The following is a 72,089-nucleotide window of genomic DNA, read 5'->3' on the forward strand; positions in this document are numbered from 1 at the left end:
AATTCTCAGTTACCACTTACACTTAGATGCAAACATTTGGCGTTTAGCATTTTGTTTCCTTTATTATGCTTTTTAAAAAACTACTGCAGGCTGGACACAGTGGCTCATGCCTGTAATCCCAGAACTTTGGGAGGCTGAGGTGGGCAGATCACTTGAAGTCAGGAGTTCGAGACCAGTCTGGCCAACAAGGTGAAACCCCTCTACTAAAAATATAAAAATTAGCCAGGCATGGTGGTGCACGTCTGTAATCCCAGCTACTTGGGTGGCTGAGGCAGGAGAATCGCTTGAACCTGGGAGGCAGAGGTTGCAAGATTGCTCCACTGCACTCCAGCCTGGGTGACAGAGAGCAAGAGCAAAATATATACAGGTTCTTGACTAGCCTGTTATTTCAGACCCCTATTAGGCACCCCCCCATGAATTGTATAATTTTTTATCTCATTATTTCAGAATATCAGAATTCATCCTCCAAATCCTTTATCAGAACCACTTCCCACAGACTTAGTGTTATGGTAAACGGAGGAATGGAGAGACTGTTATGGGAAAACAGGAGGATATTCATTTTAAGGTATGCACTGTCTCAGTGGATTCACATCTAAAAAGCTGAGCCTACAACAAAGACAGAGGCAGCTTTTTATAAGCAGGCTTACAAAAGCAAAACAAAGGCAGTTGATCATATAGTGCATAACTTGTGGCCTTGCATAGCTTGTGGCCTTGTAGCTGCAGCGAAAGAAAAACAAGAACTGGCTAAATACAGACATTTGTAAAACATAGTCATGCTTAAGAGGCTAGGGAAAGGAGTGGCTGGGCACGGTGGTTCACACCTGTAATCCCAGCACTTTGGGAGGCCGAGGTGGGTGGATCACTTGAGGTCAGGAGTTCCAGACCAGTCTGGCCAACATAGTGAAACCCTGTTTCTACTAAAAAAGTACAAAAAAAAATAGCCGGGCATGGTGGCACATGCCTGTAATCCCAGCTACTTGGGAGGCTGAGGCAGGAGAATTGCTTGGACCCAGGAGGCGCAGGTTGCAGTGAGCTGAGATCATGCCATTCATTGCACTCCAGCCTGGGCAACAGGCTGTCTCAAAAAAAAAAAAAAAGCTAGGGAAAGGACAGTAACGGTAATGGAATTTGCCTTTCTCTCTTTTTTTTTTTCTTTCAACCTTGCTCTGGAATGGGGAGAGGTGTCTGGAGCCTATTCCTTTGGCCTTGGCTTTTCAGACAGCATTATTTTATAACTGTCCTTTAAGTGAGCTGCTAAGCAGAGGAAAACTTGTTTCTTTTCTTTTTAACCTTTGCCTTTCCTGTTACTTTTCTTGGAGTGAATGAATGCATATTTATTTTTAAATTTTCTGCCTCACTGGCAGATATTAAACTGGATGTCCCCAAAACCTGCAACCATTTTCTTACTAATAAAATCTGGAAATATTATTTATTTAGTTTTATAATAAAGACAGGGCCTTACTTTGTTGCCCAGGATGGTCTCAAATTCCTAGGCTCAAGCAATCCTCCTGCCTTGGTCTCCCAAAGTGCTGGGATTACAGGTGGGAGCACCAAGCCTGGCCTCAAAATCTGGAAGTATTGAATTTAGGGCACATCCAATCCAAGAGCATCAGGCCTCTTGTTACTGGATAGAATTGTGTTTTGGTGGCCAGGCCTGGTGGCTCATGCCTGTAATCCCAGCACTTTGGGAGGCCGAGGTGGGTGGATTGCCTGAGGTCAGGAGTTCAAGACAAGCCTGGCCAACATGGTGAAACCCTGTCTCTACTAAAAATACAAAAATTAGCTGGGCATGGTGGCGTGTACTTGTAGTCCCAGCTGCCTGGGAGGCTGAGGCAGGAGAATCACTTGAACCCGGCAGGCGGAGGTTGCAGTGAGCTGAAATCACACCATTGCACTCCAGCCTGGGTGACAGAGGGAGACTTGGTCTCAAAAAAAAAAAAAAAGAATTATGTTTCAGTGAGGAGGGTCCTGTAGCTAAGGGCAGGGATGCTGTGACCATGTGTCCTGCCCCAGGGATTGCATCCTCTGCGTGGGTGAGCAACTTTGAGTTAGCCTGGAGTGCAGACTGTCAGCCTCTGAGGTTTCAGGTTGTGTTTTAGAGTGGACCTCAATGCCTAGCTCCACCCAGCTAACTCCAGTGGTAAATATTTGGGGGAAACCCCTCTTATTTGTTGTAGTTAACATACAAGGAGCTGGGCAAGTGACACATGGCATAATTTTTTTTTTTTTTTTTTTTTTTTTTTTGAGATGGAGTCTCATTCTGTTGCCCAGGCTGTAGTGCAGTGGCATGATCTTGGCTCACTGCAACCTCCTCTTCCCAGGTTCAAGCAATTCTCCTGCCTCAGCCTCCCAAGTAGCTGGGACTACAGGCATGCATCACCATGCCCCGCTAATTTTTGTATTTTTGCTAGAGACGGAGTTTTGCCATGTTGTCCAAGCTGGTCTGAAACTCTTGACCTCAGGTATCCACCTGCATCGGCCTCCCAAAGTGCTGGGATTACAGGCTTAAGCCACCGCGCCCGGCCAGAAAGTTTTTAAAAAGAAAGGAATAGGCTGGGCGCGGTAGCTCATACCTGTAATCCCAACATTTTGGGAGGCCGAGGAGGGAGGATCGATTGAGCCCAGGAGTTCGAGCACAGCCTTGGAAACACAGTGAGACCCCCCTAACTCACCATCTCTATTTAAAAACATAATAAAAATTGAAAATAGGCCAAATAGGTCAAACGTGGATTTCAAAAGAGGCCCCCCACGGGGATTTCATTAATTGCAGAATCAGTGCAGTGGTCCCTTGCTTCCCTCACCTACCCTTATCCCAAGAGGTGGTGGCGGCAGTGCGGAGCAGCTTCTGAAGGTCCGGGAGCTCTTCCACCTCTGCAAAGCAAAGGTGCCACAGTGCGCGGCTTTGCGAGAAAGCGCACTCCGCATCATGCACCTCTCCGTCTGCAGGCGCTGAGCCCCGGAGGAGGAGGGGGCGGGCTCCGGGAGCCCCAACCCTGGGGCGGGGCCAAGGCGTCCTCCCAACCTGGCTTTGCAGAGCAGAGATCTGGTGTCTCCAGTTTACAGAAGCACTTTCAGAACTGATCAGAAGCCACCCCGCTTATCAGCAGATCTCAGGAGAGTGTTCGGTGGAGGCCCTGCCGGTCTGCACAGCTCACCTCCCTGGGAACTGCTCGCCTGAGCGTCGGAGCCGGCGCTGGCCCCCTGCAGCCGCAGGAGCCCCGGAGGCCCAGGACGCAGGGTAAGTCCCGGCCGTGTGCCTTCCCTGCGCCCAACTTTCTGATTTCGCCGACTTTCCTTTTCCTCTTCAGGCTTCCTCTCTGAGTCAACATTTATTTTTCTTAATCGCGTAGGCAGATAATTTCCTAGAATCTCCAGGCTTTCTTTTCATTGATTTATTTTTTGGATAGCTTCACTGTCTAATCTCACAGCAACTGCCTGTTTCCAAACAGCATGAACGAATGATGCAATCCTGCACAGGAGCACCCTCAGTGCAAGACTGGGGCAATCCCAAACTCAGAGTTGAAGTGTCCGACTTTGTCATTTCCTTTCCCATTAGAATTAGAATTTTAAAATAAGTACTTACCAGGTACATTGTTATAACGATACAACTTCAAGTTGGGAATCAAATAAATCATGCTTTCATTCATTCAATGTATTTACTATGTTTTCTTTTCTTTTTCTCTCTTCTTTTCTTTTCTTTCTTTTTTGAGACAGTCTCGCTCTGTCGCCCAGGCTGGAGTGCAGTGGCGCGATCTTGGCTCACTGCAACCTCCGTCTACCGGGTTCGAGGGATTCTCCTGCCTCAGCCTCCCGAGTAGCTGGGCATGTGCCATCATGCCCAGCTGATTTTTATATTTGTAGTAGAGACAGGGTTTCACCATGTTAGCCAGGCTTGTCTGAAACTCCTGGCCTCAAGCGATCCACCCGCCTCAGCCTCCCAAAGTGCTGGGATTACAGGCATAAGCCACCGTACCTGGCCGCTATATTTTCTTTATGTATGTTTGCATATTATTACTTTTTAAATATTTGATGACCGATATTGGAATGAGAATCAGGGAGGAAAATAATAAAATCCAATATTCCTGTATTACAGTGCCAGGTAGGTTTTCAATATCATGACCATAGTCCTGTCACTTTCATGTCAGTGAAACAAAGTAGTCAGGACTTTTTAAAATTTTCAAATGATTTAATATATGCCTGATACCTACCTTCCTTTTCTTCCTTCTTTTCTTTTTTGTTTTAAGAGACAGGGTCTCACTTGGTCACAGAGGCTGGAGTGCAGCAGTGCAGTCATAGCTTATTGCAGTCTCAAACTCCTGAGCTCAAGTGATCCTCCCGCCTCAGCCTCCCAAGTAGCTGGGACTACAAGTATGCAATCACCATGCCTGGCTCATTTATTTTATTTTTTCTAGAGATGGCATCTCACTATGTTGCCCAGGCTGGTCTCAAACACCTGGGCTCAAGCAATCCTCCCACCTCAGCCTCCCAAAGTACTGGGATTACAGGGGTGAGCCCCCATGCCTAGCCTTGTTTTATTTTATTTTTTAGAAAAATTTTACATGGTGGTTCACGCCTGTAATCCCAGCACTTTGGGAGGCTGAGGCGGGCAGATCACCTGAGGTCAGGAGTTCAAGACTAGCCTGGCCAGCATGGTGAAACCCTGTCTCTACTAAAAATACAAAAAATTAGCCGGGCATGGTGGTGTGTGCCTGTAATCCCAGTTCTCAGGAGGCTGAGGCAGGTGAATTGCTTGAACCTAGAAGGTGGAAATTGCAGTGAGCTGAGATCGCGCCACTGCACTCCAGACTGGGCGACAAGAGTGAGACTGCATCTCAAAAAGAAAAAAAGAAAACATTTGGGCTAGAATTAGGATGAAAGGGATCCTCAAGTTTGCCTAGACCAGCCTCTTATCAGAGACTTTTTTAAAGCCAGTGTTTTATTGCTATATAATTAAATGTAATAAAATACACTTTTTAAGTGCACATTTTGATGAATTTTGACAAGTTTATTCATACTTGTAATCATCACCACAATAACATTTCCATCACCCAGAAGTTTCATAGGGCCTCTTTCCAGTGAGCCCCCTGTCCCAACCCCTAGCCCTACTGATCTGATCTTTGTCGTTACAGCATTTGTATTTTCTAGTGTTTCCTATAACTGAAACAGTATGTGCTCTTGTGTCTGGCTCCTTTCCATCGGTATAATTTTTTTTTTTTTTAGATGGAGTTTCACTCTTGTTGCCCAGGCTGGAGTGCAGTGGCGCAATCTCAGCTCACTGCAACCTCCACCTTCCGGCTTCAAGCGATTCTCCTGCCTCAGCCTCCTGCGTAGCTGCGATTACAAGCATGCGCCACCATGCCCGGCTAATTTTGTATTTTTAGTAGAGACAGGGTTTCACCATGTTGGTTGGGCTGGTCACTGCTGACCTCAGGTGATCTGCCCACCTTGGCCTCCCAAAGTGCTGGGATTACAGGTGTGAGCCACCGTGCCTGGCCTTCCATCGGTATAATTTCTTTCTTTTTTTTTTTTTTTTTGAGACTGAGTCTCGCTCTGTCCCCCAGGCTGGAATGCAGTGACGCAATCTTGGCTCACTGCAACCTCTGCCTCCTGGGTTCAAGCGATTCTTCTGCCTCAGCCTCCTGAGTGGCTGGGATTACAGGCATGTGCCACCATGCCCGGCTAATTTTTTGTATTTTTAGTAGAGACGGGGTTTCACCGTGTTAGCCAGGATGGTCTCAATCTCCTGATCTCATGATCTACCTGCCTCAGCCTCCCAAAGTACTGGGATTACAGGCATGAGCCACCGCGCCTAGCCCTATTGGTATAATTTTTAAAATATTTATCCATGTTGTAGCATGTATCGGTAATTCATTTCTTATTATTACTGAGTAGTGTTCCATCGTAGGGATATACCACAATTTGTTTAGCTATTTATCTGTTGGTGAACATTTGGGTTTTTTCTAGTGTTGGGCAGTCACAAATAAAGCTGCTATGAATATGTTTTCATTTCTCTTGGATAAAACTCCAAGACTGGGATTGCTGGGCGTTTTTTTAATTTTTATTTTTTGAGATGGAGTTTCACTCTTGTTGCCCAGGCTGGAGTGCAAGGGCGCAATCTCGGCTCACCGCAACCTCTGCCCTCTGGGTTCAAGCAATTCTCCTGCCTCAGCCTCCCTAGTAGCTGGGATTACAGACATGTGCCACCATGCCTGGAAATTTTATACTTTTAGTAGAGACGGGGGTTTCACCATGTTGGCTAGGCTGGTTTTGAACTCCTGACCCCAGGTGATCCACCTGCCTTAGCCTCCCAAAGTACTGGGATCACAGGCATGAGCCACCGTGCCCAGCCTTGGTGGGTCCTATGATAAGTATATGTTTAACTTTATAAGAAACTGCAGGCCCAGTGCGGTGGCTCACGGCTGTCATCCCAGCACTTTGGGAGGCCAATGTGGGAGGATTCCTTGAGGCCATGAGTTCAAGGTCAGCCTGAGCAACATAGTGAGACCCTGTTTCTACAAAAAACAAAAAATTAGCTGGGCATGGTGGTGTGCATCTGTAGTCCCCGCTACTCAGGAGGCTGAGGCAGGAGGATTGCTTAAGCCCAGGAGTTCTAGGCTGCAGTGAGCTATGATTGCACTGCTGCACTCCAGCCTGGGTGACAGAGCAAGACCCTGTCTCAGACACACACACAGCTGTTGTCTTTGCTTCCTTGCAATTGGGCAGCAGATCCTTTCTCTGATTCATCTTGGAATGCTATTGTCTCTGTCCCCTGTATTTACATATTTATTTATTTATTTTTGAGATGGAGTCTCGCTCTATCACCCAGGCTGGGGAGCAGAGGCACGATCTTGGCTCACTGCAAACTCCACCTCCGGCGTTCAAGCAATTCTCCTGCCTCAGCCTCCTGAGTAGCTGGGACCACAGGCATGTGCCACCACATCTGGTGATTTTTTTTTTCTTTTGAAACGGAGTGTCTCTCTATTGCCCAGGCTGGAGTGCAGTGGCATGATCTGGGCTTACTGCAACCTCTGCCCCCTGGGTTCAGCGATTCAGGAGAGGCTGTAAGCCTCAGCCTCCCAAATAGCTGGGCTTACAGGCACATGCTACCACCACTTGGCTAATATTTTTATATTTTTAGTAGCGAGGGGGTTTCACCATGTTGGCCAGGCTTGTCTCGAACTCCTGATCTCAAGTGATCCACCAGCCTTGGCCTCCCAAAGTGCTGGGATTACAGGCGTGAGCCACTGCGCCCACCTGAGTCTGCTTCTGTGTCTATGCATTTAGTTCTCCCAAGAGATTGTCTTTCCCTCTCCCTCTCCCTCTCTTTTCTTTGTACTCTGCTAATCGGGTTTACATGATTTCCTATCAGACCTGAATCTTGCAGAATTGAAGCCACAGAAAAGAATATGCTGACTCTGCAGTGCTTGAAGGGGGTAAAAATAAAGCATTACCTAGAGGAAGTAGTCTTAGGAAATTTTGCCTCTGACTCATTTTTGTGTCAGTCCCACCAGGAGAGAGAGTGAAGCCAGACAGTCTCCCTCTTTCCTGTTTTGTGTCTGGACTTCAGTGTTCATTTCCTCATTCTCTCTTTCTAGGCTCTTGCTCTTGCAGAATCTACAGGTCTTTCTTGAAGAAATCTGTAGTCATAATTTTGTGCTCCATTTTTATTTAGGGAAGGAACAGGAAGAGAAGAGTGTGGCCTCCTAGAAATCTAGCACTGGAGAAAGGTAAGTCTGATTTGTCTTTTTTTGGTCTTGTTTTGGTTTTTTGCTGTCATTGTAATTCTTTTTTATGCATTTGACTATTATACGTTATACTGTTATACTGTGTTGGCCATACTGGTCTTGAACTCCTGACCTCGTGATCCTCAGCCTCCCAAAGTGCTGGGATTACAGGAGTGAGCCACCAAGCCTGGCCTGACCTCTTGGCTTTTACCAAAGGATGTTTGCTTCTGAGGAAGCTGGAAGCTGCAGCCACAATGTGCCTTTGCAGGGGAGCCTGAGAGCCACAGGTAAGGACAACTGAGTTAGACAGGAGGGATGGGGCCTAGGGGGAGGGCAGAGTGCATCACATTCCCCGACCCAGACCCACGGGCCACGGCATCACGGCCCCATGCAAGGCCCCACTCCTGTCTGTCTGATTGTGTAATTCCCAGTTATTCCCATTCCCCTAACAGATAAACCTCCCAATGGGTTCGATGCATATACTTTTATTAAATCTCACTCTGTCACCCAGGCTGGAGTGCAGTGGTGTGATCTCGGCTCACTGCAAGCTCTGCTTTACAGGTTCAAGCGATCCTCTTCAGCCTCCTGAGTAGCTGGGACTACAGGCATGCACCACCAGGCCTGGCTAATTTTTTTGTGTTTTTAGCAGAAACAGGGTTTCACCATGTTGGTCAGGCTGATCATGAACTCCTGACCTCAAATGACCCACCTGCCTCGGCCTCCCAAAGTGCTGGGATCACAGGCATGAGCCACCGCACCCAGCCAACACTAGACTTTTTAAATGATGCTGTGTGTGCCTCTAGCCTGTCACGTCTCACTGCTGTACCACCTTCTGGGTTTCTACCCAGCTCACCTGCCCATTCCCTTGGTGAGGAGCCCCCTAGGGCACCTCCACCTCTGGAGCACAAATGTTGTTGAGATGAGCAGCTTGGGACATGGTATGGACCTATGCGGAGGTGTCCCTAGGTAATGATGGCATCACAGTGAGAGGCTGGATGAGGATGTGTCTGGGGGAGCTTCAAGGTGCTGTGATGTGTAAGAGATCATTAATTCCAGGATGTCACTCCAAGGAGAATATGCGTGGACCAAAGATGAGGGGTCCTCGGGAGGGCGCACCAATAGTAAGGCCCCCAGATTCCATCCTTAGCCAGGCTCCCTGCTAAGTGGCAATTAGAAAAATTCCTCTTTACAGAAAACAGAATGTCAGTTAGGTCCCCAACTACAGAGCCAGTCCTCTACCCTCTAGTGAAAGCTTCCAGTGGACAACGAAAGCTTGGGAAAGCCAGAAGGAATAGGTACCACAGCTCAGGCCAGGCCGCGGCTTCATAAATCAAAAGGACTTTTTTTTTTTTTTTTTTTAAGAGATAAGGTCTCACTCCATCACCCAGGCTGGTGTGCAGTGACCCAGTCACGGCCCACTGCAGCCTTGAATTCGTGAGCTCAAGCAATCCTCCCAGCTTAGCCTCCTGAGTAGCTGGGACCACAGGTGCACACCACCACGCCTTGCAAACTTTTATTTTTATTTTTATTTTTGAGACACAGTCTCGCTCTGTCACCCAGGCTGGAGTGCAATGGCGCGTTCTTGGCTCACTGCAACCTCCACCTCCTGGGTTCAAGTGACCCTCCTGCCTCAGCCTCCCAAGTAGCTGGAATTACAGGTGCATGCCACCAGGCCCAGCTAATTTTTGTATTTTTATAGAGACAGGGTTTCACCATGTTGGCCAGGCTGGTCTTGAACTTCTGACCTCAGGTGATCCGCCCACCTCAGCCTCCCAAAATGCTGAGATTACAGGCGTGAGCCACTACCCAGCCCATGTCTAATTTTTAAACTTTTTTGTAGAGGTGGAGTCTCACTATGTTGCCCAGGCTGGTCTCAAGCTCCTGGCCTCAAGCAGTCCTCCCACCTCAGCCTCCCAAAGTGCTGGGATTACAGGCATGAGCCACCATGCCCAGCCCCAGAAGGGGAATTATTACACAGTGACAGCGGAAGGAACAGAGACACAGTCGGTGGATGGCGGGAAGGTAAGAACATTCACTCTGAGGGCTTCTAGTAATATTGGAGAAGTGAGCGTCAGCTGAGCAGAAGGGAGGGAGGGAAGGCAGCACAGGAGGTTTGAGGAGAGAGAGGAAGTATGAAATCGCTGTTGCAAACCTCCTGTGGGAATGTAGAGGGGTTGCCAGGAAGCCCACTTGAAGTCTGAATTTAAAGTGAAAGTCCAGCCAGGCCGGGTGCAGTGGCTCACGCCTGTAATCCCAGCACTTTGAGAGGCTGAAATGGGTGGATCACCTGAGGCCAGGAGTTCATGACCAGCCTGGCCAACATGGTGAAACCCCATCTCTACTTAAAATATAAAAATGAGCTGGGCAGGTTTGTGGGCACCTGTAATCCCAGCTACTCAGGAGGCTGAGGTGGGAGAATCGCTTGAATCCGGGAGACAGAGGTTGCAGTGAGCTGAGATTGCACGACTGCACTCCAGCGTGGGCGACAAGAACAAAACTCTTGTCTCAAAAAAAAAAAAAAAAAAGTCAAAGTACAGCCAAACATGGTGGCTCACACCTGTAATCCCAGCACTTTGGGGTGTTGAGGTGAGGAGGATTGCTTGAGGCCAGGAGTTCAAGAGCAGCCTAGGCAACATGGCGAGACCTTCTCTCTATAGAAAATTAGAAAATTAGATGGGTATGGTGTAGTGCACGCCTGTGATCCCGCCTCCCAGGGAGCCTGAGATGGGAGGATCGCTTCAGGAGGTGGAGGCTGCAGTGAGCTCTGATCACACCACTGCACTCCAGCCTGGGTGACAGAGTGAGACCCTGTCACTAAAATAAATAAATAAATAAGTAAATGAATAAATAGATGAATAAATAAAGTGAAAGTTCAGCTGAGTGTGTGCTTTCCCAGTGATGCTTGGCTGTCCAGATGCAGATGCAAGAGATCCAGCCTGTTCATGTCACCCTTGCTCAGGGGAACAATGTCAGGAGAGAGAGAGAAAAAGGAGTTTGTTTTTTTCTTCTCTTTTTGAGACGGAGTCTCCCTCTGTCGCCTAGGCTGGAGTGTAGTGGTGTGATCTCGGCTCACTGCAACCTCTACCTCCCGGATTCAAGCGATTTCTCCTGCCTCAGCCTCCCTAGTAGCTGGTATTACAGGTGCCTGCCACCACACCCAGCTAATTTTTGTATTTTCAGTAGAGACAGGGGTTTCGCCATTTTGGCCAGGCTGGTCTCGAACTCCTGACCTCAAGTGATCCACCCATTTCGGCCTCCCAAAGTGCTGGGATTACAGGCGTGAACCACCTTGCCCTGCAGGAGTTGATTTTAATTATGAACCATGATTAAGGAAGGCAATGACCATAGAGAGAGTGACAATGAGGTGGGGAGGCCAAGTGGAGAGTTCTGGAGCAAAAGAAGAGAGGTCAGCGGAGAGCTGTCTGAAGTCTCCTTTCTTGGTGACAGAGGGTCCCAGGTGTGACCGCAGGCAGGGAGTGGTAGCTGAGAGGCATGTTGGAAAAGCTCACTGGAGCTACAGCAGTCCTGGCGCCCAGAGAGACGGGGAGTAGCCTGGCCTGTCCACGTGGGTCACGACGCCCTCGGGGAGTAGCCTGGCCTGTCCACGTGGGTCACGACACCAACGTCTTGTATGAAATCACTGTTGCAAACCTGCTGGGGGAATGTAGAGGGGTTGCTGCTCTACAAGATGGCAAGAAGGATGGAGAACACAGTCAGCCGGGAACACAAGTCCTCAATGGATGAGGAGGTGCAAGCGGAAGACCAGCAGACAGCAGTCACTGAGAGGGACAGCAGGTGACTCTGCTGCCTTTGAAAGAGAAAGGTCTTGGACGCGACCACAGGAAGCATGGAGGATATAGACCCTACCTTAGATTCTACAGTACGTGGGGTATAGGAGAAAAAAGAGTCCCTGCACCAGACGGTGCCAGGGGATGTGGGGTCCTGAGGGGCCAGTGGGGTTGGAGGGAGGGGACCCTCCTGCAAGAGGCTGAGTGGTGGCTCCAGAGCCAATGATGTCATCAGAGGAGCTGGGGCAGGATGGGGGGTGAGGAGGAGGGTCCAGTCATATTAGGCAATGCACAGATCTGGGGGGAGGCCTATAGCACAGAGGCTCTGTCCTTTGAGGGTGACTGAACCAACAGGGGAAAGCGAGGCATGATGAAAATAGCCATGGATGGCCAGCTGCGGTGGCTCACGCCTGTAATCCCAGCACTTTGGGAGGCCGAGGAGGATGGATCACCGGAGGTCAGGGGTTCAAGACCAGCCTGGCCAACATGGGGAAGCCCCATCTCTACTAAAAATACAAAATTAGCCAGGCATGATGGTGGGCACCTGTAATCCCAGCTACTTGGGAGGCTGAGGCAGGAGAATCGCTTGAACCCAGGAGGCAGAGGTTGCAGCGAGCCGAGATCACATCACTGCACTCCAGCTTGGGCAACAAGAGCGAAACTCTGTCGGGAAGGGGAGAGGAGGGGAAGGGAGGGGAGAAGGAAGGAAGGATAGAAAGACGGAAAGAAAGAAGGAAGAGAGAGAGAGAAAAGAAAGAAAGAAAGAAAGAGAAAGAAAGAAAGAAGAAAGAAAGAGAGAAAGAGAAAAAAGAAAAAGAAAAAGGAAGGAATGAAGGAAAAGAAAAAGGAGGGAGGGAGGAAGGAAGGAAAGGAGGAAGGAAGGAAAGAAGGAAGGAAGGAAGGAAGGAAAGAAGGAAGGAAGGAAGGAAAGAAAAAGTAAGAAAGAAAACTGTGGATGACCTCAGATGGCCACAGGTGACATTTCAAGCTGTGAATTTGGAGAGTGTGGGCACTCCAGGCTACTCTGGGGTGACTGCTCTCCCTGGTGGCCATATATGGTTAAAGCAAGTACAAGTCCAGACACACCTGGAGAACAGGTGCCATCGCATGAAAGCAACTGTAACCACGACAAGGCCAGGTGCAGAACCCAGGTCTCCCCTCTTTATTAGAACCTGTGGAGAGATCATGAATGTATTCCCCAATATGTTCATTTTCAGGGGTAAAAAAAAAATCTCCCACAGTGTCACTTCTCCCAGGAACGTGTGTATGTCAATGGCTTAAAAACTGTTGCCCTTGACAAAGAAATGTACCAATTTCCAATGATAGAATATTTAATCGAGGAAAGGTCTCATTAACAGATGTTAAGTGTAGGGTCTCAGCATCAGAATTTCCCTTCAATGTTTTATTATAAAAACGTTTGAGGTGTGGGGCTTACGCCTGTAATCCTAACACTTTGGGAGGCCAAGATGGGAGGATCACTTGAGGACAAGAGTTTGAGACCAGCCTGGGTAGTTAGCCAAATGTGGTGGAGCACACTTGTAGTCCCAGCTTCCTGGGAGCTGAGAAGGAAGGGTCCCCTGAGCCCAGGAGTTGAAGGCTGCAGTGAGCTTGAATCACATCTCTGCACTCCAGCCTGGGAAACAGAGCAAGACCCTGTCTCTAAAAAATAAATGAATTAATGTTTTTAAGAAATGTTCAAACTTAATGAAAAGTTGGAAGAATTTTGCAGGGAACATCCACACCCACCCCTGAAGTCTACAATTAACATTTCATTATGCTCAGTTTATCATATAACCTATTCAACTATCCATCCCTCAAACCATTCTATCTGGAGACGTTTGAAAATGAATTGTGGCATTAGTACATTTCACCCCTAAACACTTCAGCACATATATTATAACAAGACTCTCATATTTATTTATAGTCCTTTTTTCTTTGGACATAAAATATGCATATAGGTCAGGTGCGGTGGCTCACGCCTGTAATCCCAGCACTTTGGGAGGCCGAAGCGGGCAGATCACTTGATCAGGAGTTCAAGATCAGCCTGGGCAATGCCCGGGCACAGTGGCTTATGCCTGTAATCCCAGCACTTTGGGAGGCCAAGGTGGGTGGATCACAAGGTCAGGAGATCGAGACCATCCTGGCTAACACAGTGAAACCCAGTCTCTACTAAAAATACAAAAAATTAGCTGGATGTGGTGGCACATGCCTGTAGTCCCAGCTACTTGGGAGGCTGAGGCAAGGAATCGCTTGAACCCGGGAGGCGGAAGTTGCAGTGAGCTGAGATTGCACCACTGCATTCCAGCCTGGGCAACAGAGTGAGACTCTGTCTCAAAAAAAAAAAAAAAAAAAATCTGCCTGGGTAATATAGTGAAACTGTTTCTACTAAAAATACAAAAATTACCTGTGCATGGTGGCACACCCCTGTAATCCCAGCTGCTCAAGAGGCTGAGGTGGGAGGATCACTTGAACCCAGGAGGCAGAAGTTGCAGTGAGCCGAGATGGCACCACTGCACTCCAGCCTGGGTGACAGAGTGAGACCCTGTCTCAAAAAAAGAGAGAAAGCACATAAGTCTCTTCCTTTTTGCTTCAATGTGTTCCTGAGGATCATGTTGCAGTATAGATCATATTTTTCCAGTGAATAAACTTGCATCCCAGACCAGAGACAAAGCATCATCTAAATCATGGCTTTAAATAATAACATAGCATGAAAGAAAATAATCAATATTCTAGGCTGGGCACGGTGGCTCATGAAATCCCAGCACTTTGGGAGGCCAAGGCGGAAGCCCAGAAGTTCAAGACTAGCCTGGGCAACATAGTGAGACCCCATCTCTACAAAAAAAAAATAATGCGTATAGTAAAATGTACAAATCTTATGTGTACCACTCAATGAATTCTAACAAATGCATGCACCCACGTAACCCATATTCCCATCAAGACAGAACATCACTATAATCCCCGAAAAACTTCCCCTGTATACCTTCTCAGTTGGTCCACTCTCACCCTCCAGTCAGGCAACCACTGATCTGATTATTCCCATTATAAATTAGTTTCAGCCTTTCTACATCTTAATATAAATTGAATCATAAAGTATGGACTCTGGTGTAGCAGCATCAGAATTCAAAAAGCTACCCAGAGGCTGGGTGCCCTGGCTCATGCCTGAAATCCCAGCACTTTGGGAGGCCATGATGGGCGGATCACTTGAGGTCAGGAGTTCGAGACCAACCTGGCCAACATGGCGAAACCCTGTCTCTACTAAAAATACAAAAATTAGCCAGGTGTAGTGGTGTGTGCCTGTAGTCTCAGCTGCTCAGGATGCTGAAGTGAGAGAATTACTTGAACCTGGGTGGCAGAGGTTGTGGTGAGCTGAGATTGTACCACTGCACTTCAGCCTGGGTAACAGAATGAGACCCTGTCTCAAAAAATACATACATAAATAAAAAGGTACCCAGGTGATTCTAGGCTGGGAACTTTTGCTCAGACCCAGGCGTCTCCCTACGTTCCAGAAGATAGCAATTTGGCTGTGGTCTGAGGTCACAGCTAATTGGCTACAGATCTGTGACTAGATCTCAGGTCTCCTTGCTGTTCACCCTCTGTTTACTGTACAACAACAGGGTTTCTTCTAGAACAGTGGTTCTCAATGGTAGCACCCATTATAATCTCTGGAGGACCACACCTCTGGGATAGGGCTCAAGAATCTGCATTTTTGGCCAGGTGCAGTGGCTCACACCTGTAATCCCAGCACTTTGAGAGGCTGAGGTGGGAGGATTGCTTGGGCCCAGAAGTTTGAGACCAGCCTGGGCAACATGGTGAAACCCCATCTCTACTAAAAAACAAAAAAACAAAAAAACAAAAAAACATTAGCTGGGTGTGGTGGTGCTTGCCTGTAATCCCAGCTACTCAGGAGGCTGAGGCAGGAGAATCGCTTGAACCAGGGAGTTGGAGGTTGCAGTGAGCCGAGATCCCGCCACTGCACTCCAGCCTGGTGATAGAGTGAGACTGTGTCTCAAAAAAAAAAAAAAAATGCCTGGAACTTTTTGTGAATATCTCTTTCCTTGTCCATTTCCCCTAGGCCTTGGGGTCAGGACTCAGAGCTGGGATTCCTCTATAGGCTAGGACCAGTCCTGATTCTTATTCCCGCCATATGAGCAACAATTCAATTTCTAATGTCTAAACTTAGGTTGATTTTCCATTGGGAGTTATAGCAAGAGTCACGGGGTTCTGAGAAGGGTTGAGGAATGCTTTAGGCTGCAGGTAGCAGAAATCTGCCTAGAAAATAAAGACATGTGACTTACAGATAAGTAAGACTGGAGGAAGTGGGGGTTCCAGGATAGGTATGGTGGCTCAGTGCTGTCAGGGAGGACATAGGCTCTGCCATCCTCAGTATGTGGGCTTTTCCCCTTGGTCTTGTTGCCTCATGGTCTCAAGATGGTCCCAGCCATCTCCCCATACTTTTTTTTTTTTTTTTGGTTGAGACAGAGTCTCACTCTATTGCCCAGGCTGGAGCGCAGTGGCATGATCTCGGCTCACTGAAACCTCTGCCGCCCAGGTTCAAGTGATTCTCCTGCCACAGCCTCCCAAGTAGCTGGAATTACAGGCACCTGCCACTGCGCCCAGGTAATTTTTTTTTTTTTTTTTTGGAGATGGAGTCTTACTCTTGTCACCCAGGCTGGAGTACAGTGGTGCGATCCCGGCTCACTGCAACCTCCGACTCCCAGATTTAAGTGATTTTCTTGCCTCATCCTCCTGAGTAGCTGGGATTACAGGCGTGTGTCACCATGCCCAGATAATTTTGTATATTTAGTAGAGATGGGGTTTCACCATGTTAGCCAGGCTGATCTCGAATTCCTGACCTCAGGTGATCCACCAACCTCAGCCTCCCAAAGTGCTGGGATTATAGGTGTGAGCCACCGCGTGTGGCCCCCAATTTTTGTATTTTTAGTAGAGATGGGGTTTCACCATCTTGGCCAGGCTGGTCTTGAACTCCTGACCTCGTGATCCACCTGCCTTGTCCTCTGAAAGTGCTGGGATTAAAGGTGTGAGCCGCATCTGGCAAATGGGACGGCGTGCTGCATGGGCTGGGAATCCCCATACATTTTACCAGCACAGCTAAGTCACCTGCCCGCTTCTAAGCTAACTGACAGCCAAGGGAACGAGTGGCAAACTGGCTGCAATGACATCCACAGGCAGGAGGTCCCCCGGGATGGCTTCTCCCAGCCCTTTGTGGAGTCCCAGCTCTGTTCTCACCATCTCCTCCTTTATCCTCTTGCCAAAACCAAGCTCATTTTCCCTCCACAACGAGGGGATTTTCTCCATGGCATAGCTCATTTTGGTTTTGCTTCAATCGCCAAGTTTCTTCTCCAGTGTAATTTTGGCCAGCGTATTAGTCCAACCAGGCCCTACTTGTCCTCAGGACATCTTGTTGCTCACTGATTCTGTCTGGTTTTTCTGCTCCAATTTCCAAAAAAGGCCATCTGACTGGCCTGGCTGGCTTTCCCTACATTTTTGAGCCAGATGACTTCAAAAATCATTGGCCAGCCTATATGGGATCCTGGTCCAGTGAACTGTATATTTGGGGGCTTGGGGGTGGCAGAGAGGCAGGGTCACATGGTGTGACACAGCTGCCTAGGCAGTGGTTTCCATGGAGGGGCCGGGGGTAGCACAGGTGATGGCGCAATGGCATAGACCATCCATAGAGGGTTGCCATAGAGGTAATGGCGCAATGGTGTAGAGCATCCATAGAGGGTTCTCAGAGCCCAACAACTGTACAAGACGACAAGGCTGCTCTGTCAGGGAGAGAGACCACATGGAAGAACATGAGGCACCAGTCACGTGACTGCAAAAGCCACTTCGGATGTTTCAGCCTCAGTAGCTGCTGGGAAGAGAGGAAGCCTCAGACGTAGTGGAGCAGAAATAAACCAGAATACAAGACTCACGGAATGGAGGGCATCATCACAGATTCTTGAGTCCCAGTGGCCTCAAGGCTTCCATGGCTCAAGAATGTCCCCCAGTTCCTACAGCAGAATTTCCAGTGGCTGTGGGCAGAAAGCTTGAGTTCTCTCATGAACATGGCTTTAATAGGGATTGGATGTGCTTCTTGCCTGCTGGTCTTAGGATCTTGGGAAAGTTTTTGTGGCTTTGACAGGCTGAAGAAGGGACTGTGGAGGCAGGACTATTTCAAGATGGCCCTGTGACAGACAGAAAACGGCTGGTTCTTCCAACAAATGGAATTTTTAAATTCCTCAATGGAAAAATTAGAACTTTTAGAAGCATGGGTGATGGGCGGAGCTGGATTTGAACCCCTGCTGTTCTACTCACTAACTGCATGACCTTGGGCAAGTTAAAAGGCCAAAGCCTTTTTAATCTTTTTTTTTTTTTCATTTTTTCATTTGTAACAAGAGGATAGAAACACACCTCTTTCACAGGGTTGCTGGGAGGACTAAATGAGATACTGCATGGGAAACAATTGGCACCACTGGCCCTGGACACATGACAGTGACTGCGATTGTGAGTCACTTATGTACTTGGCAAGTGAGGGCCAAAGGCCCAGTGAGAGACCCAGCTAGAGCTTCAGGGTGCTGGCTTGGCTGTTCTGGACAGGTATCTGGTACCCTCCATGGTGGGGAGTGGGGATGGGGTAGGGGTGTCTTTATAGCTCTCCATCTAGATCCAGTTTCTTGAGCAATTTCATAGAAACCTCTCATTCTCTTTATTTTGAGACAGAGTCTAGCACTTGTCACCCAGGCTGGAGTGCAATGGCTTGATCATGGCTCACTGCAACCTCCGCCTCCTGGGTTCAAGCAATTCTCCTGCCCTAGCCTCCCGAGTAACTAGAATTACAGGCCTGTGCCACCACACCCAGCTAATTTTTGTATTTTTACTAGACGGGGTTTCACCACATTGGCCAGACTGGTCTCGAACTCCTTACCTCAAGCGATCCGCCTGCCTCGACCTCCCAAAGTGCTGGGATTACAGGTGTGAGCCACCGTGCCTGGCTCTCTCATTCTCTTTAGAACAGTCTTTGCCACCCCCATGGGGGTGCCTAGTTTAGGGTGACCTTTCCCTCCAGTCCTTTGCTTCGCCAATAGCCTTCACCTGGTCTTTCTTCCTCCTCTTTTTCTCTTTTCTTTTCTTTTCTTTCTTTTCTCTCTCTTTTTCTTTTCTTACAGGGTCTTGCTCTGTCACCCAGGCTGGAGTGCAGTGGTATCACAGCTCACTGCCACCTCGACCTCCTGGGCTCAAGCAATCCTCCTGCCTCAGCTTCCTGAGTAGTTGGGATTACAGGCATGCTCCACCACACCTGGCTAATTTTTTTAAAATATCATTTACAGAGATAGGGTCTCGCTATGTTGCCCAGGCTGGTCTGGAACTCCTGGACTCAAGTGATCCTCCTGCCTTGGTCTCCCAAAGTGCTGGGATTACAGGTATGAGCCACCATGCCCAGCCTGGTTGTTAATTTCAGTCTCCTCCACCTTCACCTGTTTTTGTAATTTCTTATCCAATTTGGCCTGGGGATCATCATCAGAGGAGGGATTTAAGAGGGTATTCTTTTTTTTTTTTTTTTTGAGACCAAGTCTCACTCTGTTGCTCAGGCTGGAGTGCAGTGGTGTGATCTCGGCTCAATGCAGCCTCTGCCTTCTGGGTTCAAGCAATTCTCCTGCCTGAGGAGATTGACAGAGCAAGACTCCATCTCGCAAAAAACAAAACAAAACAAAACAAAAAAACAACTCTGGACTTGTACACAAAATTGGTTCCCTTTTTTTCAGGGGTGGCTGACATTTCACCACCACCAAAAGGCGAGGCGCCTTTTCTGTTCTGTGTCCTTGAGACCCAGAACTTAGCCATATACCAATGGGATGATGCCCTCCCTCCCCAGGGGCAGGAGCAGACCCAGGTGGGACATTTCAATACAGTCCTTAAGGTCCGTTCTCCTCGCTACCTCCATGAACTCCTTGGCTGCCTGGGTACCAGAGTGCAATGTTCATTCAGCAGATACTGAGTGCATACCTACTACGAGCCAAATGCTAAGGTGGGCACTGTGGACACAGAGACAGGCCTAAGGCATAGCCTTGCCTTCAAGGAGCCCCAAGTTCACATCGAGGGTGGTCCCTGAGCTGGTCATAGTTAACTAGGACTGTGAATGCACAGCTCCGCGCAATGGTGACTTCTGGTTTTTTTGGTTTTTTTTTTGTTTGTTTGTTTGTTTGTTTTTGAGACAGTCTTTCTCTGTCCCCCAGGCTGGAGTGCAGCAGAATGCCCTCAGCTCACTGTAACCTCCACCTCCCGGGTTCAAGTGATTCTAGTGATTCAGTCTCCTGAGTAGCTGGGACTACAGGTGTGCGCCACCATGCCTGGTTATTTTTTGTATTTTTAGTGGAGATGGGGTTTCACCATACACATTTGGTAGTGATGGGGTTTCACCATGTTGGCCAGGCTGGTCTCAAACTCCTGACCTCAAGCGATCTGCCTGTCTTGGCTTCCCAAAGTGCTGGGATTACAGGCATGAGCCACTGTGCCCAGCCCCAGCCAGAATAATTTTCACCTTAACATTTGCTTATCTATATTTAAAGCAAGAGGTTTCCCTGAAATACAACCTTTCAATCTATTTTTCCAGTTCTCCTCAAAATTGTGAGTGTACAAACACAATCAGAAATTCTGCACATCCCCAAATAACCAGTGTTAGACTTATTTTATTTTTTAAAAATTATTTTTATTTTTTTATTTTTTGAGATGGAGTTTTGCTTGTTGCCCAGGCTGGAGTGCAGTGGCACAATCTCAGCTCACCGCAACCCCTGCCTCCTGGTTTCAAGTGATTTTCCTGCCTCGGTCTCCCTAGTAGCTGGGACTACAGGCATGTGCCACCATGCCTGGCTAATTTTTTTTATTTTTAGAAGAGGTGGGGTTTCACTGTGTTAGCCAGGATGGTCTGCACAGTTTCACTGTGTTAGCCAGGATGGTCTCGAATTCCTGACCTCAGGTGATGCGCCTGCCTTGGCCTCCCAAAGTGCTGGGATTACAGGAGTGAGCCACCACACCAGGCTTGACTGTTAGACTTTTTAAGCCTAATGCCAGATTTACATCAAGATCATCCTTACCTATTTTGGTGAGGCTGGCTCATGTTTAAAATGACCCCTGGCACTTGAAGAGGGATTTTGCTTCCAAAGCACTTTCATTGACCTTGACTCACCATTGTCTCACAGCAAAGACTGGAGGCAGGAAAGTTTAGAATGATGTCTCTCTTTTGTGGATGGGTCTTATTAATAATGACAAAAAATAGTCCAGCTTTTTGGAAATGAAAAGTAGAAGGACGGTTGCCAGGGGTAGAGAGCAGGAGTGAAAAAAAGAGTTGTTCAATGGGTTTAAGAGTTTCAGTTTTGCAGGATAAAAAATGTCCAGGAATTTTTGCATAATACCATGCTTATAGTTAATGGTACTATATACTTAAAAATGGTGAAGAAAAGTTTTGTTATGTGTTTTTTTTTATTATTTTACTTTAAGTCCTGGGATACATGTGCAGAACGTGCGGGTTTGTTAGATAGATATACATGTGGCATGGTGGCTTCCTACACCTATCAGCCCATCGTCTAGGTTTTAAGCCCCCCATGCATTAGGTATTTGTCCTAATGCTCTTGCCCCACATCCCCTGACAGGCTCCAGTGTGTGACGTTCCCCTCCCAGTGTCCATGTGTTCTCATTGTTCAGCTCCCACTTATGAGTGAGAACATGTGGTATTGGTTTTCCGTTCCTGCGTTAGTTTGCTGAGGATGATGGCTTCCAGCTTCATCCACGTCCCTGCAAAGGACATGAACTCATTCGTTTTTATGGCTGCATAGTACTCCATGGTGTATATGTGCCACATTTTCTTTATCCAGTCTATCATTGATGGGCATTTGGGTTGGTCCCAAGTCTTTGCTATTGTAAATAGTGCCGCAATAAACATACATGTGCATGTGTCTTTATAGTAGAATGATTTATAATCCTCTGGATATATACCCAGTAATGGGATTGCTGGGTCAAATGGTATTTCTGGTTCTAGATCCTTGAGGAATCACTAAGCCATATATGTTTTTTAGTATAATAAAAAAAAAATAACCAAATTGGGGTTTGGGGAGGTTAAACAAATTGATCAAGGTCACACCGTCAACCAGTAGATAGATACAGAGTAGGATTAATGTCTTTGGGAGGCCAGTTCATGTTCTTTCTGTTATATAGACTGTGCAATGTATCAAAAGAAATTTTCCTTCCCTTCCTGTCTGTGGCATATAAATTTGGAGGAGTCTAGACTGTCTTTATGATAACAGATACTTAGGTAGATTCCAAATATTTCTTTTTTAAATCCTTAATGTACGACATTGACTTTTCTAATCAATCGTTAAAATAAATCTCAAGGATTTGCCGGATTATTTGTGAAATGCAGCAGGGAGCAGTGCAACTTATCAGTCAATACACAGGTGCATAAAATGAAAGGTAGAAGAGGGGCGAGAAATCCCCAACTCCTGCTCACCATCCAGGTCTGTGATTTAACTTTCAAATGACAAATCAAAGACATGTGAGCATTCCGTAGCTCCCAAATCACTCCATCACAGCAGAAGACACAAATGCTCCAACCCACCGGCGTGAAGAACACTCACCCAGCAGATCCAGACACGCAGGTGAGATCTGTGGGTTAGAAGATCCCAGGGAGCTGTGCAGCTACAAGGGAGGCAAGAGTTTAGAGGAGGATGCTTCTGAGCTGTTCAGCTGGTCCTGATCATTCTGGGAGATATGCCTCTTAGTTGGTTCCCCTGACTGATTGATTGATTGATTGAGACAGAGCCTTGCTCTGTTGCCCAGACTGGAGTGCAGTGACACACCACCACAACTCACTGCCTTCTGGGTTCAAGCAATCCTCCCACATCATCCTCCACATCCTTCTGAGTAGCTGGGACTACAGGCACCTGCCACCACACCTGGCTAATTTCATTATATTTTTGTGGAGACGGCATCTCGCTATGTTGTCCAGGCTGGTCTCAAACTCCCAGCTGGACTCAAGCAATCCTCCTGCCTCAGCCTTCCAAAGCACTGGGTTTACAGATGTGAACCACCACGAGGCCCTAATTTTTTTTTTTTTTTTAACTATTTCAGTGAACTTCTCTCAGCATCAGATAAGATGTGTATTGAACACATACTACCACAGAGTGAGATTACAAATCTTAAAATACTCTTTGTATTACTCTGCTAGGACAGCCGTAACAAAATACCACTGACTGGGTGGTTTACACAACAGAAATGTATTTCTCCCAGGTTCTGAAGACTGGAAGTCTGATATCAAGGTGCAAGTAGGGTTGCTTTTTCCCAAGGCCTATTTCTTCAGCTTGCAGACTGTCCTCAGATGGACTTTGCTCTGTGTGCATGTCCCTGGTGCCTCTTTTTTTTTTTTGAGATGGAGTTTCACTCTCGTTGCCCAGGCTGGAGTGCAATGGCACATTCTTGGCTCACCTCAACCACCACCTCCTGGGTTCAAGCGATTCTCCTGCCTCAGACTCCCCAGTAGCTGGGATTACAGGCATGTACCACTATGCCCGGCTAATTTTGTATTTTTAGTAGAGACAGGGTTTCTCCATGTTGGTTAGGCTGGTCTCGAATTTCCGACTTCAGGTGAACCACCCACCTCAGCCTCCCAAAATGCTGGAATTACAGGTGTGAGCCACTGCACCCGGCTTCTTCTTCTTCTTATAAGGACACTAAGTTCTTTTAAGATTACAGCTCCACCCTTATGATCTCATGTAAACTTAATTACCTCCTTGAAGAGCTTATGTTGGCCGGGAGCCAGTGTCTCATGCCTGTAATCCCTGCACTTCGGGAGGCTGAGTTGGGCAGATCACTTCAGGTCAGGAGTTCAAGACCAGCCTGGCCAACATGGCAAACCCCATTTCTACAAAAAAACACAAAAATTATCCCAGCACAGTGGTGTGTGCCTGTAGTCCCAGCTACCTGGGAGGGTGAGGCAGGAGGATGGCATGAGCCTGGGAGATGGAGATTGAAGTCAGCTTAGATGGTGTCACTGCACCCCAGCCTGGGTGACTGGTGTGAAATATTGTCTCAAAAAAAGAAAAAAGAAAAAAACCCCTTATCTCCAAATACAATCACCTTGCAGGTTAAGCTCCAACATCTGAATCTTGGGGTGGGGGACACAAATCACTCTATAACACTTATTTGTGTGCTTTCTCCCAAGGCCTCTTTCCTTGGCTTGCAGGCTGTGTTCTCAGATGGCCTTTTCTCTCTGTCCGCGTCCCTGGTACCTGGTGTCTCTTCTTCTTCTTTTTTTTTTTTTTTTGAGATGGACTCTCACTTTGTCACCCAGGCTGGAGTGCAATGGTGCAATCTTGGCTCACTGAAACCTCTGCCTCCTGGGATCAAGTGATTCTTGTGCCTCAGCCTCCCGAGTAGCTGGGATTACAGGTGTATGCCACTATGCCCAGCCAATTTTTATATTTTTAGTGGAGACAGGGTTTCACCATGTTTGCCAGGCTGGTCTCAAACTCCTGACCTCAGGTGATCTGCCCCCCTCCACCTCCCAAAGTGCTGGGATTACAGGTGTGAGCCACCAGGCCCGGCCTTCTTTTTCTTCTTATAAGGACACTAGGCCTATTGGATTAGAGCTCTACCCTCATGACCTCATGTAAATGTAATTACCTCCTTGAAGACCTTATCTTCAAATACAATTGCGTTGCAGGTTAAGGCTTCAACATCTGAGTTTTGGTGTGGGGGTACACAATTCACTCTATAACACTAATTTTTCTGCTGTATTTCCCGAACCTTTAGTGGTATACACCTTACAATAATCAAAGTCATGTACATTGCCTTGAGGCAAATTAGATTGTTTCAAGAAAAATGTAAATAGCCTCCAAGATCAAACCTGTCATTTTGGCCGGGCATGGTGGTGGCTCATGCCTGTAATCCCAGCACTTTGGGAGGTTGAGGCAGGTGGATCATGAGGTCAGGAGATTGAGACCATCCTTGCTAACATGGTGAAGCCCTGTCTCTACTAAAAATACAAAAAATTAGCTGGGCATGGTGGCATGCACCTGTAATCCCAACTACTCAGGAGGCTGAGGCAGGAGAATCGCTTGAACCTGGGAGGCAGAGGTTGCAGTGAGCCGAGATCGCACAATTGTACTCCAGCCTGGGTGACAGAGCAAGACTCCGTCACAAAAAAAAAAAAAAAAGAAAAAAACACCTGTCATTTTATAAAACAAAACTCTTTTGGGGGGGTGTATTTTTTCTTTTCTTTTTTTTTTTGGAGACAGAGTCTCGCTTTGTCACCCAGGCTAGAGTGCAATGGCATGACCTTGGCTCACTGCAACGTCTGCCTCCTGGGTTCAAGCGGTTTTCCTGCCTCAGCCTCCCAAGTAGCTGGAATTACTGTTGGGAGCCACCATGCTCAGCCAATTTTTATATGTTTAGTAGGGACGGGGTTTCACCATGTTGGTCAGGCTGGTCTTGAACTCCTGACCTCAAGTGATCTGCCCGCCTCGGCCTCCCAAAGTGCTGGGATTGCAGGCGTGAGCCACCTCACCTGGCCTATATATATATTTATTTTTTAATTGAAAAATAATAATTGTACATATTCATGGGGCACCCAGTAATTTTTAAAAATGTTTATATGTTTAAGGGATATAAGTGCAGGTTTCTTACGTGTATATTACATAGTGATGAAGTCTGGGCTTTTAGTGCAGCCACTGGCAAAACAGTAATTTGGGTACTGTTAGTAATAGTACCCAGGCCAAGCTCGGTGACTCATGCCTGTAATCTCAGCACTTTGGGAGGCTGAGGTGGGCGGATCACGAGGTCAGGAGATCGAGTCCATCCTGGCCAACATGGTGAAACCCTGTCTCTACTAAAAATACAAAAATTAGCTGGGCATGGTGGCACGTACCTGTAATCCCAGCTACTCAGGAGGCTGAGGCAGGAGAATCACTTGAACCAGGGAGTCGGAGGTTGCAGTGAGTCAAGATCTGCACTCCAGCCTGGTGACAAAGCAAGACTCCGTCTCGAAAAAAAAAAAAAAAGTACCCAAATAATACTAATAAGTTTTTTTTTAATGCTTACTCCCCTCCCACACACCCTCCCACCTTTTTAAGTCTCCAGTGTCTATTATTCCACATTTATAAAACAAACCTCTTAATTTGTGTGTTGGGAAGGGAGAGGGTGAAGACCTCTTGTGTCCATGTGTATAAGGACACAAATCTATCTTATTGAGAACAAAAAGGACACCTAAACATAAAAGGAACAGACTTTTCACATTTTCAAGCACCTTTCTCAAGATTTCCCTATGTGACCAAGTTGGGCAGATCGCTTGAATCCAGGAGTTCAAAACCAGCCTGGGCCACATAGCAAGATCTCGTCTTTAAAAAAAAAGAAGAGAGAGAGAATTCCCCTATATGATGTTGTTTTGTCAAAATGAGGGAGTGCATTACAAAAGTGGAAGGTCTGGGATTCCCAAAACAAAGAATCTAACATCAGAGAGAGATGAACGCTTTCACCAGGGTGACGGTGAAGGAGGAGCTCAGAAGACAGCTAGCTGTGCCACAGGCCCGGCGATCTGCTGATGCCGATGGGAGCAGCTCAGGAGGGAGACTGTGTGCCTCAGGCACACAGATGTATGAAGAAGGAAAGTACCGAGGAGTGACATCACTTGCGCAGACATCCTGAGCTATCACGTTAAATATATGGAAAAGCACACAGAGGCTCACGTTGAGAAATATTTTACCAGAATGCTTTGGCAGAAAACAAAGAACCCCATAGAGCTTCATAGCTGCACCTGAGACAGAGGTTCCCAATTGGTCCCAAAATGTGGGAATAAAACTACAAAGCCAAACATTAATGCATGTCCAATTAAATGTTTACAGATTTCTTTCTTTTCTTTTTTTTTTTTTGAGACGGAGTTTTGCTCTTGCCATTGCCCAGGCTGGAGTGCAGTGGTGCAATCTTGGCTCACCGCAACCTCCACCTCCCGGGTTGAAGCGATTCTCCTGCCTCAGCCTCTTGAGTAGCTGGGATTACAGGCATGAGCCACCATGCCCGGCTAATTTTGTATTTTTAGTACAGACGGGGTTTCTCCATGTTGGTCAGCCTGGTCTCAAATTCCCGACCTCAGGTGATCTGCCCGCCTTGGCCACCCAAAGTGCTGGGATTACAGGTGTGAGCAACCATGCCCAGTTCTTATTTACAGATCTTAAGGTGACAAACTAACCAACTATAACCCACTAACATATATACATACACGTGTGTGTGTGTGTTTATTGCAGGATATGGATACATTTTTATATATCGTAGGATGAAGCTTCCAAAAATAAGTTTGGCTGGGTGCAAGAGGAAATAGTGAATGGTTACCAAAAATAAAAAATAAAAATAGAAAGAATGAATAAGGCCCAGTATTTGATAGCACAATAGGGTGACTATAGTCAGTAATAACTTAAGTGTATATTTAATAATAGCTTAAAGAATGTGGCTGGGTGCAGGGGCTCATGCCTTTAATCCCAGCACTTTGGGAGGCTGAAGCAGGTGGGTCACCTGAGGTCAGGAGTTCGAGACCAGCCTGGTCAACATGGCAAAATCAAATCTCTACTAAAATTGCAAAAACATTAGCTGTGCATGGTGGTGGGCACCTGTAATCCCAGCTAGTCAAAAGGCTGAGGCATGAGAATCGCTTGAACCCAGGAGGCAGAGGCTGCAGTGAGCTGAGATCGCACCACTACACTCCAGCATGGGCAATAGAGACTCCACCTCAAAAAAAGCCAAAACAAAACAGGAAAAAAGAAAAAAAAGTTAGCCTGATGTGTTGGTGCATGCCTGTAGTCTCAGCTATTTGGGAGGCTGAGGCAGGAGGATCACCTGAGCCAGGAAAGGTCAAGGCTGCAGTGAGACATGATCCTGCCATTGCACCCCAGTCTGGGTGGCAGAGTGAGACCCTGTCTCAAAAAAAAAAAAAAAAAAAAAAAAAGAAAAGAAAAAGAAAAAAGAAACTCCTCTTGTTTAGAAAAGGAGATCAAGATCATCCTGGCTAACACGGTGAAACCCTGTCTGTACTAAAAATACAAAAAATTAGCCAGGCGTGGTGCCAGTCGCCTGTAGTCCCAGCTACTTGGGAGGCTGAGGCAGGAGAATCGCTTGAACCCGGGAGGTGGAGGCTGCAGTGAGCCAAGATTGCACCACTGCACTCCAGCCTGGGCGACAGAGCGAGACTCCATCTCAAAAAGAAAAAAAGAAAGTAGACAGACTGGTGGAAAGGAGAGAGGAAACTGCCCTTTCCTGAGTGTCTGTTTTCTGCTTTTGTGTGCAGCATGTTTTAAACCCATACATCATCATTAAAGTGCTTACTGCTGGCCCAGCACAGTGGATCATGCCTGTAATCCCAGTACTTTGGGAGGCCGAGGCAGGGGGATCACTTCAGGTCAGGAGTTCAAGACTAGCCTGGCCAACATGGCAAAACTCCATCTCTACTAAAAATACAAAAATTAGCCAGGCATGGTGGCGGGCACATGTAATCCCAGCTACTTGGGAGGCTGAGGCAGGAGATTGCTTGAACCCGGAATGGGGAGGTTGCAATGAGCCCAGATCGCACCACTGCACTGCAGCCTGGGTGACAGAGCAAGACTCTGTCTCAAAAAATAAAATAAAATAAAATGCTTACTGCTTATAGTCCTCACAATAAACCTGAAGGGCGTGTATTATTTTCATCATTCCACACATAGAAAATCAAGGTCTCAAGTTCAAGTTAGAAGTAGGAGTGATTTTGAATGGGGACCCACAAGTTTTAAACTCCAAAGCCCACACTCTGAGCACTTGCCACCTTGCCTTTGAAGGAAGAGAAATCTGGGCTGCAGCCGCCACTGAGGATTGCACTGGGTCTGCCAATCTGACATGGACACTTCTATTGCCTTGGTGGCCATCCTGGCATCTGTATGCCAAGGGCTTTGTATGAATTATCTCAGTCTTCACAATGAAGTTGTGAAGTTGGTTGTTATTATTATCCCCTTTTAGACGAGCGACAGAGAAGTTGAATTACTTACACAGGGTCACAGTAGGAAGTTTTTTTTTTTTTTTTTTTTTTTGAGACAGAGTTTCACTCTTGTTGCCCAGGCTGGAGTGTAATGGCTCGATCTTGGCTCACTGCAACCTCCACCTCCCAGGTTCAAGCAATTCTCCTGCCTCAGCCTCCCAAGTAGCTCGGATTACAGGCATGGGCCACCATGCCCAGCTAATTTTGTATTTTTAGTAGAGATGGGGTTTCTCCATGTTGGTTAGGCTGGTCTTGAACTCCTGACCTCAGGTGATCCACCTGCCTCACCCTCCCAAAGTGCTGGGATTACAGGCATAAGCCACCGCGCCCGGCCAAGGTAGGAAGTTTTAAAGTGAATTTCAACACAAGAGATGGCCTAGAGAAGAGGCTGGCAATTTTTTTCTTTTCTTTTCTTTCTTTTTTTTTTTTAAGACAAGGTCTCTCTGTTGCCCAAGCTGGAGTGCAATGGCACAATACTAGCTCACTGTACCCTCAAACTTTTGGGTTGAAGAGATCCTCCCACCTCAGCCTCCTGAGTAGCTGGGACTACATGCGTGCCCCACCACACCTAGCTAATTTTTATTTTTTGTAGTGACAGGGTCTTGCTATTTTGCCCATGCTGGCCAGGCTGGTCTCAAACTTCTGACCTGAGGTGATTCACCCACTTCGGCCTCCCATAGTGCTGGGATTACAGACATGGGCCACCGCACCTGGCTTTGCCATTACTTTCAAAGGTGAAACCACAATCACTTTTGCATCAACCTATAGCCAGGCCATGAGAGTGCGGTAAACCTGACCATGGAATCACAAATATCCAAAATCAATAGGCTTTCAGCAGGACAGTGACCTATCATCTTAGGAAGACCCCACCTGTGGGTTATCAAGAGGTGAGTCTAAGGATTCCTGAGATTGGAGCTGGAAAGACCAGTTGAGAGGCATCACTGCAGCAGAAAGAGTTAATGAAATTGTCAAGTGTCCCTCATGAGATGAATGGAAAAAATGTAGAATATACATGCATCAAAATATTATTCAACCTTAAGAAGGAAGGGAATCTCCTGGGCATGGTATCTCATGCCTATAATCCCAGCACTTTGGGAGGTCGAGACGGGAGAATTGTTTGAGTCCAGGAGTTCTACGCCAGTCTCTACAAATAATTTTTTTTAAATTAGCTAGGTGTGATGATGTATGCCTGTAGTCCCAACTACTTAGGAGGCTGAGATGGGAGAATTGCTTGAGCCTGGGAGGTTGAGGCAACAGTAAGCCATGTGCCCCTGTGCTCCAGGCCTCAGTGCATAGCAAGAGTCTGTCTCAAGAGAAAAAAAAAATGAGTATCTGGGCGTGGTGGCATGCACCTGTGGTCCCAGCTACTTGGGAGGCTGAGGCTGGAGGAGTGCTTAAGTCCAGAAGTTCAAGGCTGCAATGAGCTATGATCGTGCCACTGCAGCCCAGCCTGGGCAAAACTGTGAGAACCTGACCTTAAAAAAAAAAAAAAAAAGGCAGGGGAGGGAATCTTGTCACATTCCACAACATAGATGAATCTCTTGCACATTATACTAAATGAAATAAGCCCATCACAAAAAGACAAAGACTCTACGATTCCACCTAGATGAGGTACTTAGAGTACTCAAATATATACAGCCAGAAAGTAGAATGATACTTGCCAAGGGCTGGGGCAAGGAGAAGAAAAGAGAGTTGGCTATTTAATGGGTAGAGTGTTTTAGAGTTGCAAGATGAAAAATTCCTGGAGATCTGTGTTGCAATAATGTGAATATACTTAACACTAGAAATGGTTAAGATGGTACATTTTATGTTATGTGGGGGTTTTTTTTTTTCTCTGTTAAAAATAAAACAAGGCTGGGTGAGGTGGCACACGCCTGTAATCTCAGCACTTTGGGAGGCTGAGGCAGGCGGATCATGAGGTTAGGAGATTGAGACCATCCTGGCTAACACGGTGAAACCCCATCTCTACTAAAAATGCAAAAAAAATTAGCTGGGCATGGTGGCTGGTGCTTGTAGTCCCAGCTACCTAGGAGGGTGAGGCAGGAGAATGGTGTGAAACTGGGAGGCGGAGCTTGCAGTGAGCCGAGATTGTGTCACTGCACTACAGCCTGGGAGACAGAGTGAGACTCCATCTCAAAATAAATAAATAAATAAAAATTAAAAAAAAAAACAAATAATAAAACAAAAGAGTTTACTTTGGGAGGCCGAGGCAGCAGATCACCTGAGGTCAGCAGTTCGAGACAAGCCTGGCCAACATGGCGAAACCCGGTCTCTACTAAAAATGCAAAATTTAGCCAGGCATGTTGGTGTGTGCCTGTAGTCCCAGCTACTTGGGAGGCTGAGACAGGAGAATCGCTTCAACCTGGGAGGCAGAGGTTACAGTAAGCCGAGATCGCACTGATGCACTCCAGCCTGGGTGACAGAGTGAGACTCCATCTCAAAATTAAAAAAAAAAAAAAAAAAAGGAAAAGAGTGAATGGGCTTGGAAACTAAGGCAGCAGCAGTGGGGAAGGTGATGGGAGGCAGATGTGGGAGGTTGCAGAGGCAGAAAGCAACGGTCCTTTGTGGCACACAGGCCTGCACACTCACTCAGACATTGCACTTGGCCTCCTGCTGGCCTGACTTGCTCCCCATCCCTTGTTCCTGCCATGTGGCTTCCACACAGCATCATGAAGCTCCGATCACCATTCCCATGAATAGTGTCTTAAATGCTCTGTCCTGGGCTGTCAGCCAAGAGGCTGAACTCCTCTCACCGAGTCCACTCAGTGTGGTGTCTGCTGCCATATGTCGAGCCACCCTGTTCATTAATCACATCTCCTGAAAAGTCTCTTAATTACATTATGTTCACAATTCATAAAACATAATTAAAATACGTAAATCCATTATATTGATTTTTTTTTGAGACAGAGTCTCATTCTGTCACCCAGGCTGGAGTGCAGTGGCACAATCTCGGCTCACTGCAACCTCTGCCCTCCCGGGTTCAAGCGATTCCCCTGCCTCACCCTCCCGAGTAGCTGGGACTACAGGCCACCATGCCTGGCCAACTTTTTTTTGTACTTTAGTAGAGACAGGGTTTCACCATGTTGGCCAGGATGGTCTCAATCTCCTGACCTCGTGATCCACCCGCCTCGGCCTTCCAAAGTGCTGGGATTACAGGCATGAGCCACTGTGCTTGGCCATTCACTGTATTCTTTAATGAGCGCTTGGAGACCTCAAAATTTTAAATTAGATATAAAATTGATGTGGACTTAATACTATTGGTTACTCACAGTAATAAATCACCTTCAGTTTGGATCGAGACAGCATCCCTCCTAAAGGCGTTTTATGGTTGTTTTTTTTTTTTGTTTTTTTTGCATTTCCTACAACGGTTTGAAATTACATGCAATCTTTTAAGGATAGCATTCCCTATCTTGCTGTCACTTGACAACATGGGCAGCAGCAGCAATAACTGATGTTTGCCTGGTGCTCTAAAGCCGGTGGAGATTTTGTATGAAACATTTTCTCATTTATGCTCCAGCAGTATTTTTGTTTTCATTTCAACATAAATATACTGATTTTTCATTCTCATGGAAAATATCGGAAGCATCACTGCAACCTGTCTCTTTTTTCCCCCCCTCTCATTCCTTAGTCACATTTCATCCTTCCAGTCACACAAGTCAATTACGATTAGCCACACACACACCCTGTTGTTACCTGCCTCCACGTCTCTGTGAGGGGTTGTCTGTCTTTCTGCACTGGGTGTCTTTCTCTCACCTGTCTGCAGAATTTCCAGGGATTTATCTTGACCAGCTCAGGGATCTCCTTATTTAACCCACCCTGGCAGTATTAGATGCTTTGTCTTAAGGCATGAAGCACCACTCTGCTTTTTTTTTTTTTTGAGATGGAGTCTCGCTCTGTCACCCAGGCTGGAATGCAGTGGTGAGATCTCGGCTCACTGCAACCTCCGCCTCTCGGGTTCAAGCGATTTTCCTGCCTCAGCCTCCCAAGTAGCTGGGACAACAGGCATGCACCACCATGCCTGGCTAATTTTTGTATTTTTAGTAGTGACAGGGTTTCACCGCATTGGGCAGGCTGGTCTCGAATTCCTGACCTCGTGATCCACCCACCTCTGCCTCCCAAAGTGCTGGGATTACAGGCATGAGCCACCGTGCCCAGCCTGCTATTTGGTTTTCTGTTTCTGCATTAATTCACTTAGGATAATAGCTTCCAACTGCATTCATATTGCTGCAAAAAAGCAAACAAACAAACAAAAAACACAATTTCATTCTTTTTATGGCTGCGTAGTATTCTATGGTGTATATATACCACATTTTCTTTATCCAACCCACTATTGGTGGGCACCTGAGTTGATTCCATGTCTTTGCTATTGTGAACACTGCTGTGATAAGCATATGAGTGGAGGTGTCCTTAACATTCTAATTTTCCCCTTGGGCCTGAGTTTTCTATCCTATCAAATAAAGTAATCATACTGAGTTTATAAGAATCCTCCAAGAACTGGCATTTACTTGCTTTTCTCTCTGTGGACATATCAAAAAGGGGGTAATGCAATGAAGACACAGAAGATGGGATGAGCCCACCTCCTTCTGGGTATTGGGAAGACTTTATGGAAGCTGTAGCACTGTAGACAGGGGCTAATGAAGGATTTTAGCAGAAAACCAAGACAAAGGTGAATGTTTCTGCATGAAGAGAGGTGACGTGACATCTAGATTCCTATCCAGATATGCAAATCCATGATCCTGGGTTTCTATGGATACTTTGGAAGCAAGTAAACCAGAATCCTTAAACCAATGCTCCCAGAACTTACTGTGGCTAAGAAGTCAGTGGGTGACAATTACATCATTTCCGTCACTCAACATCTCCAGCCTCAGTCACACCTGAGTCCCACTCTCAGCATTGAGAGGCAAAGGGAGGTTGCTTCTTAAGCATCAATGAATTTAACTTGCAGTATAGGGACCTGGAATCAGAAAAGCCTCCTGACTGTGGAATTTAGTTCACTTGACATTTGGTAAGTGTTTAACAAATTACTATGATATAATAATTACTTGCCTGTAGAATTTCACTTTCTGGAAACTTATAAAAATGAGTGAAGTGTTCACCTGTGTAAAATGGGGTAGGAGGAGTCGTCCTGTCTGCAGGCTGGGCAGTGGATCTTTTATACTCCAGAGCAGGGTTCTTAAAATGTAATCCTTGAGCCAGCAGTCTTGTCACCTGGGAAAATACAAATTCTCAGCTCCACCCTAGACCTACTGAGTCAGGCTCTCTGAATTGGCGCCCAGCCATCTGTTTTAACAAGCCCTCCGAGTGACTCCGATGCTTGCTCAGGTTTGGGAATCACTGCTCTAGAGTTCTCTTTACTATGTACATTGGTGAATTATACTTGATGCACTCAGAAAAGAAAGGGAGAGAGGGAGGGAAAGAGTGAAATGGAGAGATGAGGTGGAGAAGGAGAACTGAAACCACCTTAGCAAAACTGTGACTGAGACAGTGAAATAGATCTAACTTAACCAACTCCATCTTGCTTCTAACCTCCAAGCTGTCCTTGTCCATATCTGGGTGTAGGTTGAACTAACTTTGGGAGAAACTTAGCTTATAGTTTAAAACAAAGATGATAACAATCCTTTCCCAAAGCAGACCTCCATGCCTGGGGACTAGAATGCCTTTGTAGGACTAACATTAGCCACAAAATTAGAAATTATGGTTTAGGAGTCATGCAGCTAGAAGCTACAAGATTCTGACCCTCCCTAAACTGCTCCTAATACCACTGCTTGAGATATATTTTGCAGACCCTTCACTTGATGGATCAGCTGGCACCACCCAGATCACCTGATTTGTGGCCCCCAGGAACTGACTCAACACAAAAAGACAACTTTGACTCCCTTTGATTTCACCCCTGACCAATCAGCACTCCTGGCTCACTGGCTTCCCCCGTCCGCTAATAGTACTTAAAAACTCTAATCCCCAGAGTTTTTGGGGAGACTGATTTGAGTAATAACAAAAACTCTGGTCTCCTGCACAGCCGACTCTGCGTGAATTACTCTTTCTCCATTGCAATTCCTGTCTTTATAAATCAGCCCTGTCTAGGCAGCAGGCAAGGTGAACCCATTGGATAGTTACAGAACCTCTTTTCATAAGGGGTTATGGGTTATTTTGTTGAGGGGCATGAAATGATTAATTAATCTTTAAATGTTATAAGAGATGGGAAATATAGGTAATTCTGTTGAGGAGCATTAAATGATTACCAAGATAAAAATGCATGGGTATTTGGGAGAATGAATGGAAGTTGGGAACAGAGATTGACTTATAAATGGTTCTCTTGGGAAGCTGAATGGTTCATACCAGGGAGACAGGCATTATTTTGTAAAATGCTTAGGCCCGGTCTGGCTACATTCTTCCTTTCCTTTCCTGAAATAGATAATGAGATAGTAGAGAAGAGAAGGATAAAGCAATTGTTCTTCTTGGTGGGCCCATCTGATCTTTATGAGGATAAGGGAAATGTCTTTTCCAAGGCCTGTAGATTCCAAAGGGTTTTTCAAAATATTCATTATACCAGGTAGCCATATTTGGGGGTGAAATTCTCTATGCTCCTTCAAGTCAATCTTTGTCAATTAAATATTTGAAAATAAAAATTTTTAAGAGATTCTATCACAACAGGTCTTTGTGGGTCTTGCCTCAGAAGCTGAGCCTGTTTCTTTGCAAACCCCTTGCTGGCTTTGCCCACAGCTGTAGTTCACTCTTGTTTCTACTGTATTTTGTTTCTTTGCTCCCAATGCAGTGAACCTGCCTCCCTGTCCAGTGACACCACCTTAATTGAGGTCACCATCATTCTCTCACCTGGGTTATTTCTAAAACCCTCTAACAGTTTTCCACTCCAACTCGACCTCTCTGTGTTTCTACCAGTGATCTTTCCACATGCAAAGGTGATGGTGTCATTGCCTGCTTAAAGCCCTGCAGAGCTTCCCACTCTTCCCACGATTGAGCCCAGTCTCCTCACTGGCTGTGCAAAGACCTCCTGGCTCTGCTTGCTCTGGGAACATGTCTCTCCAAGCCTTGTGCTCCATCCACTGTGAGTCATTAGCATTTCTACAAATGCACTGTAATTTCTTCAGCCTTTGGACCCTGTGTATTCCACTCTCCTATCTTCAGCCAGATCAAAGTGCCGTGATGGGAGGAAATGTGTTCTAAGCAAACTCATGTTCATTCTCCAGCTCCCAAATCTGCATGTAGACATGAGACTAACTTATTTATTTATTGTGTTAAGAGACAGGATCTCACAACATTGTCCAGGGTGGACTCGAACTCCCAGGCTCAAGTGATCCTCCTGCCTCAGCCTCTCAAGAAGTTGGAACTACGGGTTCATGATGCCATGCCCTGCTAATCAACTTATTTATCTGGGCAATGAAATGTGTAAAACAACTGCATCTACCTTATGACTGCATATGAATTTCAGACGCATATGACTATCCAAGTCCACACAAGCCACAAACACATGGCAACAGCTAGTTATCCAAGGGTAAATTTCACAACCAGGAAACTGTTTGCTAACAACATGGAAACCACAGTTACAGTTGAAATAAATGCTAACGTTGAGTCTCAAGTTGTGGCACTCTGGAACAGTTAACTAGGAATATATTTTATTCATTACCCAAGTTTAGCTTCATTTACCTATTTTTTTTTCCTGTTTTTACCTTTAAATTTAGCTCAACCTTACTGAAACTGCCTTTGCAAAAATTGTATCAGTTAGAAAATTACGGCAGTGAAGGAGATCTGGCCTGGCCAATTGTCACCTTGCCTTTGGCCTTCAGCCTGCTCTTAATCATTCCTGGATTTACACCAAGCTAACTTTGGGAGACAATGAGTTTATAGTTTAAATGATAATAGCCCTTGCCCAAAACTAAATCACCTTCATAAAGCCAGTGAGAGACCACCAGGCTAGGAAGGTGAGTGGAGCCTGATTTCTGCTAAGGTGTAGACATAAATGATTGCCAGCCGTTATTCCAGAGGTCACAAGATATGCAACCTCCCCAATTACTCCTGCAGATAACATTACTATTGCAGAACCTAAGATTGGCCTTTTGAGATATCTTCTCAGGTTTTTTTTTGCATTTCTGACTACAGATGGCTCCACCTGGACTCACCAACCCCAACCACTCCAGTGTCCCCTCCCGTAAGTGACTCTGTGTGCAGAAAGACCATTTTCTACCCCCCTATAATGATGCCTCCAACCAATCAACAGCAAGCACCCATTGCCTAGCCACCCCCAACACTTTCCCCAAACTACCTTGGAAAAACCCTAGCCTCCAAATGCTCAGAGAGATGGATCTGAGTAATAACTCAATTTTCCACGTGGAGTAGCCAGCCTTGCATCAGTTAAACTCTTTCTTTATTGCAAGGCTGTTGTTGGAGGCGTTTGAACCAGAGCAACTCCATCTTGAATAGAAGCTGGGTAACACGAGGCTGAGACCTACTGGGCTGCATTACCAGATGATTAAGGCATTCTAAGTCACAGGATGACATAGGAGGTCAGCATAAGATACAGGTCATAAAGACCTTGCTGATAAAACAGGTTGCAGTAAAGAAGCCGGCCAAAACCCACCAAAACCAAGATGGCCACAAGAGTGACCTCTGGTCATCCACTGCTACACTCCCAACAGTGCCATGACAGCTTACAAATGCCATGGCAACATCAAGAAGTTACCCATATAATCTAAAAGGAGGAGGTATGAATAATCCACCCCTTGTTTAGCATATCATCAAGAAATAACCATAAAAATGGGTAACCAGCAGCCCTCCAGTCTGCTGTCTCTATGGAATAGCCATTTTTTATTCCTTTACTTTCCTAACAAACTTGCTTTCACTTTACTCTATGGACTTGCCCTGAATTCTTTCTTGTGTGAGATCCAAGAACGCCCTCTTGGTGTCTGGATTGGTACCCCTTTGCTGTAACATTTTGGCTCAAGGACCACGCAGCCTTTTTCTAAACCCCATCTTCAAAGGCATCAGCTTAAAAAAAAAATGAGAGCAAGATGTGTTTTCTTACATCTAATTTCCTAAAACCGAAATGGCAAGTCAGGAAACAGTGAGGATCTTAAGACGTCCTCGACCACTGGACCTGGAAAGGAGCCCAGAGAGGACTGACGAGGCGGTTGTGAGGCCCTTCCTGGGAAGTGAGAAGCAGCCACTCGCCAGCTTCTCCCTGGAGCCCCAGCTTCTCCTCAGGTGGTAGGCAGCTCAGAGCTCACTCTCCATCTGTCTGTGTCCAGAACTTTCCTGGGTCTTGTCACTGGGTCTCTGACTTTGCCAACTCATAGTGGCACGTAGGCCCAGCACATCAACCCTGGTGAAATGCATTCAGATGTTGAGGGGAAGCATGTCTTAGCTTCAAGGAAACACGGGGAGCTCTTTATGCTCATGCTTGAAATGCTCACACAATTAAAATGCTTATGAAGAGATACATGCAGCTTGCATTGAAACATTAGAGATGGTTTTACCCTGGTCCTTTTCTTTTTTCTTTTTTAAATTTACATATTTATTTATTTATTTTTATAGAGACAGGTCTCCCTATGTTGCTCAGGCTGGTCTCGAACTCCTGGGCTCAAGGGATCCTTCTGCCTCGGCCTCCCAAAGTGTTAGGATTACAGGCGTGAGCCACCACATCTGGCCCTACCCTGGTTCTTTTTCCCCTCCCCTCCCATCCCTTCCCTTCCTTCTTTCTTCTTTCTCTCTCTCTCTCTCTTTCTCTTTTTCTTTTCTTTTCTTTCTTTCTTTCTTTTCTTTCTTTCTTTCTTTCTTTCTTTCTTTCTTTCTTTCTTTCTTTCTTTCTTTCTTTCTGTCTTTCTTTCTCTCTTTTCTTTCTTTCTCTCTCTTTTTCTCTCTCTCCTTTCTCTCTCTCTCTCTCTTTCTTTTTCATTTTTTATAGGGTCTTTTTCTGTTGCCCAGGATGGAGTTCAGTGCTATGATCATAGCTTACTGCACCCTCAAACTCCTGGGCTCAAGTGATTCTCCCTCCTCAGCCTCCCAAGTAGCAGGACTAAAAATGGGCATCACCATGCTGGGCAAATTTTTATTTTTTTGTAGAGATGTGTTGGTTATGTTGCCCATGTGGTCTCAAAACTCCTGGCCTCAAGCCGTCCTCCCTCCTTGACTTCCCAAAGTGCTGGGATTATAGATGTGAGCCACCATGCCCAGCCATGGCTCTTCATTAAAAAAAAAAGAAGCCATGCAGATATGCCTGATTCTTGCAGAAGAAATCAACATGGACAAGCAGAAGGAATAAACATGTATTAATTTTTTACTAATCTTCCTTTTTTGAATGTAAATAGCTCCATTTTCCCACATCTCACTTTCCTAGTACCTTCTCCATGAAAGAAAAAAAATTACTTAAACATAATACAAGGAAGAAGATTACAGAGGATAAGAATGTAAACGGCTATCCCTTACTGAGAATTTATCAGGAATTTTGTAAAGCACAGTAAGTGAAATATTTTATCCCATTTAATCCCCACGAAGAGCCAGTGAAGTGTTTTCAAAACCAAATGAAGTAAGTGTGGCCTTGGAGGTTAAGTAACTCACCACGTTCATACCACTGTAAAAGAGGCTGAGCCCAGACTTGAACCAAGGTCTGCCTGACAATAACGGCCATGCATCTTGAGATAAGACAGAAGGCAGATGTTCAAGAATAAAGAGCATGTAAAAGCAAACAGGGAATAGCTTCTCTTTTTCCTTAAGGCAACACTCATACTTTCTGGTGTCTTTTAATTTTTTTTTTTTTTTTGAGATGGAGTCTCGCTCTATTACCCAGGCTGGAGTGCAATGGCTTGATGATCTCGGCTCACTGCAACCTCCACCTCCCGGGTTCAAATGATTCTCCTGCCTCAGCCTCCCGGGTAGCTGGGATTATAGGTGCGCACCACCATGCCCAGATAATTTTATTTTTCTAGACACAGTCTCGCTCTGTCACCCAGGCTGGAGTGCAGTGGTGCAATCTCTGCTCACTGTAACCTCCACCTCCCAGGTTCAAGCAATTCTCCTGCCTCAGCCTTTCAAGTAGCTGGGAATACAGGTGAGCGTCACCAGGCCCTGATAATTTTTTTTTTTTTTTTTTTTTTGTATTTTTAGTAGAGATAGGGTTTTACCATGTTGGCTAGGCTGGTCTCAAACTCTTGACCTCGTGATCCACCTGCCTTAGGCTCCCAAAGTGCTGGGATTTGCAGGCGTGAGCCACCACGCCCAGCCATGTCTTTTAATTTTTAATTTGTATGGGTACATAGCAGATGTATATATTAGGTTGGTGCAAAAGTAATGGCAAAAACTGTGATTATTTTTGCACCAATCTAATATTTCTGGGGTATCTGAAGTATTTTGACATAGGCATTGCAATATGTAATCATCACATCAGGGTGGATGGGGTATCCATCACCTCAAGTGTCTATCATTTCTTTGTGTTATACATATTCCAATTGTACTCTTTAAGTTATTTATTTATTTATTTTGAGATGGAGTCTCGCTCTGTCACCAGGCTGGAGTTCAGTGGTGGGATCTCAGTTCACTGCAACCTCCTCCTCCCGGGTTCAAGCAATTCTCCTCTCAGCCTCCTGAGTAGCTGGGACTACAGGCACGTGCCACCACACCCAGCTAATTTTTTTTTGTATTTTTAGTAGAGACAGGGTTTCACCATGTTGGCCCGGATGGTCTTGATCTCTTAACCTCGTGATCTGCCCGCTTTGGCCTCAAGTGCTAGGATTATAGGCGTGAGCCACTGCGCCCAGCCTAAGTTATTTTTTAATGTACAATAAGTTATTGTGGACTGCAGTCACTCTGTTGTGCTGTCAAATACTGGATCTTATTCATTCTAACTATATTTTTATATCCATTAACCAACCACACATCCCTACTACCACCCTCCCCTTCCCAGCTTATAACCATCCTTCTCCTCTCTATCTCCATGAGTTCAGTTGTTTTGTTTTGTTTTGAGATGGAGTCTTGCTCTGTCGCCCAGGCTGGAGTGCAGTGGCACGATCTCTGCTCACTGCAACCTCCGCCTCCCAGGTTCAAGCCATTCTCCTGTCTCAGCTTCCCAAATAGCTGGGATTACAGGCTCCCATCACCACTCCCAGCTAATTTTTTTGTATTTTTAGTAGAGACAGGGTTTCACCATGTTGACTAGGCTGTTCGCAAATTCCTGACCTTAAGTGATCCACCCACCTTGGCCTCTCAGTGCTGGGATTACAGGTGTGAGCCACTGTACCCGGCCCAATTGTTCTAATGTTTAGCTCCCACAAATGAATGATAATATACAAAGTTTGACTTTCTCTGCCTGGTTTATTTCACTTAAGATAATGACCTCCAGTTTCATTTGTGCCATTGCAAATAACAGGATCTCATTCTTTTTTATAGCTGAATAGTACTCCATTGTGTATATGTACCCCTCCCCACTTTTTTTGTCACCCAGGCTGGAGTGCAATGTCACAATCTCAGCTCACTGCAACCTCTGCCTCCCAAGCCATTCTCCTGCCTCAGCCTCCCAAGTAGCTGGGACTACAGTTGCCCACCACGACACCCAGATAATTGTATTTTTAGTAGAGACGGGGTTTCACCATGTTGCCCAAGCTGGTCTCAAACTCCTGACCTCAAGTGATCCACCTGCTTTGGCCTCCCAAAGTGCTGGGATTACAGGCGTGAACCACCACACCCGGCCCCATTTTCTTTAACCATTCATCTGTTGATGGACACTTGGGCTGCTTCCAAATCTTGGCCGTTGTGAACAGTGTTGCAATAAGCATGGAGTGCAGATACCTCTTCCACATACTGCTTTCCTTTCCTTTCCTTTCCTTTCCTTTCCTTTCGGGTACATACCCAGCAGTAGGATGGCTTGGTCCGATGGTAGCTCTATTTTAAGTTTTTTGAGGAATCTCCATATCATCCTCCATAGTGTCTGTACTAGCTTACATGTGCTCTTATTTTATTTCTTTTTCCACAGTCACTCCAGGGTTCTGCAGCCTAGAGAGAAGAATCTCTGGCTCCCTGTTCACTCACATACTTGCCACCATTTCCCTGTCTCTGGAGTCAGATTACCCAGCCTGCCAGCCCCCAAGAGGGCTCCAGTAATGAAAGTGTCTGGAGGACAGATTGCCTGGGAACTGCCAGCCATTCACCACTGGCCCCACCATGCCCCTGGATAATTTCCTCCAGTTAGTGGAAATCTTTGCTGGCTATTGATTCTAGAAGATGCCAAGGCAAAGGGAACAAATACAGCCCAATACTCACGCAACAAGGGAGAAGCACCACAGCCCCCTAACTCCTCCGTGGTCAATAGGTGGTCTGTGGGGACACACTGCTCTTTCCGGGTCTGCTCCTGGGTCCCAAGGGCATGGTCATTGCCTAGGAGCCCAGGGTTCCTCCTCACTTAGGTGCTTATCCTAGAGGATGCAGTCTGGGTTTTCCACAACAGTGGGACAATGGTAGTCCCCAGACAGAGCCCTGCAAAGTGCAATGAAGGGAGGTAGTTCCATCCATAATCCTCCAACAGGGAACAGATGAGCACGTTCCAACCTCCCCTGCCCCCACCTCCCTCCACCCTTCCCTTCCCTTTCCTCCTGCCCATTACTTTTGTTAACTGGGAAAAAAAATCACAGTTTATAAATGTCAAAAAAACTTTCTTTCTTTATTTCTTTTTTCTTTTTTTAAGATAGTCTCACTCTGTCACCCCAGCTGGAGTACAGTGTTGTGATCATAGTTCATTGCAGCCCCAAACCCCTGGGCTCAAGCAATCCTCCCACCTCAGCCTCCTGAGTAGCTGGGACTACAGGTGCATGCCACCACACCTGGATAATTTTTTTTTTTTTTTATTTTAAGTAGAGACAAGGTATTGCTATGTTGCCCAGGCTGGTCTCAAACTCCTGGGCTCAAGCAATCCTCCTGCCTCGGCCTCCGGGTGCTGAGATGAGATTACAGACACAAAGACTTTATTTCCAGTAAAGGGTTTCAGCCCACAAGGCGGCCATCCAGCAGGCTGGGAGGCACAGCCTCCAGCCAAGACCAGAAAGAGGCACATTGAAGGAGGAGGGGCTGAGGCAGGAACTTTATGATGAACAGTTTGGCTAAACGTACATATTCAACAAGTTACAGGAGGAGTTATGAATATTCATGGAGGTGGTCCTGACGCATGTATATTGAACCAAGCCCATGTAACATAATGACTCAGGTTCACTTTGGGGTGGAAACTTAACATTTCAATGTATGACAGGTTAGGTCCTGTATATGAAAAGGTCTTTTCAGGACACAAAAGCACTCAGTGTGCAGCCTCTGCAAACCGGCCAGAACCAGCCCGTGGTCAGTGGTCTTCTTATCTGGAGAAAGTTACTGAAATCAGGCACTTGTCCAATCAAAGCTGGAGTTATGGCTGGTGGAACAGGGGGTCAGTTAGTTAGTGTCTGTGAGCTGGATGAGTTGTAATTGTTTAAATATTGGTTATCTCTAGGGCAGTGATTGTTTAGCTGCTAGAGAAAAAGAAAAACCCTGTGGCGGTGAGAACATAATTTATTCTTCCAGTGTAGGGGTGCGTGACTTAACCCCGCCTGACACGACCTTAGATCCTGTTTACAATTTGGTATCTTATTGCCACAAAGAGTCTGTTCTGCTGGTCTCCTGGTCTCTATTTTAACATTAATGCCAATTAATTGTTGTGTCTGAACTGCAAAAGAACAGGGGTATTACGAGGCATGCCTGACCTCCCGTCATGGCTGGGAACTCAGTTTTTAAAATTTTTCTGTGGTCCCCTTGGCAAAGAGGAGGTCCGTTCAGTTGACAGTGAGCAGAAATTTAGGAATTTTTTTAGTTTACATTTTCGTTTTTGTTTTGTTTTGGTTTTCAGACAGGGTCTCACTCTGTCACCCAGGCTGGAGTGCAGTGGCGTGATCTTGGCTCACTACAACCTCCACCTCCCTGGTTCAAGCAATTCTTGTGCATCAGCCTCTGGAGCAGCTGGGATTACAGGTGCACACCACCACGCCTGGCTAAATTTTGTATTTTTAGTAGAGATGGGGTTTCACCATGTTGGTCAGGCTAGTCTCAAACCTCAAGTGATCTGCCCTCCTCGTCCTCCCAAAGTGCTGGGATTACAGGCATGAGCCACCACGCCTGGCCAGTTTACACTTTCTTTTCACAAATGTTAAATTAGATGTCTCACTCCTGTTTGGGCTGCTATAACAAAATGTCATAAACTGGGTGGCTTATAAACAACAGTTCTAGTTCTGGAGGCTGGCAGTCCGAGTTCAAGGTGCTGACAGATTCAGTGTCTGGCGAGGGCTGATTCGTCATAGACAGCTGTCTTTTCACCCTAACTTCAAATGGCAGAAGCAATGAGGGATCTCTTTGGGGCCTATTTTTAATGAGGGCACTAACTTCATTCTTCGGGGCTCCACCCTCATGACCTAATCACCTCCCAGAGGCCTCACTTCTAATACCATCACCTTGGGTGTTAGTATTTCAGCATGTGGGTTTTGGGGAGACATAAATATTCAGTCCATTGCCATTCTACTCCAAAAGTCATTTCTAGGAAAAGAAAGAATGAAAGACAGAAACAGAGAGAAAAAATGAAGGAAAGAAAAGAAGGAAGAAAAGAGAAAAGGAACACTCCCACCCTCTGCTTTGGAATAACATTTTGTTCATTTGCAGCTTTATTTACATTTAATTTAGCATATGGGCCAGTCACCGTGGCTCATGCCTGTAATCCCAGCACTTTGGGAGGCCAAGGCGGGTGGATCACTTGAGGTCACGAGTTCGAGACCAGACTGGCCAACATGGTGAAACCCTGTCTCTACTAAAAATACCAACAAAATCAGCCAGGCATGGTGGTGTGCACCTGTAATCCCAGCTACTTGGGAGGCCGAGGCAGGAGAATTGCTTGAACCCAGGAGGTAGAGGTTGCAGTGAGCCGACATCATGCCACTGCACTCCAGCCTTGGCGACAGAGCAAAACTCCATCTCTAACAAAACAAAACAAAATAAATAAAATTAATTTAGCATATATATTCATTAAGCATACATTCATTCGTAAAGTTTTCAGTTTAAATTTCCATATGATTAACTCTGCTCACAAACTTAAATTCTCTCATACATTGTATACTACATTTACAAATATTTCCCTTCAATTTTCAAGTACCTAGAGGAAGATTTACAAATCTAACAGGAAATGTCACTAGGTCCTTGAACAGTTCATAAATTCAGTCACTGAAAGCTTTAAATATAATAATTCAGAATCTTAAACATTCGATATAGTTTATAAAGAGCCTTGTTCTCTTAAATTGTTTATATTAAAATCACAAGTATAATCGCTTTTGTAAATTGACAAATAATAACTATATATTTATGGGGTACAATGTTTTGATGTCTTGATAGATGTGTACATTATGAAATAATTAGATCAAGACAATTAACATATCTATCACCTTACATACTTAACACTTTTGTGGTGACAACATTTAAAATCTACTCTTTCAACTATTGTGAAATATACCATATGTTATTATTAACTATAGTCCCCATATTGTGCAGCAGATCTCTAAAATGTATAGAATAACATTTTTAAATTATTCCACCACCTGCTGAAGTCTCTGAGTGCCTTGTAACCTGCAATGAATCATCACAGCGGTCCCCAAGCTTTTTGGCACCAGGGACTGGTTTCCCGGAAGACAATTTTTCCATGGACCGAGGGGAGGGGGATGGTTTGGGGATGATTCAAGCGCATTATATTTATTATACACTTTATTTCTATTATAATTTCATTGTAATATATAATAAAATAATTATACAACTCACCATCATGTAGAATCAGTGGGAACCCTGAGTTTGTTTTCCAGCAACTAGATGGTTCCATCTGGGGGTGATGGGAGACAGTGACAGATCATCAGGCATTAGATTCTCATAAGGACCGTGCAACCTAGATCCCTCCCATGCGCAGTTCACAATAGGGTTCCCACTTCTACGAGAATTTAATGCCACTACTGATCTGACAGGAGGCGGAGCTCAGGTGAGAATGCGAGTGATGAAAATACAAATGTAAATGCAGCTGTAAATACAGATGAAGCTTCACTCCCTCACCTGCCTCTCACCTCCTGCTGTGCAGCCTGGTTCCTAACAGGCCACAGATGGGTACTCCCTTCTTTCCTCCCTTCCTTTCCTCCTCTCCTTTCCTTTTCCTTCCTTCCTTCTTTCCATTCTTCACTCCATCCATCATTCCTTACTTCCTTTCATCCATCCTTCCTTCCATCCTTTCTTCCTTGATCCTTCCTTCCTTTCACCCATTCTTCCTTCCTTCCTTTCATCCATCTTCCTTCCTTTCTTTCTTCCGTCCTTTCATCCTTCCTTCTTTCCTTAGGTGAGGCAACATTTTTTTCATAGATGATTTTCTTTAACTTGCATAACAAATAGTTGCTATTCATGGCTGCATATATCCAAAGATATTCCTCCAGATCCAATAGCTGAAATGCAAGTTTTAGCCATACTACAAATTAATCCATGAATACAAGAATTGGTCAAGCAGAGGTCAGGCATGGAGAGACTACTGTGCGGATTTGCTCATTCTTTCTTTCTTTTTTTTTTTTTTTTGAGACAGGGTCTTGCTCTATCACCTAGGCTGGAGTACAGCAGTGCCATCTTAGCTCACTGCAACGTCTGTCCCCCAGGCTCAAGTAATCCTCCCACCTCAGCCTCCCAAGTAGCTGAGACTACAGGCACATGCCACCAAGCCTGGCTGTTTTATTTTCTGTGTATTTTTAGTAGAGACAGGGTCTTGTCATGTTGATGCTAGCGAGTAAAAGATAAGACCAGTGCTCTAGATGAGAATGAATGTCACCATGTTGACCTGTTCATGGCCTTCATAGGTGATAACATAAATAGGCAAGAATTTCTGCTTCATGTCAGATCCCTGGCCCTTCCGAGCCCATGTTTCAGCTCTGAAAGTGAAACCAAGGAACGTTTGAGGAAGAATAGGGCATAATCACAAACACTACCTTTCACTTCCAAAGTAATCTGGTGCCACCAGGCTGTTGCAGCTGGCACACAGTAGGTGTTCTCTAAAAGAGGTTCTGCATGAAAGACAGAGGTCAGGAATGGAGAGACTACTGTGTGGATTTGCTCTTTTTTTTTTTTTTTTTTTGAGACAGGGTCTTGCTCTATCGCCTAGGCTGGAGTGCAGTGGTGCCATCTTGGCTCACTGCAATGTCTGCCCCCCAGGCTCAAGTAATCCTCCCACCTCAGCCTCCCAAGTAGCTGGGACTACAGGCACATGCCACCAAGCCTGGCTATTTTTTTTCTGTGTATTTTCAGTAGAGACAGGGTCTTGTCGTGTTGCCCAGGCTGGTCTCAAAGTTCTGAGCTCAAGTGATTCACCCACCTCAGCCTCCCAAAGTGCTGGGATTACAGGTGTGAGCCACTGCACTCAACCACAAGTTGATTCTTGATTACCTGCACACCACTTGGAGAACAAAAACTAAGAGTTAGTGAACAATAATCCTATGCCAGGCATTGTGATATATCCTTTACAAACAGATACACTTTACAAAATAACCCATGAGATGGGTTATTTTATGAGCGAGTGGGCACAGGAGGTGAAGGGACTCACCGTGATCTCTGATGCTCTCCTGTTCCCAGAGCTTTCACTTGACTTTAGAGAGAGCCAGGGCCTACTGGAGAATCACGCAGCCAAGTCCTAAGAGAGAGAGAAGCACTCAGGTAGCACCTATGTCTGCTCTTGGGAAATCCTTGAGTGCACATCGATGACAAGAATTCAGGAGTGATTTCTAACCCAAACCAATGGCAATCAGATCTACTTTGCCCCAACACTATCCAGCCAGGGCCCAAAGGATTCCTGAATTCCCTCAACAGCCAGTTGTGGTCAGTTAATTGTCATTGTCCTGACCTAGCCTCTTTGGTATATACAGAGAATCTACTTCCTACCCAAGAGGACACAGTTCTTGAGGGACTATTACACCACCAAAGGCCTCCATTTGTTTGTTTGTTTGTTTGAGTACAGTTACGTATTTATCTTTTTCTCATTTTTAGACAGAGGTTCTCACTCTGTTGCTCAGGCCAGAGTGCAGTGGAGTGATCACAGCTCACTACAGCCTCTACGTCCTAGGCTCAAACAATCCTCCCACCTCAGCCTCCTGAGTAGCTAGGACTACAGATGCATACCACGATGCTCAGCTAATTGGTTTTATGTTTTTTAGAGAGAGAATCTCACTATGTTTCCCACATTGGTCTCAAACTCCTGGCCTCAAGGGATCCTCCCACCTCAGTCTCCCAAAGTGTTAGGATTACAGGCATGAGCCACAGGGCCCAGCCAAGTCCAGTTATTGAATAACTTTTTATTAAGAGCCTACCATGACCAGGGCAGTGCCAGGCACTAGAGATACTATGATGAAAAAGATAGACATGCTGTCTACTCCGATAGCTTAAAATCCACAAATCATTCCATTTCAGTGGGGACGCTGGCAATCTAGAAAGTGCTCAGGAGAAGGCAGATGGGAACAAAGTCAATAAACCGTATGATGAGCTTAGCAAAAATACTGGTAATTTCTGCCACTGGGTGATGGGTATGGGTGGATGGGGTCATATTAGAATTCTTTCTATTTTGAGGTGTTTTTGGAAACTTACGTAAGTCATGTGGAGTTGTCATGCTGAAACGAGGTAAGCATGATGAGTATTGCTCAAAAGGATAATGATACCCCTTAAATTTTTAGCACTTTCCAAACCAATGTGGTCACAACCAATGCTAACAGGAGTGGTGTGAAGCAGGGAGGGGAGGTAATAACTATGCTTATTTTATGAATGAGGAAAAGACTAGATTCATCTCATAGAGGCTTGGAGTTAGAAGCCTAACTCCTGTCAGTTTTCCATCCTCATGTTTAATTTGACAATGATCCCATCCAGCACAACACATTACATCAAAAGTTATAGGGAGGGCCAGGCACAGTGGCTCACGCCTGTAATCCCAACACTTTGGGAGGCCTAGGCAGGCAGATCACTTGAGGCCAGTAGTTTGAGACCAGCCTGGCCAACATGGTGAAACCCCATCTTTACTAAAAATAATAAAAATTAGCCAGCCATGGTGGCAGGCACCTGTAGTCCCAGCTACTCAGGAGGCTGACGCAGGAGAATCGCTTGAATCTGGGAAGCAGAGGTTGCAGTGAGCCAAGATGGTGCCCCTGCACTCCAGCCTGGGTGACAGAGCGAGACTCTGTCAAAAAAAGAAAAAAAAAAGAAAAAAAATTACAGGAAGATAAATGTGAACCCAATGTGAAACAAGACCATTTTAAAGTCTGAAAATGGTCTAGGCATCTTTGTAAAGTACTGAGTCTCTGGCCCTAGCAGTATTGAGCAAAAGGTAGAAGCTTCTCCCATTAGGAATGACTTAGAGAGATCTTTGCTGTGAGTGGGATTAAAAAGCATTAAAGGAGGCCAGATGCAGTGGCTCATGCCTGTAATACCAATGCTTTGGGAGGCCTAGGCGGGAGGATCACTCGAGCCCAGGAGCTTGAGACAAGCCTGAGCAATATAGTAAAATCGTGTGTCTAACAACCACAAAAAAAGTAATAATAATTAGGTGGATGCAGTGGCGCATGCCTGTGGTCCTAGCTACTTGGGAGGCTGAAGCAGGAGGATTGCTTGAGATCAGGAGTTGGAGGCTTCATTGAGCTATGATCACACACCACTGCACTTCAGCCTGAGTGACAGAGCAAGACCCAGTCTCAAAAAAAAAAAAAAAAAAAAAAAAACTTAGAAAGATTTTTGCTGTAGTTGTGATTAGAAAGCATCAAGGGGGGCAGGAACGGTGGCTTTCACCTGTAATCCAAGCACTTTGGGAGACCGAGGTGGGCAGATCACCTGAGTTCAGGAGGTCAAGACTAGCCTGGCCAACACGGCGAAACCCTGTCTCTACTAAAAATACAAAAAATAGCCAGGTGTGGTGGCACACACCTGTAATCCCAGCTACTCAGGAGGCTGAGACAGGAGAATTGCTTGAACCCAGGAGGCAGAGATTGCTGTGAGCTGAGATCGTGCCATTGCACTCTAGCCTGAGTGACGGAGCAAGACTCCATCTCAAAAAAAAATAAAAATAAAAATAAAGCATCAAGGGGGTCCTCCAACTATTGATTTTCCCAGGAGCTGAAGATTTCAGAAGCTTTCTTTGTATTTTCTTTATGGATTCCCTCCAGATGTAGGCAGGGGTAGGGGGGACCATCCAGACAGGACTTTGGTCCCCTCTTGTAATAATGGAAGAAAGAACATTGAAATAACAACAGCTCCTGTTTAATGAGCAGGGGCGCTCTGCCTTGCATTTGCTGAGGGCGTCTATGCCTTAACTCATCCAACCTTCCCATGAACCTAGTAGGTGGGTACCATCATGATCCCAAAACTGAGGCACGGAGAAATCAAGTGACTTGTCCAGCGGACAAAAGGATCTCCAGAGTAACCTTCAGTTTCCTGCTCCCCAAGGTTTTCCTTTTTTCCTTGTTTTGAATTCTCTAGCACCCAGGGAGGCCAGCCAGAGACTGACAAGGGCAATTAGGGAGTGGAAATGAAAAACAAAGGCACCTGCAGAGCCAATTAGTGAGTCAAAATTAAACTCCCAAACCTAAGGGTTGGTATCTTGAGCTAAGCAGAGAGCTTTGATCACAGTTACTAACTCCTGAACAGTACAGACTGACCTCGGTTCCCTGCAGGGAAAGGTAAACATTCTTGTGGAAATGTAAACACATCACTAATGGTCTAAAATGGCCCTTAATGGAGGCATAATTTCTTTTGGAAACGAGCCCCCCATCAAGGTAAAGGCGGTGGTATTGTTGTTACCCGCTGTGGGGATGATCTTTCCAGCTCCAGCCAGCAGTCTTTCTCCGGTAGTGAGGGCACCCTCAGGGCAGATGAAGAATGAAATACTAATTTCCCAACCCCCAAATCTGCCTTGATCTGCTTGAAAAGTCAGCACCTCCCCTCCTTGGGAGGTGAGTGCCACTCAGTATAGTTCTCCTCTGAAAAGGACGTGGATAGGTGAGGTTGAGAAGGTATAATTACAGTTGACTCCCAGAACATCTCAGACTGTGATACCAGGCGAGGCTTTCTCTGCCAAGTGCACCCATGAAAGATCCTTCCCTGCCACCATTATCAAAACAGCTGTCAGGAAAGTGCCCCTGTTATTAAATTAGACGTGTTAGACGTTGCTCTGCACGTCTGCATGGGAGGCGTAATCACAGGTGGTCAATCTGGAGGGGAAGCTGTTCAAGGGGAGGAAAGAAAGAAAACACAAGAACGAGCAGACTACAAACACATAAATGAAGTGTAAAAATTCAATTAGAGCTCTAGGAACAGTGAGACGAAATGGAAACGTGGGGAATGGCGGAGACTCTGAAGGTTTCTTTAGCTCTTTGGTGAATGGATCTATCCTTTTTTTCTTTTCTTTTCTTTTTTCTTTTTCTTTATTTTTTGAGATGGAGTTTCGCTCTTTTGTCCAGGCTGGAGTGAAGTGGCGAGATCTTGGCTCACTGCAACTTCCGCCTCCTGGGTTCAAGCAATTCTCCTGCCTCAGCCTCCCAAGTAGCTGGGATTACAAGCACCCACCACCATGCCTGGCTAATTTTTGTATTTTTAGTAGAGATGGGGTTTTACCATGTTGGCCAGGCTGGTCTCAAACTCCTGACCTCATGTGATCCGCCCGCCTCGGCCTCCCAAAGTGCTGGGATTATAGTCATGAGCCACCGCGCCTGGCCCCTTTTTGTTTTTCAATCCGTGGAGCAGAGGGAGAGGTTCTAGAAAGGTGACAAACAGGAGAATGTGCAGTCCCGGCACAACTGTGTCTCCCTGGCCCTCCCACCATTTCCTTCAATAAAATAATGACATCTTAGATCAATAAACTAGAAAGCTATTGGTGGCATGTCTGACCTGGCCTTTGCAGGTCATCAAAAACACAAATGACTATCAAAGACCACTCACTAGGCAGAGCTGAGTGAGGGGAAGGGGTAGGTTGGCCTCCCAAGATTCAGGCACGAGGAAATTAAGTGGGATTTGTTATCCCCAGAGTCGTCCCGATGATTGGCCAGTGAACTAAAAACAATCGCTAGGTGTGTGTCAGTCACCAATTAATAAAATTGTCTTGGAGCTGTGGCTGCAAACCCAGGTGCACATTAGAATCACTAGAAGAAGGGGGTGATTCAAAAAGAATTCAATGGGCTGGAAATGTTGGCTCTTGCCAGTAATCCCAGTATTTTATTTTGGGAGGCCAAGGCAGGAGGATCGCTTGAGGCCAGGAGTTCCAGGCTAGCTGGAGCCATATAACAAGACCCTGTTTTTATAAACAACAACAACCACACACACACAAAAAAACAACCCACAATTCAAGGCTGGTTCTCATTCCAGGACAGTTAAAGTAGAATTTCTGGGGGCGGGGCTCAAGCAGCCCCTTGTCTTTCTTTTCTTTTTTTTTTAGAGACGGGGTCTTGCTCTGTCATCCAGTCTGGAGTGCACAGGTACAAGCATAGCTCACTGCAGCCTTCAGCCCCTGGGCTAAAGGGATCCTCCTACCTTAGTCTCCTGTGTAGCTGGGACTACAGGTGTGTACCACCATACCTGGCTAATTTTTAAAATTTTTTTTGTAGAGGCAGAGTCTTGCTATGTTACCCAGGCTGGCCTCAAACTCCTGGGCTTAAGTGATCCTCTTGCCTCAGCCTCCAAAAACACTGGAATTACAGGCATGAGCCGCCTCGCCTGGCCCCCATGGCTTTTAAAGTTCCCCAAGATGATTCTAATGTCCAGCCATGATGGAATTACCACCTGGAAGGAAGCAGGGCTTATACCTTATCTCCCGGGAATAGCCATCCACACCTAATCTAAATCTTCCCAGCCTTGAAGGCACAGCTCACATGTCACCCCTGAAAAACAATGATTACTGAGTTCTTAGAGGGTACAAGATAATGAGCTACATGCTCTCAAGGACACAAATAAGAACAAGATAGTCTCTGCCCAGACAGTTTATAAATGCAGGGAGGGAGAAATGAAGTGTCTCCTACAGAGGGAGAGCTCAATAAATATTTATAAAATAAAAGAATGAATGAATAAATAAGTGAATGACTTTACAATAATAACACAGCAAATTAAATACATGAAAACAGAAAAACAAGTATTATGCATAGAAGAAGGGATGATCAATGGGGTGGGGGCTGGGGGAGACCGTAAAGGTGGTAGCATTTGAATTGGGCATTGAAGGATGTGTTGTAATAACATGTAACATTTGTTTGGAGCTTTGAAGTTGACAAGTGTTTTACATGCATTAACCCATTTAGTGCCTTTCTATAGTGCTTGAGGTTGGCATTGGTTGGTATTTTAGTCCGTACTTTAGAAGTGAGGAAAGGTCAAATGAGTTAACGAAGGTTGTGCAGCTGGCGAGGAAGGGAGCCCGGGTCTCAAGTGTGGAATCCATCGCCTCTCCATAACACTGCTGTGGACTCAGGACATTCCTTTGGGAGAAGGACATTACAGGCCAGGAAAACAGCATAAGAGACACATGGATGTGTTGTTTTGAGCATGTGGTTTATACACGGAAGGGTGTGTTTTTTGTTTTTGTTTTTGTTTTTTAAGGAGCCTTCCTTTTAGGAAGAGTATTGTGAATGCAAGAAGAGCTGGCTGGCATAAAAATGAATGAAACCATGTCCTTCGCAGCAACATGGATGGAGCTGGAGGCCATTATCCTAAGTGAACTAACTCAGAAACAGAAAGCTGTTCTCACTTATAAGTGGGAGGCGAACATTTGGTATACATGGACAGAAAGATGGAAAATAATAGACACTGGTGATTCCCAAAGTGGCCAGGGAAGGAGAGGTTGAAAAACTACCTCTTGGATACAATGTTCAATATTTAGGTGACACGTTTACTAGAAGCCTAATCCTTACCATTATGCAATATACCCATGTAATAAACATGCAGATGTACCCCCGAATCTAAAATTTTTTTTTAAAAGAAGGGGCCAGGTGCAGTGGCTCATGCCTGTAATCCCAGCACTTTGAGAGGCCGAGGCCAGAGGAGGACTTGAAGCCAGGAGTTTGAGATCAGCCTGGGCAACATAACAAGATCCTGTCTCTACAAAAAATATAAAAATTAGCTGGGCGTGGTGGCGTGCACCTGTCATCCCATCTACTTGGCAGGCTGAGGTGAGATGAGCTGAGATGTTGGTGAAGGTGTCCCCAGAGACCCCGAACCCCCAAAATCATTGCTAACATTTCTCTTGAGACTCTTGTCACATCCTGCCAGGCAGTCTTCTTGGATAAATTTGTCTCGTCTCTCCTCCTATATGATAAACTTCTTGGCCATTCACTGGCCACATCTGTATTTAAATTTCTCTAAAACCTAGCCAGGGTGGTTGTAGGTTTTGTGGATCCTGTAACTTATACAATTTGAAAAGGCTTCTTTAAGAAAAATAATCTAAAATTATAAACACCAGATTCAGTACAAAGTGAATATTTATTTAGAATGAAGGAAGAGCACATTGCCAATTACAAATTTTAAAAACAGACAAATATAACAAAACCAGGAAAAGAACAGATATGTTTATTTCTTAACTACCTGGCACCCCTTTGTAATACATTTTTAACCTCCAATTTTTTGGCCACATAAACCTTGATTGCCTTTTGAAATGATTTTTAAATTTGTAATATCATTTTTGACAGTAAGCATAGTTGACTAAAACTAGTTTCCTATTATTGAGGGTTTGCAAATATTTATTTGAGCATCATAATTTGTTAAAAATGATGTTATGTTTATAAAGTTATTTTCTTTGATAGCTGTAAGATTTGGAGACATTTCTTGCACAGGGACAAATCTCGAATACTCTTTGTCTTGATGACTCTGAGAGATAGGAAAAAAGGAAAATCACACATCACTCAACCCAACACTTCTGACATCAGATGTGCAGGATATGGAGGAGGTGTTTCCCCCACACGCCAACCAAGCAATTCTCCAGCAGACACCAACTGGAGGTCCTATAATTCAATTCAATTCAGTTCTGACACTATCTTTCGAGAGATAGCATCAGATCCCACAGGTTAAAGACCCAGTCCAAAGACTGCCCCCTACTTCAGATGCTAATCCCAAGCCCTAGGTTGTGATTTGTGCTTCTGACCAACTGACTATCAATCAGGGGTTCTCACAACCCCCTCCTTGGGTTTGATTAATTTTCCAGAACAGCTCACAGAACTCAGGGAAATGCTTATCTTCACCTATTTATTGCAAAGGATATTACAGAGGATAGAGATGAACAGCCAGATGGGAGACAGGCATGAGGCCAGGCATGTGGGAAGGGGCGGGGAGCTTCTACACCCTCTCCGGGCTCACCACCCTCCAGGAACCTCAACATGTCCCGCTATCCAGAAGCCCCCTGAACCCTGTCCTTTCAGGTTTTCATGGAGGCTTCATGACATAGGCATGATTGATGACATCATTGGCCTCTGATGATCAACTCAAACTTCAACCCCTCTCGCCTGTCTGGAGGTCAGGGGTTGGGCTGAAAGTTCCAACCCTTTAAACACGTGGTTGTTTACCCTGGCATCCTAAGGCTGTGCAGGAGCCAGCAGCCACCAGTCATCATATTAGCCTACAAGATGACACATTGCAGCTGAGCGTGGTGGCTCACACCAGTAATCCCAGCATTTTGGGAGGCTGAGGCAGGTGGATCATCTGAGGTCAGGAGTTCAAGATCAGCCTGGCCAACATGGTGAAACCTCGTCTCTACTAAAAATACAAAAAATTAGCCTAGTGTGGTGGCAGGTGCCTGTAATCCCAGCTACTCGGTAGCCTGAGGCAGAAGAATTGCTTGAACCCAGGAGGCGGAGGTTGCAGTAAGCCGAGATGGCACTGCTGCACTCCAGCCTGGGCAACAAGAGTGAAACTCGGTCTCAAAAAATAATCACCTTGGAGATTACTAAGGCTTTTAGGAGCCATGTGTGGGGAGATGAAGGAATATAATACATATGTCCTATTATAAATCACAATTTTACAAGGACCCTCATTTACCAATGTGTTATAGATGTTCTCATTGCAGTGGTGTTGTATCCTTCATGTTATCTTTTTTTTTTCTTTTTTTGAGATGGAGTCTTGCTCCATCACCCAGGCTGGAGTGCAGTGGCACGATCTCGACTCACTGTAACCTCTGTCTCCCGGGTTCAAGCGATTCTCCTGCCTCAGCCTCCTGAGTAGCTGGGATTACAGGTGAGCACCACCATGCCTGGCTAATTTTTGTATTTTTAGTAGAGACAGGGTTTCACCATGTTGGCCAGGCTGGTCTCGAACTCCTGACCTCAAGTGATCCCCCTGCCTCGGTCTACCAAAGTGCTGGGATTATAGGCATGAGCCACCGCGCCCAGCCCCTGGCCAAGGAAAATCTTGAGTTCCTTCAAGGGAAATTCTAGGCACCTAGCCAGCTCTGAAACGTAAATGAGCAACTTGATAAGCAAGAAGGTAATAGTGGCTTAAAATTATAGCCAAGGAAGTTAGAGTGAAGAGATGTTTGGTCCCCTACAGAAACTAAAAATAACATCTTAACATATGACCTGAGTTGTTTTTCAGAAACCCAGACCCTCACCAAATGGATGCGCTGACACCGAGACCTCAGATAAAGGGAAGCTGAGGCCTGAACCCTGACCCCCATTGTTTGTTCTAAATTTCTTCCTGCGGGACCTGGAGGAAGCCATGCTCACGGGCCAGAGCTAACATTCTTTTCTACTGAACCCTAATTTTTAGACAAAGCTTTGCCTCCTTAACCAATCTCAAATCAGAAAGCCTTTGAATTCCCCTATGACCTGTACCCCCACACCCCCATTTTTAGATGTCTCACCTTTTTAGGTCAAACCAATGTAGAGCCTCCATGCATTGACTTATGGCTTTGCCTGTAACCTCTGCCTTCCCATCTTTAAAAACCCCTCCCTGCAAGCCATCAGAGAGTTCAGGTCTTAGGCAAGAGCTGCCTGATTCTCCTTGCTTGGCGCTCTGCAATAACCGCTTCGCTTTCTCTCACTGAAAATCCCCATGTCAGTGTCTGGCTTTGCTGCATTGGGCAGGGAAACCCAAGTTCGATTCAGTAACAATGACAGTTTAAATGTATTAGGTTATGAATTTAGCAAAAACATATGAGCATGCAAACACATTGCTGAGGCTCATCCAACACCTTGGAAGAAAAACCAAGCAAAAAAGGAGCTTGAAGCTTCAGTTTCATCAGCTTCAAAGTAGATCCACCTTTGAACACATTCCAGTGCTTTTGAGAGAATAAGTGCTGAATGAATGAATGAATGAATGAATGCCTTTTTTTCATAATGTGGAAGCCTAGGCTGGGAGCTGAGATTACAGAACACTCCAAACAAGAGACCTGCAGGTGCTCTCTCCCTAATATGAGTCCCAGGTTGGTGGATCCAGCCTAATATTAAGCACAGTATTCCACCTGTTGCCTTGCTCATTCCAGACCATTTGCCTCTGTTAATCCAAACTAAAATTGCTCTACTGGGCTTTTTTTCCTTTCCTTCTCTTTTTCGCCAACTACTCTTGATATAGATGCATACTGAGCTTGTAGTCAACTAAAATCTTTCAAAGTTTCACACTTGCTAAACCAGGTCTCTCTCAGGCTGTAACTGAGTGATTTAAGGTGGAAATGCATGGTTCCATACAGATATCAATTAAATTCCACATTTTTATGCTTAGCCCACCACTCTGACCTCATGAGATGGATTTCACACTCCAGTGTGTAATCCAGCATGATGACTATGGCTACCCTTTCTGGAACATCCAAGTCACTGATTCCAAGACATCAGATGTGGCTCTGAGTGGAGCCCTGAATCTCATCTCCCTGAACTTCCACTCTGGCCTGACATTAATTCATCCATCAATATCTTTTGAGTCCCAACGTTTAATCTATTTTGAATCCATATGGTTGTAATGCCATACAACCCAAATTTCAAACTTAGAAAGATATCAAATGCCTTGGTAGAATCTATGTATATTCCATAGTTCCACAATCCAACAGTACAGATATTCCATCATAAAATTTAAATGGGCCAGGTGCAGTGGCTCACGCATGTAATTCCAGCATTTTGGGAGGTGGAGGCGGGGGGATCACTTGAGGTCAGGAGTTTGAGACCAGCCTGGCCAACATGGTGAAACCCCATCTCTACCAAAAATACAAAAATTAGCTGGGCGTGGTGGTGTGTGCCTGTAATCCCAGCAGCTCCAGAGGCTGAGACAGGAGAATCACTTGAACCCAGGAGGTGGAGGCTGCAGTGAGCCCAGGTTGTGCCGCTGCACTCCAGCCTGGGCAACCGAGTGAGACTGTCTCAAAAAAAAATTTAAATGCAGTTGGTAGAAGATGAGTTTTTTCTTAGCACATCTATTCTTTTTCCTGTTTACCATCACTTCTTTTTTTTACAAGCACATGACACTGGCTTATCAGCATCTGATGTGGTTTGGATCTGTGTCCCTGCCCAAATCTCATGTTGAATTTAATCCTCAATGTTGAAGAAGGGGCCTGGTAGGAGGAGATTGGATCATGTGGGTGGATTTCCCGCTTGCTGTTTTTGTGACAGTGAGTAACTTCTCACAAGATCTGGTTGTTTAAAAGTGTGTAGCACCTCCTCCTTCACTTTCTTCCTCCTGCTCTGGCCATGTGAAAGATGTGCCTGCTTCCTCTTCACCTTTCATTACGATTGTAAGTTTCATGAGGCCTCCCCAGTCATTCTTCCTGCACAGCCTGTGGAACCATGAGCCAATCAAACCTCTTTTCTTGATCAATTACCCAGTCTCAGGTAGTTCTTTATAGCAGTGCCAGAACAGACTAGCGCATCTCATTAGCTGATCTGACTCATGGCTCTCTCCAGGAAGAACTCTTTGCAATAGGTAAGAATACATCTTCCCATGTCTTTTGAGGTCAATGATTCCAGAATGTATTCATATGCAGTTATTAATGTCATAATAATACTTTGAGGCTGTGCAGTTTACAAGGTTCTGTGTTGTACAATCTCATTTAACAAAAAGCTACCTAGGAAAAAATACAAGAACTCTTCTTTATGAAAAAGAGTAATGAACTCTAATTACTAATGCCCTGTCCAGCCCCAGGACATTTGACTCCAAAAGTCAGTGAAATTGTACTTCCCAATTGAGCATTCTGAAATCCAGGTAACATGATACCAGGATTCTAAAAGCCTTCATCTCCATGACACAGTCTTCATTAGAGCACAAAGAGAGTTCTACAAAATACTGATTTCCAAACTGCATGGGCAGCCTCTGTTAGGAATTAGAATGTGTCTACACTGTCCTTTCCCAAAGACCTATAATTTGCATTCAAATAATGGTATCAGGTTGGAGACAGGATGAAGTGTTAAATAGAGTCAAGGATGCCAAGTTCAGAAAGTGGACACGTTGCATGTTTTACCGTAGGGATAAAGCTCCTCAATCTTGAATTTGACATTTTATTCACTACCTGGAGTTCAGTATAGACTATGAGGAGAATGGATTAAATCAATGTAGAGACCTGGAAAATGTGGACTTCTTCGGAAGTTGAGAGCATAACCATTCCTGGCGTGCTTCTCCTTCAAATGGGAAGGAAACCAGATGGAGACAGAAAGTCTGGAGTTGCAGTCAGAAAAGAGGAATTTAAGTCCCCAGCTCTGTCACTTAGTGGTGGCCACTTTGGGCAAACCATTTAGTCCCTTTTGCTCGACATACATCCTTTCTGTAAAACAGGAATGATTCCCCCGTTGCTGGGCTTTTCCTGAGACGTCAGAGTCCCTGGCACCTAATCTAGTGGTTTTCAAACTTGGTCTCTGGACTGGCAGCATTGGCATCAACCTGGAACTGGTTAGAAATGCAGGTTCTCAGGCCCTTTCCCAATTCTATTGAATCAGAAACTCTGGAGATGGGGCCCAAGAATCCGTGTTTCAACAAGCTCTCCAGGGGATTCTGGTGTATGCTAACATTTGAGAACCTGACTTAATATCAGTAAACATTTATTTATTTTATTTTATTTTAGATTCAGGGGGTACATGTGCAGGTTTCTTCCACAGGAATATTACATGATGTTAAGTTTGGGTTTCTGTTGATCCAGTCACACAAAGAGTGAATATAGTGCCCAATAAGTAGTTTTGCAACCCCTTCCTCTCTCTCTCCCTCCCTTCTTTTGGAGTCTCCAGGGTCCATCATTCCCATCTTTGTGTCCATGTGTACCTAGTGAATAGCTCCCACTTATAAATGAGAACAGGCAGCATTTGGTTTTCTGTTTCTGCATGAGTTCCTTTAGGGTAACGGCCTTCAGCTGTATATGTGTTGCTACAACAGACATGATTTCATGCTTTTTATGACTGTATAGTATTCTATGGTTTGTATGTATCACATTTTCTTTATGCAATCCACTGTTGATGAGCACCTACGTTGGTTCTAGGTCTTTGCTATTGTGAATATGGCTCTGAAGAACATATAGGTTCTCTGGAGGCTGAGGCCGGAGAATTGCTTGAACCGGGAGGCAGAGGTTGCAGTGAGCTGGTGTCTTTTGGTAGAATAATTTATTTTCCTTTGGGCATATACCCAGTCATGGGATTGCTGGGTCAAAAGGTACTTCTACTTTTAGTCCTTTGAGTAATCTCCAAACTGCTTTCCACAGGGGCTGAACTGATTTACATTCCCACCAACAGTGTATAAGCGGGTTATTTTCTTCCCTATACAACCTTGCCAATATCTGGTGGACTTTTTTGACTTTTTATTAATAGCCATTCTGACTGGTGTGAGATGGTATCTCATTGTGGTTTTGATTTGCATTTCTCTAATGATTGATGATGTTGAGCATTTTTTCATGTTTGTTAGCCACTTGGATGTCTTGTTTTGAAAAGTGTGTTTATGTACTTTGCCCCCTTTTAATGGGGTTATCTGGGGTTTTTTTTATTGTCGATTTGTTTACGTTTCTTATAGAACCTGGATATTAGTCCTTTGTCAGATGCATAGTTTGCAAATAGTGTCTCCCATTCTGTCGGTTGTCTGTTTACTCTGTTGATAGTTTCTTGTGCTGTGCAGAAGCTCTTTAGTTTAATTAGGTCCCAGTTGTCAAGTTTTGTTTTTGTTGCATTTGCTTTTGAGGTCAGTAAACATTTAGAGTCTGCAGATGAAACACTGGATCACATCTGTGGTCACTTTCCCACAAGCTCCCAGAGAGCTTGTGCTCTCTGCCACTGGGAATATAGGACTCCCCAAAGTTAGACTCCTGTAAGGAGGACCTGTCACAATGGCCCACATTCAGAGGCTGCTATTACCAAGGGTACTAGTGGTTTACCTGGAAAGGCATGAGCAGGGTCATATGCAACCTCCAACCCAAGGAGGTGTGAAAGTAGCTGAATCAGCTAATCAGCTCTGCATGGTTTGATTGTGCTGGGACCTTCTTCACCCTCACTAGCAATGTCACAAAGCAGAACACATACCAATCAACTCCTTGTTCTATTATATATGGACCCTATAAGGTGTATACACTGTGCTGGGTCCCCAGCAGCCTCCTTTCTGATATAGGGTGTATCTGTCTAAGTACTTTCTGCCATACCTCTGACCCTGTAAATCAAGGCAAAATGTCAGGTATCAAGGATGATGAACCATCCCAGTTTTCCCAGGACTGAGGGATTTCCCAGGAGATGGGTTTTTCATTGCTAAAACCAAGGATGTCCCAGGCAAACATAACAGTTGGCCAGGCCAGGTGCAGTGGCCCACGCCTGTAATCCCAGCACTTTGGGAGGGCAAGACCCATGGATCACTTGAGGTCAGGAGTTCGAGACCAGCCTGGCCAACATGGTGAAACCCCGTCTCTACTAAAAATACAAAAAATTAGCTGGGTGTGGTGGTGCATGCCTGTAACCCCAACTCCTCTGAGGTTGAGGCCAGAGAACTGCTTGAACCCAGAAGGCGGAGGTTGCAGTGAGCCAATATGGAACCACTGCACTACAGCCTGGGTGACAGAGTGGAACCCTGTCTCAAAACAAACAAACAAAAAAACAAAAACCAAAAACAGTTGGCCACCCTACAGTGAGATAACACACACTACAGACAGCCTTCTTGAGAGATGTTTACCACACTCATCCCTGAGAAAGAGCAGGGAACCCTCTTAGAAGCCTGCTGGGCCCCCCAAGGATGGAAATAAAGGAAAATCATGAGTTCCTTTAAGGGAAATTCCAGGTGCCTGGCTAGCCCTGAGGAGTAAATGAGCAGCTTGGTAAGCAAGAAGAAACCCGGGCCCCACCAAACAGATCTGCTGGTGTGTAGACCTCAGATAAAGGGGAGCTGAGGACTGAACTTTTGCTGCTATTCTTTGTTCTAAATTTCTTCCTGCAGGGCCTGGAGGAAGTCACAACCACAGGTCAGGACTTAACTTTCCTTTCTGCTGACCCCAAGTTTTTAGACAAAGCTTTACTTCCTTACCCAATCACAAATTACAGTCTTTGAATCCACCTCTGGCCTGCAAGCCTCTCCACTTCAAAATATGCTGTCTTTTTCAGCCAAATCCATGTATAACCTCTGTGTTTTGGTTTACAATTTTGCCTGTAATTTCTACTTTCCTGAAATTTACCCCTGCCTTTAAAAATCCTTGCTTACAAGCCATCGGGGAGGTCCGATCTTAAGCATGAGCTGCCCAATTCTCCTTGCTTGGTGCCCTGCAAATAAATGCCCTCCTTTCTCCTGCTGCAAAAACTCAGTATGGATGTTTGGCTTTACTGCACTGGGTGAGTGGACCCCAGTTCGATTTGGTAACATCCTGAGTCTTTGCTCTGCTCCAGATAGATTTACTGACCAGGGCCCTGTCTTAGTCTTTGATTTCAAGCCTGTTTCTATTAATAGTTTTCTGGACCTGATGACTGTACTCTGTCTTGCTGAGGTTTGACCATTGGTTTCCCCTACTACATTTTGAGTAAATCCACATCTCTGGTTCTCACAAATGGTCTCTAAGAAAGCAATCCTGGCCGGGCACAGTGTCTCATGCCTGTAATCCCAGCACTTTGGGAGGCTGAGGTGGGAGGGTCACGAGGTCAGGAGATTGAGACCAGCCTGGCCAACATGGTGAAACCCCATCTCTACTAAAAATAAAAAAATTAGCTGGCCACGGTGGCGCAGGCCTGCAATCCTAGCTACTCTGTTGCTGAGGCAAGAGAATTGCTTGAACCTGGGAGGCGGAGGTTGCAGTGAGCCAAGATCATGCCACTGCACTCCAGCCTGGGTGACAGAGCGAGACATTTTCTTTATTTAATTTTATTTAATTTTATTATTATTATACTTTAAGTTTTAGGGTACATGTGCACAATGTACAGGTTAGTTACATATGCATACATGTGCCATGCTGGTGTCTGCACCCATTAACTCGCCATTTAGCATTAGGTATATCTCCTAAGGCTATCCCTCCCCCCTCCCCCCACCCCACAACAGTCCCCAGAGTGTGATGTTCCCCTTCCTGTGTCCATGTGTTCTCATTGTTCAATTCCCATCTATGAGTGAGAACATGCGGTGTTTGGTTTTTTGTCCTTCTGATAGTTTGCTGAGAATAATGGTTTCCAGTTTCATCCATGTCCCTACAAAGGACATGAACTCATCATTTTTTATGGCTGAATGGTATTCCATGGTGTGTATGTGCCACATTTTCTTAATCCAGTCTATTGTTGTTGGACATTTGGGTTGGTTCCAAGTCTTTGCCATTGTGAATAGTGCCGCAATAAACATACGTGTGCATGTGTCTTTATAGCAGCATGATTTATAGTCCTTTGGGTATATACCCAGTAATGGGATGGCTGGGTCAAATGGTATTTCTAGTCCTAGATCCCTGAGGAATCGCCACACTGTCGTCCACAATGGTTGAACTAGTTTACAGTCCCACCAACAGTGTAAAAGTGTTCCTATTTCTCCACATCCTCTCCAGCACCTGCTTTTTCCTGACTTTTTAATGATCGCCATTCTAACTGGTGTGAGATGGTATCTCATTGTGGTTTTGATTTGCATTTCTCTGATGGCCAGTGATGATGAGCATTTTTTCTTGTGTTTTTTGGCTGCATAAATGTCTTCTTTTGAGAAGTGTCTGTTCATATCCTTTGCCCACTTTTTGATGGGGTTGTTTGTTTTTTTCTTGTAAATTTGTTTGAGTTCATTGTAGATTCTGGATATTAGCCCTTTGTCAGATGAGTAGGTTGCAAAAATTTTCTCCCATTCTGTAGGTTGCCTGTTCACTCTGATGGTAGTTTCTTTTGCTGTGCAGAAGCTCTTTAGTTTAATTAGATCCCATTTGTCAATTTTGGCTTTTGTTGCCATTGCTTTTGGTGTTTTAGACATGAAGTCCTTGCCCATGCCTATGTCCTGAATGGTATTGCCTAGGTTTTCTTCTAGGGTTTTTATGGTTTTAGGTCTAACATGTAAGTCTTTAACCCATCTTGAATTAATTTTTGTATAAGGTGTAAGGAATGGATCCAGTTTCAGCTTTCTACATATGGCCAGCCAGTTTTCCCAGCACCATTTATTAAATAGGGAATCCTTTCCCCATTGCTTGTTTTTCTCAGGTTTGTCAAAGATCAGATAGTTGTAGATATGTGGCATTATTTCTGAGGGCTCTGTTCTGTTCCATTGGTCTATATCTCTGTTTTGGTACCAGTACCATGCTCTTTTGGTTACTGTAGACTTGTAGCATTGTTTGAAGTCAGGTAGCGTGATGACTCCAGCTTTGTTCTTTTGGCTTAGGATTGACTTGGCAATGCGGGCTCTTTCTTGGTTCCATATGAACTTTAAAATAGTTTTTTCCAATTCAGCTTGATGGGGATGGCACTGAATCTATAAATTACCTTGGGCAGTATGGCCATTTTCACGATATTGATTCTTCCTACCCATGAGCATGGAATGTTCTTCCATTTGTTTGTATCTTCTTTTATTTCATTGAGCAGTGGTTTATAGTTCTCCTTGAAGAGGTCCTTCATGTCCCTTGTAAGTTGGATTCCTAAGTATTTTATTCTCTTTGAAGCAATTGTGAATGGGAGTTCACTCATGATTTGGCTCTCTGTTTGTCTGTTATTGGTGTAGAACAATGCTTGTGATTTTTGTACATTGATTTTGTATCCTGAGACTTTGCTGAAGTTGCTTATCATCTTAAGGAGATTTTGGGCTGAGACAATGGGGTTTTCTAGATATACAATCATGTCATCTGCAAACAGGGACAATTTGATTTCCTCTTTTCCTAATTGAATACCCTTTATTTCCTTCTCCTGCCTAATTGCCCTGGCCAGAACTTCCAACACTATGTTGAATAGGAGTGGTGAGAGACGGCATCCCTGTCTTGTGCCAGTTTTCAAAGGGAATGCTTCCAGTTTTTGCCCATTCAGTATGATATTGGCTGTGGGTTTGTCATAGATAGCTCTTATTATTTTGAGATACATCCCATCAATACCTAATTTATTGAGAGTTTTTAGCATGAAGGTTGTTGAATTTTGTCAAAGGCCTTTTCTGCATCTATTGAGATAATCATGTGGTTTTTGTCTTTGGTTCTGTTTATATGCTGGATTACATTTATTGATTTGCGTATATTGAACCATCCTTGCATCCCAGGGATGAAGCCCACTTGATCATGGTGGATAAGCTTTTTGATGTGCTGCTGAATTCGGTTTGCCAGTACTTTATTGAGGATTTTTGCATCAATGTTCATCAAGGATATTGGTCTAAAATTCTCTTTTTTGGTTGTGTCTCTGCCCGGCTTTGGTATCAGGATGATGCTGGCCTCATAAAATGAGTTAGGGAGGATTCCCTCTTTTTCTATTGATTGGAATAGTTTCAGAAGGAATGGTACCAGTTCTTCCTTGTATCTCTGGTAGAATTTGGCTGTGAATCCATCTGGTCCTGGACTCTTTTTGGTTGGTAAGCTACTGATTATTGCCACAATTTCAGATCCTGTTATTGGTCTACTCAGAGATTCAACTTCTTCCTGGTTTAGTCTTGGGAGAGTGTATGTGTCGAGGAATTTATCCATTTCTTCTAGATTTTCTAGTTTATTTGCATAGAGGTGTTTGTAGTATTCTCTGATGGTAGTTTGTATTTCTGTGGGATCAGTGGTGATATCCCCTTTATCATTTTTTATTGCGTCTATTTGATTCTTCTCTCTTTTTTTCTTTATTAGTCTTGCTAGCAGTCTACCAATTTTGTTGATCCTTTGAAAAACCCAGCTCCTGGATTCATTAATTTTTTGAAGTGCTTTTTTTGTCCAGAGCGAGACATTTTCTCAAAAAAAAAAAAAAAAAAGAGGATGGGCGTGGTGGCTCAAGCTTGTAATCCCAGCACTTTGGGAGGTCAAGGTGGGCAGATCACGAGGTCAGGAGATCGAAACCATCCTGGCTAACACGGTGAAACCCTGTCTCTACTAAAAATAGAAAAAATTAGCCGGGCGTGGTAGTGGGCACCTGTAGTCCCAGCCACTTGGGAGGCTGAGGCAGGAGAATGGCTTGAACCTGGGAGGCGGAGCTTGCAGTGAGCCGAGATCACGCCACTGCGCTCCAGCCTGGGTGACAGAGCAAGACTCCGTCTCAAAAAAAAAAAAAGAAAAAGAAAGAAAGAAAAAAGAAAAGAAAAAAAGAAAAGAAAGCAATTGTGTTTCCAGTCATTAAGCCAAGTATCCATTCTCACTCCCACACACCCACAAGGGGGATATCGTAGCACTCACAGATGCATTTGGGAGTCACAAAAGAGAAAAATTTGATTCAGATTCTCTTAGAAGGAGATGCATTCATAATTGACTGTTTTCCCTTCTAGTTGGTAATAACATCAACAGTTTCTTGCCTACTCTGCCCCACTTCCAACAAGTTTGCATGGATAGACACTTACACAAATGGACTCCTCAAGGAAATTGTGAAATCTCCTTAGGTCTTGTATTTTGGAGTGGCTAGTATGTCAATAGCACAAGAATCATAAAACAGAATTCTAGAATCAGGATCTCCTCTACCCTTCCCTGGGGGCCTCTGACACGTGACAGGTAACTGGGTTAGAGAATAGAAGCTAAATGGGTGTGGTGGCTCATACCTGTAGTCCCAGCTACTAGGGAGGCGGAGGCAGGAAAATCACTTGAGGCCAGGAGTTGAGACCAAACTGGACAATACAGTAAGACCCCATCTCTAAAAAAAGTTTTTTTAATTAGCCAGGTGTGGTGTTTCACACATGTAGTCCCAACTAGTTGGGAGGTGGAAGCCAAAGAACAGTTTGAGGCCAGGAGTTTGAGACCAACCTGGGCAATATAGTAAGACCCCGTCTCTAAATTTTTTTTTTAATTAGCCAGGTGTGGTGGTATACACACCTGGAGTCCCAGCTACTCAGGAGGCTGAGGCAGAAGAACTGCTCGAGGTCAGTAGATCAAGACCAGCCTGGGCAATAGTGAGACCCCACCTCTAAAAATTTTTTTAATTACCCAGGAGTGGTGGTGTTCACATCTGTAGTCCTAGCTACCTAGGAGGCTAAGATGGGAGGATCACTTGAGTCTAGGAGGTCGAGGCTGCACTGGACTATGATCGCATCACTTAACTCCAGATTGGGTGACAGAGGGAAACCCTGTCTCTAAAAAAATATTTTTTTTTAAAAAAAGAGAAATAATAGGAGCCAGTGAGGGAACCTGAGGACCAAAGATAGATTGATATCAGGGTCTTTAAGAGCTGTGATCATAAGAACAATCAGCATCTGTCACATTCAGCATGCACACTGGGACACATCACATTAAAAAAAAAATTTGCCAGACGAGTTGCTCACACCTGCAATCCCAGCACTTTGGGAGGTTAAGGCACGCAGATCACCTGAGGTCAGGAGTTCAAAACCAGCCTGGCCAACATGGTGAAACCTCGTCTCTACTAAAAGTACAAAAATTAGCTGGACATGGTGGCATGTGCCTGTAGTCCCAGCTACATGGGAAGCTGAAACAGATAATCGCTTGACCCAGGAGGTGAAGGTTGCAGTGAGCTTAGATCATGCCACTGCACTCCAGCCTGGGCAACAGAGAGACACTCTATCTCAAAAAAAAAAATTTAATCAAAATATTTTGTTTTGGTTTGGTTTGGTTTCATTTTGAGACAGGGTCTTATTCTGTCACCCAGGCTGGAGTACAATGGTGCATTCATAGCTCCCTGCCATCTCCAACCCCTCAACACAAGTGATCCTCTTGCCCCAGCCTCCAAAGTAGTTGAGGCTACAGGGGCATACCTTCACTCCTGGCTAAGTCACATGTTTTGAGCCTACCCACTGTGCTCCATTTCTTAGCATTCTTAACCAAAAAGACAACTTTCACACATGTTATCTCAGCATGACCTCATGATAAATCTGACACCAACCCTATGAAACAGAGAAAAAGGTACCATTGTCCTTTTTCTGATGAACAAATAGAGGCCCAAAAGAAACAAGTGACTTACGACCCCAACAGTTAAAACCTGTTGCTCGTGATGTTGTGGGTCAGAAAGTCTCGGCTGACGGTGCATCTGTGCTCTCCATGTCACAAGCTGGGCAGGCAAGGACTGGAGGATCTGCTTCCAAGAGCGCTTCCTCACTCTCATGTGTGGTGCCTTGGTACTCCCTGATCTCCATCATTCTGCAGGTGTCACATCTTCCAGGCCTCTCCACATGGCTCAGACTTTTTACTACACAGAGACCTAATAGTGAACACACTTCTAAGGCAGATGGCTCCCAAGAGGCAGGAACTGGAAGCTGCCAGACCAGCAAAAAGCTATGCCTGGACTGACCCAGAGTCATTTTTTCTGTGCCCTCTTTATTAAAGTAGTCACAAGGCCTGCTTGGGGTCAAAGGGATGAACACTTTCCACTTCCTGATAAGGTAAAGTCAGGCTGAGAGATTATTCTGGTCACCTTTGCTCCATGTCAGGACTTTGATTTCCAAAATCCCATTTCCCAGTGCTTCCTGACAGATGACAATTTTTAAATTTTTTTTTTAGACTGGGGTCTTGCTCTATCATTCAGACTGAGTTGAGATGGCTCACACCTGTAATCCCAGCACTTTGGGAGGCCGAGGTAGGCAAATCACCTGAGGTCAGGAGTTCGAGACCAGCCTGGTCAATATGGCAAAACCCTGTCATCATAGCTCACTGCAGCCTCGATCTCCTGGCCTCAAGTGGTCCCCCAGCCTCTGCCTCCTGAGTAGTTGAAACTACAGGTGTAGTTTCTTTCTTGGCTTAAACCATTGTATTGAGTGGCTACTGACATTGCATTGCTGTATAACCTCTCACAGATAGACCCTGCTTCCCTAGAGATCAGGGACTATGACCTACTTCAAATTCCTTAACTGAATATAGAAGGTTCCCAATAAATATGAATCAATTAATTCAAGCTATATACTAAAAACTTCTATTAGTGCACACACATACAAAAATCAGAAGACCCGGGCCAGGCGTGATGGCGCACGCCTATAATCCCAGCACATTGGGAGGCCGAGGTGGGTGGATCACCTGAAGCCAGGAGTTCCAGACCAGCCTGGCCAATATGGCAAAACCCCTGTCTCTACTAAAAATACAAAAATTAGCCAGGTGTGGTGGCAGGTGTCTGTAATCCCAGCTACTTGGGAGGCTGAGGCAGGAGAATCGCTTGAACCCAGAAGGTGGAGGTTGCAGTGAGCAGAGATCACGCCACTACACTCCAACCTGGGTGACGGAGTGAGATCCCATCTCAAAAACATAAAAAATGAAAAAAATAAAAAAATCAGAAGACCCACGTTCCCAATTCATCCAGCTGCATAAGTTGTTCACTGTGTTTCCATAATCTTCTCAAAGAGCTACTATAGTCAGTTTCCAATTATTTGTGTCAGCGGGGAACAGGAATAGTCTGAAAAATGAAACCCACAAATAATTCATACATTTAATTTTGGTGGATGCTTCCAGCCAGTATGAAAATTTCCCACTGTGAATGTCACTGTGGTTCCTGCCCCTTCTCTCTGGCAGGGGTAAACATTGCCAAAGAAGTCATCTTAGCAGGGAGAAGGGAAAACCAGGATTCGAAGGATCTGGGGACTGGTTAATCACAGCTAATCAGGCTGCAAATAGGCCGGGCGCGGTGGCTCACGCCTGTAATCCCAGCACTTTGGGAGGCCAAGGTGGGCGGATCACGAGGTCAGGAGATTGAGACCATCCTGGCTAATGCAGTGAAACCCCGTCTCTACTAAAAAATACAAAAAAAAATTAGCCAGGCATGGTGGCGGGCGCCTGTAGTCCCAGATACTTGGGAGGCTGAGGCAGGAGAATGGCGTGAACCCGGGAGATGGAGCTTGCAGTGAGCGGAGATCACGCCACTGCACTCCAGCCTGGGTGACAGAGCTAGACTCTGTCTCAAAAAAAAAAAAAATCAGGCTGCAAACAATGCAGCCTGACTCTAAGTCATAGGAGGCATTGCCCAGTGCAGTGGCAAAGGACAGAGTGGATTTGTAGGACCCCCCCCGAATTCCAACTCATAATAGCACTCTGACCCCTCAGGTCACCAGCTGTGTGTAACTCTTGGCTAAATCAGCCAACTGTGCTGCCGTTTCTTCATTCTGGGCTCTGCAGCAAAGATGAATGTGGAAAATAGTACAAGAGGCCAGGTGCGGTGGCTCACACATGTAATTCCAGAACTTTGGGAGGCCAAGGCAGGCAAATCACCTGAGGTCGGGAGTTCGAGACCAGACTGCACAACATGGTGAAACTCTGTCTCTACTAAAAATACAAAAATTAGCCAGGCATAGTGGCACACACCTGTAATCCCAGCTATCTGGGAGACTGAGGCACAAGAATCGCTTAACCTAGGAGGCGGAGGTGGCAGCAAGCCGAGATTGTGCCACTGTACTCCAGCCTGGGCAACAGAGCAAGACTCTGTCTCAAAAAAAAAAAAAAAGAAAAGAAAAAAGAAAATAGTACAAGAATCACACTTGCTAGTGCCAAATCAACTTCATTCGGTTAGCAAATATTATTGTGCCCACACTATGACATGTGCCAATTATACATATATGTATATATGTATGTGTGGATTGATAGAAAATGTGTGCATATTATACATACATACAAAGCAAACACTGTGCCTTGGAAATATTAGATATGCTCAAAATGAAATGGGACTGACTTAAGGAGCATTCCATAGGGCAACTATCTATCAGAGCCTTGAATGAAAATAGCACTTGGGTCTACTCATTTCTGATGACTTTTAAAAATGATAACCCAAAAGCAGGGGTTGTTTGTTTTTGTTTCTGTTTTTAGAGTTGGGTTCTCACTCTGTCACCCAAGTTGGAGTGCAGTGACTCTACCATAGCTCACTACAATCTTGAACTACTGGGCTCAAAGTGATCCTCCCACTTCAGCCTCCCAAGTAGCAGGGACTACAGGCATGTGCCACCACATCCAGCTAATTTATTTTTATTTTTTATTTTTTGTAGAGATGGGATCTTACTACGTCACCCAGACTGGTCAACAGTCTCAAGTGATCTTTCCTCTTCAGCCTCCCAAAGTACTGGGATTACAGGCGTGATGAGCCACTGCACTCAGCCATTTGTTTTTTTAAATCCAGGCTGCCAAGTTAATATGCTTTAAAAATATATAAGAACTAATTTATTTCCTCTAGTCCCCTCTGAGTTGGGACTGTGTTCCTGAGGGCTGGCTCTGTCTATAGAAGTGTTTGAGTATTTGGCTCACCCAACGTATGTGGTCTCCAGTTGACCAGCACCTCCTCCCTGCCTACTCTTTTTTTTTTTCTTTTTCTTTTTCTCTCTTTCTTTCTCTTTCTTTCTTTCTTTCTTTCTTTCTTTCTTTCTTTCTTTCTTTCTTTCTTTCTTTCTTTCTTTCTTTCTTTCTTTCTTTCTTTCTTTCTTTCTTTCTTTCTTTCTTTCTTTCTTTCTTTCTTTCTTTCTTTCTTTTCTTTCTTTCTCTCTCTCTCTCTTTCTTTCTTTCTTTTCTTTTCTTTCTTTTTTTTTTTGACAGAGTTTCCCTCTGTCACCCAGGCTGGAGTACAATGGTGTGATCGCAACTCACTGCAATCTCCACCTCCTGGGTTCAAGCAATTCTTGTGCCTCAGCCTCCCGAGTAGCTGGGATTACAGGCATACACCACAATGCCTGGCTAATTTTTTTGTATTTTTAGTAGAGATGGAATTTCACCATCTTGGCCAGGCTGGTCTCGAACTCCTGGCCTCAAGTGATCTGCACACCTCGGCCTTCCAAAGTGCTGGGATTATAGGCAGGAGCCACCACACGCAGCCCTCCCCACTTACTTCTTGGAGTAAGTGGAGGCATGGAGGGCACATGTCAATTGTTCTCATCACTTGACACCTGACTCCCTACCAATTTTCATTCTCTACCTGGCTTCTCTAGGCATTAATATCTCCATTCTGCAGCCTACTGTACTTTCTAAATTGTAGCAAAAATATCTCCCATCCCACAGTTCTTCTTACAATGGTACTTTGATACTCTTTCCATCAAGAAATAGAGGTCTAGGTTCCTTTCTCTTTCATTTGGACATGTCTG

At 45.2% G+C, this 72,089-nt stretch overlaps 2 long non-coding RNA genes across 4 annotated transcripts; both read left to right on the top strand.

Moving 5' to 3' along the window:
• The first annotated feature begins 2,819 nt into the window (after positions 1-2,819).
• On the top strand, positions 2,820-24,709 carry LOC129060621 (uncharacterized). 2 transcript variants are annotated; one of them, XR_008527450.2, is made up of 4 exons: positions 2,820-3,238; positions 7,673-7,727; positions 7,941-8,011; positions 9,565-24,709. It is a non-coding gene; the product is annotated as an uncharacterized LOC129060621 (long non-coding RNA). The 2 variants fall into 2 exon arrangements; XR_010140684.1 differs by lacking the exon at positions 7,941-8,011 and having other exon boundaries at positions 2,831-3,238.
• Positions 24,710-32,463: 7,754 nt separating this feature from the next.
• LOC129060622 (uncharacterized) lies at positions 32,464-36,150 on the top strand. 2 transcript variants are annotated; one of them, XR_010140689.1, is made up of 3 exons: positions 32,464-33,561; positions 35,329-35,619; positions 35,815-36,150. It is a non-coding gene; the product is annotated as an uncharacterized LOC129060622 (long non-coding RNA). The 2 variants fall into 2 exon arrangements; XR_010140688.1 differs by having other exon boundaries at positions 35,329-36,150.
• The last annotated feature ends 35,939 nt before the right edge of the window (positions 36,151-72,089 follow it).

Source organism: Pongo abelii, chromosome 6 (genome assembly GCF_028885655.2).
Source record: "Pongo abelii isolate AG06213 chromosome 6, NHGRI_mPonAbe1-v2.0_pri, whole genome shotgun sequence".
In the NCBI taxonomy this organism is placed as follows: Eukaryota; Metazoa; Chordata; class Mammalia; order Primates; family Hominidae; genus Pongo; species Pongo abelii.